The sequence below is a fragment of the Hemiscyllium ocellatum genome, chromosome 4 (genome assembly GCF_020745735.1).
Source record: "Hemiscyllium ocellatum isolate sHemOce1 chromosome 4, sHemOce1.pat.X.cur, whole genome shotgun sequence".
Taxonomy (NCBI): Eukaryota; Metazoa; Chordata; class Chondrichthyes; order Orectolobiformes; family Hemiscylliidae; genus Hemiscyllium; species Hemiscyllium ocellatum.
In genome coordinates, this window is record NC_083404.1 from 20,425,428 (window position 1) to 20,497,516 (window position 72,089).

General features: G+C 40.2%; 1 protein-coding gene across 1 annotated transcript; it reads right to left on the reverse strand.

The window, feature by feature from the left end:
- Window positions 1–6,638: 6,638 nt before the first annotated feature.
- Window positions 6,639–56,423, reverse strand: kcnv1 (potassium voltage-gated channel modifier subfamily V member 1). Its single transcript, XM_060824174.1, has 4 exons — window positions 56,216–56,423; window positions 27,970–28,112; window positions 18,079–19,047; window positions 6,639–7,172 (listed from the first exon to the last, which is right to left on the reverse strand). The coding sequence occupies exons 3-4, from the start codon at window positions 19,022–19,024 to the stop codon at window positions 6,664–6,666; spliced, it is 1,455 nt and encodes a 484-aa protein (XP_060680157.1). The 5' UTR covers window positions 19,025–19,047; window positions 27,970–28,112; window positions 56,216–56,423; the 3' UTR covers window positions 6,639–6,663.
- Between the last annotated feature and the right edge of the window lie 15,666 nt (window positions 56,424–72,089).

A 72,089-nucleotide genomic window follows, 5' to 3' on the forward strand; every position in this document is an offset into this window, starting at 1 on the left:
TAGAACACTTTTACACACAGCTCACCTTATTGGCTGCTTAGTGCTTGTTTTATCCTTGTATCATTAACCATAGAATCATAGAGTCATAGAGATGTACAGCATGAAAACAGATCCTTCAGTCCAATTCGTCCATGCTGACCAATAAAGGAAAGCATAACAAATGCCTTCTTCACTATCCTATCTACCTGCAACTTTATTTTCAAGGAGCTATGAAGCTGCACTCCAAAGTCTCTTTGTTCAGCAACACTCCCTGGGACCTTACCAATTTGTAGGCTAGCAAATAAATTTTAACTGCAGAATTCACTTAGGAAAACCGAAGTCATTGTGTGAAAGCCGGTCGATCTATGCACGTAAGCATTGAGTGATATAGCAGTCCCACCAGTTCTTTTGATAGAAAACAAGACCCTGGCCACATGCAATGAAGAGTGCTCAAAGATTGCCTTTTGAGATTAACAACATCTTGACTAGCAAAAAGTCAAGAGTCCTTCTGGAACAAGCAGAGTATAAATAAATATCAACATCAAGCTTCTTGTCCACTGCTGGAAGAAGAAAGTAGTTTTAAGATGTCAAGAAAATTAATTAATTCTCTAATGACAAATAAACATTATGTTCCAATAAAATTTAGCAGAAATTTCTAGTGGACAACAAAATGGCCATGTTCATTGCATTTTCCAAAATACTGGGAATGGCACAAGAAAGATTTATTAGAAATGCATATTGACTGAAGCAATTCGTTCCCCAACCTAAATAGAAAAATAAATTGTATTACTTCCTCATTTATCTATCCCTTCAGACTATCACATGCTTATTCAATACTTATGAAAGACTGTTGATGTATCCATAGCTGATTACCAAAGTTAAAGTCTCTGTACCTGTTTTCATACTTCATAGAAAGATAGTCAGGACTATCCTTGAGTTTTGATAGAATCTAATGAAACATTTTTGTCAACTATGGCCCAGCTTGGTGCGGGTTCATTTTGTTCAGTACATTTAGTTCATTTTCCAGTTCCAGACAAAGTAACACAAAGCTGTCTATACCTTTTTTTCAATATTGTTCTGTTGTGCATTTCCAGGCTTTTGTTTTCAGATTTGTTTCTTTCTAAATTTACAGCTTCTAAAATAGGAGGGTTTGCTGTTTACCAATTAATCAATGTTACATTTCCTTCTCTCCAAATATCTCCAGCAACAGGTGCTTCCTGTTCCCAAAAGTACAGAGCAGTAGTTGTGAGCTTTATGCAGAATACATTTGCTGTTTAAATCACGAGGAACAGAATCTGGGTCAATGCAGAGAAATGTTACACAAGTGTGCTTTAACTAACATGAAAATATCTATAAATTATCTTGAACAAAGGACAATGCACTACCTTAACTTTTCATTAAAAAGGCATCCAAAACTGTGTGGCATTAGATACTCAATGGATGATTAAATTCCATCTAGCGAACTAGGTAGCTGGATATCGAGGAGTTAGAATGAGCAGAGCAGAGACTGAATGTTCAATCAAATTTATGTGCTTGGATAATTCTGCAAAACTGACTTTCCAATCAAAATTCAAAATTATCATTTGTCCAAGGAGGCCAGAGTCATTTGCAGCATGGAAGGAGGCCATCCATTCTATTGAATCCAAACTGACTCTCCACAGAGCAATCATTCAAGTCCAACTCCCTGTACTATGCATCCAAAGTCCTAATCAATTGTTCCTGCTTCCAACATATTAGTGGGCAGTGAGGTCATTGCCACTTGCTCTGTAAAAGGGCTCTTCCTCCCATTCTCCCTGCCCCTCTTGCCTCCTACCGTCAAATAAGCAAAACACCTCTATCACATTTCCCCTCAATCTCCGAAGGTCTGGGGGAAAAGAAACAGAATTAATGTTTTGAGTTTTGAGTCCAATGTCTTTGAAACGCTTACGTTCTGAATTTGAAAAACGTTAACTCCGTTTCTCTCTTGATGCCGGACCTGCTGAATTTCACCAACATTTTCTGTTTGCTTCCAAATCTACAGCAAATGCAGTATTTTTGCATTTACACCCTCAATCTGTTTTGCTCTGAGGAGAACAACTCCAGACTTTGGAAGCTAATCTTGTAATCTTTCCCACCCTAGAAACCATTCTGATGAATTTTCACTGTATCCTCTTGAGAAGTTCCCTTATACTTCATAAACTATTCTGTGCAGAATTGGACAGAATATCCTACTGGGACCCAACCATGGCTTTATATAGATTCAGCATAACATCCAGGCTTTGTACTTACTGTCTCTTTGAAGCATGGGATCACCTAAGCTTTGCTAACACCTCTTTCAGTATGCCCTCCTGCCTTCAAAGATTGAAGACACATTCACTCTTAGCTCCCTCTGTTCTGGCCTATGTGTCATGTTGCCTCTTCTCATCCTTTCCACCATTTTCTCACAATTGCATTAAATGCCACTTTTGTGTCCATTCTGCTCATCCATCTCTTTTCTGTTACTGGTAATGCATTTCATCTCACTGTTTGCCACTCTACTAGATATGGTTGCATTGGCAAATTTTAAATTTTTAACCTTTATTTCAATGCTCAAGTAATTTATATATAGTAAAAGAAAAATGTACTTAGCATTGATCCTTGGGAAAGATCACTGTCTACCACCCTCCTGTCTGGAAAATGGCAATGAATCACAACTTTCTTTCAGTCCTTAAGTCTTCTTTTAAAAATCTGATTTTTGAAAAGAGAGAATGTTTTCCAGAAACTTATTTTAAATGAAGTTCTGGAATCAAAATTCCCTCGGTTTCATGCTGCACCCCACCCACTGGAACCCGGCCTAAAGCTATCTCTGTAACACATAAGAAGGAATTTTGACTTTGGATGAAATATAAAGTAAGCAATGAGATCATGTACGCTTTAACAAAGGGAAAAGAAGTGTAGAACTGGTGGCTAATCAGATACTGCCCAGTTTACACAACCATCTAAAGTTAAAATATTTTTCAAAATATAATTGTAACAAGCTTTCCAGAAATCAATCCGTAACTTTCATTACTTTTGCTTCCTTTAATCTCACACAAATTAAGTAGGGCTGCACAGTCCGATTCCAGCCTCAGGTGACTGTCTGCGTGGAGTTTGCATGTTCTCCCTGTATCTGCGTGGGTTTCCTCTGGGTGCTCCAGTTTCCTCCCACAGTCCAAAGATGTGCAGGTTAGGTGAATTGGTTATGCTAAAATTGCCCATAGTATTAGGTACATTAGTCAGGGGTAAATACAGGGAGGGCCAGTGTGGACTTGTTGGGCCTGTTTCCACACTGTAGGGAATCTAATCTACAATCTCTTTTATAGATGATGATGCAAACCAATGTCCCATTCTTTTTACTACAGTTTAACTCCAGAGCAATGTAACCTCTAGCTTCCTACATGCAGCAGCACAGGGAATTTACCAGTCTATACAAATATTTTGAATATCTGTCATACACCAGATCAAAACCACTGTAGGCTAAGAAGACCAATGATCTGCATTTTCGAACTTGTAGCAGATCACTGAGGAAACAAGCACATGTGGCAAGCAGGTCCAATCTACAAAACAAAAACCTTCTTGCAGTCACCATAACTAGCCTTTAACTGACTTCAGAATAAAAGAAGCTTGCTACCACTTGGGCTTGTTTGAGTCTTAATCTTTTAAAGGGCAGGCTAGAATTTGTATGGACAGTATTGGATGGTGCTGTCCAGTGCAACACATTTTTAAACAAATTTGGAGGCGGGATCAGTGGTGCTGGAAGGGCACAGCAGTTCAGGCAGCACCCAGAGTGCAGCGAAATCAAAAGCCCTTCATCAGGAATAAAGGCAGTGAGCCTGAAGTGTGGAGAGATTTGGAGGCAGTCAGACTACTTGTAACTTTAGTGGCCTATCAAAGTGCACTTTGATTCTGGTTTGTCCATTGAAGTGACTGCCAGCAGTGAAAATAGGAAAGATTAGTAACTAAAGATTTCAGCCATGCTCCAGGAGACACAGGAACTGGAGAGACGAGCCAGTCTATACAAGGTAACACTGGGAAGCTGCTAGGTGATGGCTTTAATGATGTCCTTTTCAGTCTGCTTGAATGAGATGTATTTTACTGATTGCCCTCAAAACATTTTTATGTGATGCCCAACTTGAGTTAACCTAAAGGGTTTTTTTACCTTAACAGAAAATAAACCTTTTGTCTTCTTAACTACAGTTACAATAACAGGAAATATGACATATTAATTACTTTATTCAGATCAAGAAAAATCAAATTCTGGGAGTTACAGATGTATTCCAAAACCAATGTAACAATATTATTCAATTTTACAATATTCAAAGTTTGTTTCAAAGACAAACTCTAAGTGGACAAAAAGTTCAATACTTTTCAGTTTGATTTTAGATAATTTCTTTTTGATTTTCAGTATTTTTCTAGAATTATAGGCCAATTAGCCTAACCTCAGTTGTTGGTAAAATTCTAGAATCCATCATTAAGAATGAGGTTTTTAAATTCTTGGAAGAGCAGAGTCTGATTAGAACAAGTAGTAAAAAGTGAGGTCTGCAGATGCTGGAGATCAGAGCTGAAAATGTGTTGCTGGTTAAAGCACAGCAGGTCAGGCAGCATCCAAGGAACAGGAAATTCGACGTTTCGGGCCAGAGCCCTTCATCAGGAATTCCTGATGAAGGGCTCTGGCCCGAAACGTCGAATTTCCTGTTCTTTGGATGCTGCCTGACCTGCTGTGCTTTAACCAGCAACACATTTTCAGCTCTGATTAGAACAAGTCAACATGGATAGTAAGGGGAGGTCGTGCCTGACAAACCTGTTGGAATTCTTTGAAGAGGTGACAAGTCGGTTAGACCAGGGAAACCCAGTGGATGTGGTCTATCTAGACTTCCAAAAGGCCTTTGATAAGGGGCCACACGGAAGGCTGCTGAGCAAGGTGAGGGCCCATGGTGTTCGAGGTGAGCTACTGGGATGGATTGAGGATTGGCTGTCTGACAGAAGGCAGAGAGTTGGGATAAAAGGTTATTTCTCTGAATGGCAAGCGGTGTCCCGCAGGGTTCAGTGTTGGGGCCGCAGCTGTTCATGTTATATATTAATGATCTGGATGAAGGGACTGGGGGCTTTCTAGCGAAGTTTGCCGATGATACAAAGTTAGGTGGACAGGCAGGTAGTACTGAGGAATTGGGGAGGCTGCAGAAGGATCTAGACAGTTCGGGAGAATGGTCCACGAAATGGCTGATGGAATTCAATGTGAGGAGATGCGAGGTCTTGCACTTTGGAAAAAAGGATACAAGAATGGACTACTTTCTAAATGGTGAGAAAATTCATAGAGCCAAAGTACAAAGGGATCTGGGAGTGCTAGTGGAGGATTCTCGAAAGGTAAACATGCAGATTGAGTTCTGATTAAGAAAGCGAATGCAATGTTGTCATTTATCTCAAGAGGGTTGGAATATAAAAGCACCATTGTGCTACTGAGACTTTATAAAGCTCTGGTTAGGCCCCATTTGGAGTACTATGTCCAGTTTTGGGCCCCACACCTCAGGAAGGACATACTGGGATTGGAGCGTGTCCAGTGGAGATTCACACGGATGATCCTTGGAATGGTAGGTCTAACATACGAGGAACGGCTGAGGATCCTGGGATTGTGCTCATTGGAGTTTAGAAGATTAAGGGGAGATCTAATAGAAACTTATAAGCTAATACATGGCTTGGAAAGGGTGGATGCTAGGAAATTGTTTCCGTTAGGCGAGGAGACTAGGACCCGTGGACACAGCCTTAGAATTAGAGGGGGTAAATTCAGAACAGCAACGCGGAAATATTTCTTCAGCCAGAGAGTGGTGGACCTGTGGAATTCATTGCCGCAGAGTGCAGTGGAGGCCGGGATGCTAAATGTCTTCAGGCAGAGATTGATAAATTCTTGATGTCACAAGGAATTAAGGGCTGCGGGGAGAATGCAGGTAAACGGAGTTGAAATGCCCATCAGCCATGATTGAATGGCGGAGTGGACTCGATGGGCCGAATAGCCTTACTCCCACTCCTCTGTCTTATGGTCTTTCAGCAGTCGGAACAAAAAGAGAGAGACAGCACATTAACATTTGATATTTGTCCCATTTATAAAATCTAGTACAAAACTGTTTTCTGTTAATAACTAATTCCTAAAAATATAATATGAAGACATCGATGTGAAATACTAATAATGATTTAGTTACAAATTCCAATAAATAGTGTATATATAATAAATAGTTGAGAAATGTAATCTTGGATCTATTTAGTTCAGCATTTCCATGGTCCATGTTTCTCCTCAGTTAAGTCACTCCATTCTCCATAGTGGAACAATTTAAGTTTGAAAATATTTACAGGGTACTTTATGGGACACTGTAATTTCCGCATGTGTTGGTTTATAGATATGTTCATTTATAAAAGTAGCCTTACAAACCTGTCATTAAAATCCCTGACTTTATGACTGTGAGGAGGCTGAATCCATCAGAAAGGTAACATCACAACTGACAGTATTAAAATTTCAAATATTTTTTGTTTTCTTTTCCAACTAAGACAGAGATTGAAGTTAGGATCAAAAGTATGTAATGCTTATGTTTGAGATAAAAGTGTCCTGAGCAACTATATTTTGAGGCTGCCTCTTTTACTAAGATTTATAAATAACTGGCTGGAAATAGACTGCACACCACATTAACTAACACTAGGTCACCACATTTCACCTCCAGCACTACTTCTAGTGCTTGCCCTTTCTCTACTCTTAATCCGTAGCATTTCCATAATGCTACGTGCATAAACATCTCGCAAATTAACATTGGCAATGGAATCAAAGGCCGAATTCTTGGTGAGTCTCTTCAAAGCATCACGGTGTCGAAGGGCAGCATCTTTCATCTTGAGGGTAAAGTAACAAGAGGAAAACCTGTCATTTATAATCGCTATGGGTAGTGATAAGACCAATATGCCAGTCAAGATACATAAAAAAGCAATTATCTTCCCGACAGTAGTTTCAGGACGGATATCTCCATAACCCACAGTGGTCATAGATGTTGTTGCCCACCACCATGCAGAGGGTACACTAGAAAATGTAGTCTCTGGGACACTATGCTCCACAGCGTACTCCACTGTTGAGAAGATGGAAATGCCCACAGACAGGAAAAGGAGGAGTAAGCCAACTTCTTCATAACACTGAGTCACAGTCATTCCAAGAGATTTCAGACCTGTAAAAATGACAAACAATATTGAATGATAAATTATTCATTTTATACCTGTTAATTAATCCACACTCTGTTTGAAAAAGTTGTACACGCCATGCAGAGTGTGACTGTACGTTCCTGCTATTGATAATGTCTTAACAGGGAATGAGAAGTGATATGTAAGTAAATTAGTGAGCTGGAAATGCTCCTTGCTACATGACATGGAAACACTATAGATGTGTTTGTGTGGCTTCGGATTGGTTTTGGGGTCAGGGAGTCCAGAACTAGAGGGCATAGGTTTAGGTGAGAGGGGAAAAATATAAAAGAAACCTAAAAGGGCAACTTTTTCACACAGAGGGTGGTACGTGTATGGAATGAGTTCCCGGGGAAGTGGTGGAGGCTGGTACAATTGCAACATTTAAGAGGCACTTGGATGGGAATATGAATAGGAAAGGTTTGGAGGGATATGGACTGGGTGCTGGCAGGTGGGACTAGATTGGGTTGGGATATCTGGTCGGCATGGATGGGTTGGACCCATGCTGTACATCTCTATGACTCTATGACTATAAACAAACTGATTATGTCAGATGACAAGCAACATGGTGTTGAAAATTATTTTCTTGGATTGTTGCAGAAAGCTTTTCAGTACTTGGCAACAAAAACAAAATAATATCCAGAAACAAGAATAGTACTTTCACTCGTGTGGATAATGGGTCAACTTCAACTGGAAGACTTTCAGAAATGATATGTGTGCACCTAAGCTGAAAATGTGTTGCTGGAAAAGCGCAGCAGGTCAGGCAGCATCCAAGGAACAGGAAATTCGACGTTTCGGGCATAAGCCCTTCATCAGGAATCACCTAACTCAACATTCTGAAATAATGAATTTTCCATTGGCCTTACATGTTGTAGGTTTTTCTGTTTCCTCCAAGATGTTTTGTCAACTTGTTCTTGGCAGATGTTAGTTATTTTTCTCTACTATTCCAGATTTTCTCTCTCAATTAATAATGGCAATCTCAATGAGGCAGAAAAAGATGTGTTTATAGAATGGGCAGACCTCTTCTGCCCACTATCAGACTAGGATAAATCTAGGGAAGCCAAATTCAATATTCAGTTCATGAGTCCAATACTGTAGAATTGGGGTGCAAGATATTTACATGTTCTTTATGAGACAGAATAGTTATTTTTCCCTAAGAAAATCAATAAAAAACTCAGAAGAAATAAAACATGTCATTCAGCACATTTTTGTTCTCAAAATTTTAGAAAAATCTCATAGTTAAAGCCATTAAAGTCATCAATCACTTTGTCATAGCTATACACCAATTGCAAATTATGCAACCTTTTCCAACTGGTAGGAATCTAAACAGATGATAAAAAGAAATCTGCCCTTGAACTTCTTCAGGAATTGTTTAATACTCAGATATTAATATGAATACATGTGTATTTATTTATCCTGGTGGCTTTCTTTTGCTACACACTGCACTTAGCTGAGCAACAGCAGGACACGTCCTAATATGAGACAACACTCAGCATAATCTGTTGGACAATTAATGTTTAAGTTCAAACTGCAGTTGAGTATGATTTGAGTCGCTGGCTTTTAAAAGGTGCAAAAAGGAATCCATAAAGTAAACAGCTGAACACATTTTAATCTTGGATTTGATTTGGGATTATCTGGTACCTGATATGAATCCAATTGATATGTCCCTTTTGTAGGGATAATCTCAAAGCTTCTAGCTTTAGTAAGATCAGGCTTGCATCGTGATCTGATTATTAAGTTGCAGAACAGCTTATGTTGCAATACACATTTGATATCCATGTAAAAAGATTCTAAGTGGTCTCAGACAGTTATATTTGGCCCAAATATATTAACTGTCACATTTATGTCTATTTTATAAACGTAACTTTAAACTTATTCTGTTCCACTAAACAAATAAAAAAATAGTGAATTAGACTGCAGCAAGGATCAAGTGAACCCACAATCAATGACAGTAATCTTCCTGTAGATGGCATCCTAACCGGTTAGCCCCCAAACATGTCATCCAATTAAAGATCAATGAGCAGGCCTCCAATGTTACCAACAGCAAAGACAGAACAGGCAGCTGTTGACTCTGGACAGCAGAACCAGGAGAGGGGTGGTTCTTGTCATGCTAAGGTAGGTTGGGCACTGTTAGGGCACCTCAAAATACAATTATAATATTGACTGTCAGTGTTGAAGCCAGGCTGTTGGTAATCAACTCAGAGTGCAAAATGAGTACATAAGGAACCTGGATTATCTAAAGGACACAAGTGGGCAGTATTTTGTTTGGTTAATTCAAAGAGGGGAAAGATATAAAAGAGACCTCAGAGGCAACTTTTTCCTCCAGAGGGTGGTACGTGCATGGAATGAGTTGCCAGAGGAAGTGGTGGAGGCTGGTACAATTGCAACATTTAAAAGGCATCTGGATGGGTATATGAATAGGAAGGGTTTGGAGGAATATGAGCTGGGTGCTGGCAGGTGGGACTAGATTGGATTGGGATATATAGTCGGCATGGACGAGTTGGACCAAAGGGTCGGTTTCCGTGCTGTACATCTCTATGACTCTATAATTCCGGATAATCGAATGTCAGATAACAATTTTAGCCGAGCATTGGGATATTGCGATCTTGCCGGATAGTCTGATATTTGGATAAGTGATAACTCCGATATTCCTCTGTAAATATAAAAGTGATAATGTAAATGGAACTCCAATTCACCATTTAATGAACTGTCCAATGCCTGCTTTCTGCCAGTTACTGATCATTATTCCATTCACAACAGATCAAGCAGTTTCTGTATACAGACAGCTACCATTTCAGGCCCAGTGACTCTTCTTCAGAAGGCAAAAGATTGGTATATATGCTAAAAATAGCAGGGGGAGAAAAGGAGTGAATGATAGGTGGGGATGGAGCCCAGAGAGAGAGAAAAATAGTTGCGCAGACAAGGGAGTGGGTAAAGGTCACCCTGAGAGAATGAATATAATGGGGATCGTTAGTGGCGAACAATAGATTGTAAGTGTGATAACAAGCTTGGTGTCAGGGGTGGGGGGAAGAATGTTCAGGAGAAGATGCTCAGGTCTGAAATTATTGAAGTTTTGTTAGAATACTGAATGGACTCACAAACCCTTAACATTCCCCTGTACCTGTGTTTTGTTTTTTCTGCTTACCTATTATTTACTTATCTATGCTACTTGACTCTGGGATCTGCCTGTATTACTTGCAAGACAAAGTTTTTCGCTGTGTCTCATGTGACAATAGATTCAATTCAATCTCAATCTGAGGGAGCAGAGTGAGTGTGTACTGCACAGAGCTGCTGCCACAACCCCAGGGTGATACCTTAGTAATTCTGGTAATCTGGGAGGGCAGTTTGCTGAACAAACTGTCCCTTTAAGCCTTGGTATTCACCTAGTTGCATGATTCTGCTCACATACAAAGATCCAAGTCAAGCTAAAGGTGTGCTACGGAGAGAATGCTGGGCGAGTTGTACAGTATGCTTGAGCAGAAACAACTATAGTTGGATGATGATTAGGGGGAGGTCAGCTAGGACTAGGAGTGTAGGATTTCTATTGGCATGATTACACTCTTAAAAAAATATGCTGCAAAACATATGCTGTACAATGGAGGTGGTCATCACATTGACAGATAGCTTTACAATAGCACAGATCATCTTGGAGCATGAAACAATTTTAGAGATCTGCATATTAAAGGCTTTTTCTGTGGATATTCCGATTGCTGGCATATTACAGTCAGCCCTTTAAGATTGAATGGCCCTGGAGGTGAATCAGCACCATGTTATAGGAGGTTGCTTTTTGACAAGATACAGCTAATGTCCTGGTCACCCGCTGCATTTGGATCCATCTCCAGTGGTCTACACTCAATTTACCAGTGGACAGGACAGGTGAGTGAGGCTGACAACGTACAATCCTCCATCAATATGGTTAACTTCATGCTCAAGTCCTATTCACTTTTTTCCTCACTGTCCATCCATTATCTAGCTGTCTGATCAGGATGCAAACAACTGGCCTAGACCTTTGCTGTCATGAACCACCTCAGTGAATAATATCTCTTCATGTCTGTTAAAAGTCATCAAACTGTTTTTAAACATTCCTGCACAGTAACAGCCAAGTAACTCTCAGTGTATTTGTCCCCACCAGAATCAACCCTGAAGAAATCAAGGAAAAATTCTATAGCGGCATGTGTTCCTTGACTATTGCTCATCCAGACAAGCTATTCATTCAATATAACTAAGTCAAGAGTTGATATAGACCAGACAAGGAAAGGGGTCATCAGGAAAAATGTAGTTGATAATTGTCACGGCAATGGTGACTCCTCCCTACTCCACTTCTGAAAGTATGTGTTAAGCATGAGCCCTTAACCACTAACAGAGTTTTCCAACTCCCTAATTATGACAAGATGCAGCCCCGTTCTGTGAACTGGCATCTAATTGTCCATGTCATTGCAAGGAAGACAGAGTGTGCATTTAACGCATGGTATGTGGGATAATGTGCTCGACAGATCGTTGTTATCAACTCAAACGTTAAAATGTCAATGTCTATTCCTCAGATATCCTGAGGCCATGAAGGCATTTCATTGTCTCGAGGGTCAAACAGGCGGTCATGAAAAACCTCTTGGAGTCAGCTGTACACAATGAGAAATGACACCTGCTGCATTGAGGTTGACTGAGAAACCTTCAAGGATATTGCATACCCCATTGGAGTAACATTGCTTCACAGGGTTTACCTCAATGGCCAGTTGTTTCTATCTCAGCAAGAGGTCTGCTAGATCATCTGCAAGAGAGATGCAAAACAGTTGGCTGAATCAGAAACCAGATGAAGTTCATTCACATGGAAAACACCAGAACTGCGAGGGAATCTGTCATGCTCTAAAACGTGACTAAGACCATTGCCTTATTTCACTACCAATCCTCAGTGCCAACAGGTCAACATTACTTCCAAGTGAAGCCAGAAATCATGAAAGAAGTTTAACGACATCCTCAATTGGCTTCCATCCAAAGGAGGTAAATAACAGGCTGACACATGTTGCTGTTAACTATTCTCTTGATGACCCTCACACAAAATGTTGAAAATGACAAATTCAGTGAAACTGCTGTCCAGTGGAAATGATTCAGGAACTGATGCTATCCGAGTTAATATCTGCAGCTCTGCTGCCAGAAAGTCGGTGCGTTTCAGAAAAGACCAATGAACCATATGATCCTTTATCTGAAACCTCCAGGGCCAGCTGACTTTCAGAATTTGGAATAAGTGACAGTTTAACAGTAAATTAAAAAATATCTTACTGATCACCAGATGCACCTGTGAGTACTATGAGCCCTGAGACAGAATTGATGCCTGCCTGGCTGAGCTATGTCCCCATGTCACATCTGAGTGATGTGGGTCGAGTGGGTGGGGAATTGGTTAATTGTTTGCACAGCAAACAACCTTGTTATGGAGAAAAAAACTTCACAAAAGAACTTTGGATTTCGGATAAAGGATTGTGTACCTGTATTTGCAATTTGTCAACTGCAGGAGAAATACCAAGAGCAGAACGTGGACCTCTGCACTATGCTTGTTGACCTGACCAAGGCATTTCACATCGGTGCTATGAAGTTTTTTGGAAACTATGGGAGATTCATCACAATGGTTTGATTATTCCATGATGACATATATACATTTAGCCTGGACGGTAATGAGCTTTCTGACTTTTTCCCAGTCACTACTGGAGTTAAACAGGGCTGTGAGCATTACAACATCCCTTGCAGTTCTGGTGTTTTCCACATGAATGAACTTCATCTGGTTTCTGATTCTGCCAAATGTTTTGCATCTCTCTTGCAGATGATCCAGATGATTCTCTACAGTACAACATTTGCCTTTCCTGGTAGTGATCCTGTTTTTACAAATGGATATTGCATGGATGGGTAACTGCTCAATCTGTGCTCATTCTGGGTAAGGACTAAAATTTCCAAGGCCATACTTCATGATGTCCGCTTTGCTGATGACTGTGCTCTGGTTGCTGGCACAAACGTGGACATGAAGCATAGCATGGGTTTGGGCTCCTGTATGCCACATTAGCTTTGCAATCAGCTCAAAGAACATTGGTGCAACCTACCAACCTGCTCCAGGTAACCCCTATCTTGATCATGAAATTTCAAACTGACCAGTGCATGTTAAAAGTGGGCTCATCAACTTATCTTGGCAGCCGATCTCCCCATTGTTTTGAAACGACAGTGAGACACAGGCTAGAGTGCCCAAAGCAAGAGGAACCTTCAGCATACTTTAGAAATCAGTCTGGGATGAAGAGCAGTATATCTGCTATCAAACTGAAAGTCTACACAATAAGGGTTCTGCCTGCACTGCTCTACATGCGAGACTTGGACTGTGTCCAGAATCAAGCCAGCAAACACAATCTGTATCACTTCAGCAACCTTCAGAAGCACTTATAGATCAGACGGCAAGGAAACAAAATATCAGGCACTGAGTTGCTTGCCTGAGATAACACAACAACATATTGAGACAGCCACAATGAGGTTGGGCCAGCCATATAACCAGAATGTCTAACATTCATTCATCAAAGCAAACTTTCAAGAAGTGTTTCAGTCTGGAGTATGCTTTCATGACGATCAAAGGAAGTGTTACAAGGACAGCATAAAAGCCTCACTTAGGACTTCTGATCCCACCTTCAAGTCTGGAGGAGAACCTCATCCAGGATTCCTAAAACGATGTTGTCTGTCTTGATGTCAAAAGGAGACGGAGAGGTAGAATGCAAGGAGAGGAAATCTCAAACTAGCTTCTCATCCAAAACTCAATCACCTGCAGAATCTTGTCCTAGTTTCAGCAGAAGTTCCTGTACACAAGTCGGCCTCAGCAGTTACCCCACTTGACCATACTAAACATCCAGATGAACTTAGATATCTTGCCCTTAAAAGCCAAACAAGATTAGTGATAAAACCCATGTCGCAGATGATACTGTTAGAATCACTGCATACACAGCTCCTCCAGCTGGTTTGATCCAAATCCACATAAAATGGAGCTGAAAGTCTCAAGGTCAAACAGCTACTCATGATGTTTGGCTCAAAATAAGTCCATCTTGGAACTGTGCAGATATTAATCAAGAGTCACCATAATCCCACGAGTCTCAGATAGATTTGCAATAGCTGGTTACTTCCAAGACTTTAGTCACTGTAGTAGCCCTTAGAAGAAATGGGTAATTAAATTGTAGATTTTCCATATCATACACAAGCACCAAGGGCAAACAGTGACAACAAGAACACGTGATAAAGTGCTTATCGCCAAGGTTGAATCTTTAACTCAACTATATTTTCTACTGCGAAGAAAGGCAAGAGATTAATGCCAAAGGTCACAAAAATAGTTGTGCATCGGAAGAGTTACCAGTTTGTAAGAACTTCACAAATACAAATAGCTATGGTGCAGGTGTCTAAGGTGTTAACTTCACATCAAATATTGATCTAAAATGCATTCACAAATCTCTTTTCATTGTCAAATGCGGGTTACCATTTCAGTGCAGATAAAGGATTGTTCGATCTAAACTGATTGTTAAAGATATAGTCACCAGCAACTTTCTCCTTTAGTACATTCGTATGCCACTTTCATACAAAACCAAGAGTTAGACTTCAGTTTGGGTCAGTGGATTGATTGGTAGCTGTGTCTGAGACCTTTCAATGTGAAGACAGTTGAATAGTTAGGAGGTTTCCAATCACTGAATTGTATTGGGAGAATCAGGAAGCAATCTACAGTGTGGTGTCAGAGGTTCAGGTCTTACAGGCCACAGTGAAAGAGCTGCAAATTAGAAAAATAAGATTTGCAAAGGAAGCAGATACAGCTGGGTTTGTGTGAAATGATGTTTAGCTCCACAATGGAAAAGGCGAGACAATAATTTGAAGACTACCAATGGAATCAACTGGAAGTTATCTAGAAATGAAGTATGATGCAATTGCTTGCAAGTACAATAATAAAAACATAAAAAAGTAAAATAATTCCAGTATAAAATAATCTATGAGTAAATATTGTACCAAAGAAAAAAGACATCTTAATATACCGTTTGCAAAGGTTTTAATGTATGCAGTTACAGAATCTACAGAAAGTGCGTAGAGCAGGCAGATCATGTCATCAATACAGACTGAGGACTGCACTGCCAATTCAGGGCTCTGTAAATTTATCAGATGTCCTTTCTTGATAGGTAAAAGGCAAGAAGGAAGAATATTGTTTCGGTAAGCCTTCTTTGTGAGTAGGACACTGTGTAGAGATAAGGCGGAACAGGGGAAGATGCTAGTGGAGGAGGAGAGGTTCCAGCAGGATATTCCCTCACCAGTGTTTGAGATGGCTGGGCTTCAGTAAGGAGACTCTTAAAAAAAATTGCCAACTGCTGCAACCAAAATTCGAGCCTGAGAGCAAGACAAAATCATATCGCTAGTCGCGGTGAAGGTGATCATGGCATAAACTTACATGTGAAAAGCTCCCTCCAAGCTAGTGTTGGAGATATTAGCAACATCTCACAATTTGAAATGCACCGAAAAGGTAAATTCATCGAATTCCTTCTTACAAACGAGAAGAATCAAGCAGGCAAAATTCACAGGTTTTTCTGTGATGCAATCGAGGTTACTAAGCCACAATAGCATCTGTAATAAAACACCATAAACTTTCCAGAAGGAATGCAAGCATTATCTATATGAATGGTATTGTGGGATATTTGCAGTGCCCACCTTCTTCTCCACCCTTACCCCCTGTACCCTTCTCCACTACCACAAAATAATCCTTTTATCTCACCCAAAGGTCCCTGGTTTTGACCTCCTCTGAAGACAGTGAGTGGACTCGGTTAAGCAATGTATGGACAATGTAGCCAATGACTCCTTAAGTGGAAGAGGAGGGTTGACCTTAACTGCACTTGAGGCAGTAAGTCAAAGACTATTAAAACAAATCTTAGTACTTTCGCATGTTGATGCGATATATTATGCAGGGGACTTCAATCCTCATTCAATATCTCAGGAAACCAAAGTTAAAAATCACACAACTCCAGGTTATAGTCCAAGAGGTTTAATTGGAAGCACACTAGCTTTCGGAGCGACGCTCCTTCACCAGGTGATAGTGGAGGGCTCGATCATAACACAGAATTTATAGCAAAAATTTGCAGTGTGATGTAACTGAAATTATACATTGAAAAATTGATTGTCTGTTAAGCCTTTCATCTGTTAGAATACAGTGATAGTTTCACTTCATTCATGTGTAAATCACAAAACCTTTTTTTTAAAGTTGCATTCTCGGGTTAGCTGTTAACAATGGTGATAGCTAGACAATATGTTGAAGGTTTTAGCCCTCTGTGTTCTCTGTCTATGACCTGATGTTTAGATTAGAATCAAGCACAATTGTGGTTTACACTTATTCTGTAACTCAGAAATTTGAATGAATCACATTTACATTTGATTAGGAGAAAATTCATTAATGCAATTTATCCATGAATGATCTGTAGCAAACTGACGGGTATATTATTGTTCCAGTTGAAGTTAACAATAAGCAGAATACAGTGCTGAAAAATGGATGATAATCAGGGTGAACATTAATCAAAACCTTAACAATACAAATTAAATCATTTACAGTTTTCCATTAGTGTGCACCTTCTTGTATCAGGAAAGAAAATAATTTGGAACTGATTGGCACTTATGGCGTATATGATTGCTTTATTAGACTGCAGGAATGTCAGTCCATTTTGTAGTGGACAAAAACAAGTCATATTTTCAATTATATGACTGAAATCTTTACTTAGCAACACTGAGGCTTTTCCCAACATCAATTGTAATTTTACAATATAAAAACATAATAACTTGCATTCATATGGCACCTTTAACAGATGATTCCTCAGAGCATAATCTGATTATAACTTAAACGAGGTGATATTAGGATGGGTGTCTAACAACAAATGTGATAATCAGTGTGATGTGATAGAAGAGTCTTGTAAGTGTACAGATTTACAGAGAGGTAAAAGGTGAGAATTCCATGTTTATGAATGGAAAGCTGAGGATGCACTTGTTTAGTCATTAGTGAAGGGGCTGAAAAATGTGTTGCTGGAGAAGCGCAGCAGGTCAGGCAGCATCCAAGAATCAATGTTTCGGGCATAAGCCCTTCCTCAGGAATCATTTGAGACTGACAACTGCACTGCCAATTCAGGGCTCTGTAAATTTATCAGATGTCCTTTCTTGACAGGTAAATGGCAGGAAGGAAGAATATTGTTTCGGTAAGCCTTCCTTGTGAAATCCTACACGAGTAGGATACCGTGTAGAGATAAGGCGGAACAGGGGAAGATGCTAGTGGAGGAGGAGAGGTTCCAGCAGGATGTTCCCTCACCAGTTAGTGAAGGGATCCATGCTAAAAGAGCTTATAAAGATAGAGAGGGGCAAGGATGTGAAGACATTTTAACATAATGGGAATTTTAAATTTCTGTCAATGAAGGTCAGTGAGCAGTGAGCAAGTCAGGATATGGCTAGCAGAATTTTCTAGAAGCTTAGAGTTCATGGAGAAAGAAAATTGAAGTCAGTCAGAAATAGCAGTCAGATATGTTTGCCAAACTATGTGCAAAAGATAAAATGGAGAAGTATCTATTACAAAAAGCTAAATGAATATGATTGTAGTACAGAACTTGAATACTGATTAAAAAAAGGATTTTGTAGAGCTTTTCATATTGCATTCAACAGGACGTTTCACAAGTAGTTTATGGTATATCATGATTGTACTATGAAACTACTGAAACACCAGTGTTTGTACGTAGAGCAAAAAAATCACGTTTTCAAATCATTTGCTTAACTACAATCTGTCACAAATAGATTTTCAAAAATCATTTGTATTTAAACCAGTACTTAATTTTATCTTTAATATTTTTTTCTTCTGTGGGAAAATTTCCGTGTGCATCTTACCTGTTGAGTGTCTTCCAAGCTTTAGCATACGTAGTGATCTCATCAACCTCAGGATCTGGACAACCTTTCCCACATTTTCCAATTCTGTGAAACTTCCATAAAGTTGCTCCACCAGCATGGTGACGTAAAATGGGACCACAGCGATAAGATCGATGATATTTACCAGACTCTTAAGAAACTTCCATTTGTTTTTGACACAGAAAAATCTCAGTAAATACTCAGCAGAAAACCAGGTGATACAAATATACTCAATCACATTCAATAAAAGAGGTTCCAATATTGTATATTCAAGGGAAAAGAGTGCCATATTTACAATGGATATGAGAACAAATCCTACAGAAAGGATGCCAAATACTTTCGCCATCTTTGAAGAGTCAGGTTTCTCCATCATAAGCCATAGTTTTTGTCTTAGGTTTTCACAGGCTACTCCAGAGAAATCTTCCTCTTCATTCTCAATCATTTCCGCATCTTGCTTTATGTCTAAAGCTTCATTAATTTCTTTCCGTCTGTAATATTTGTCTCTGCAGCAAATGTCAATGTTAAATTCATCTATTCCCCAGTATTCAATTTCCTGTAAAAAAGACATTGCACAAAGTTCTTCATTCACATGTAATCTACCAGTTTTATAATAATTCATGATGTACTTGAATGTTTGAGAACTCCGGTCGAAGAAATATTCGTTGTCCACAAAGTTGGCATCATCACATAACTCCAGCACCGAATCCTGTTCGGACATAGCCAGTTTCCCCAGACGTGTTTCAGGGTGGGACAACAGAGTTTCAGGGGACAAAATGAACCTGCTACCCCCTACATTTATGATGATGGTGTTCAAAGAATTTTTATTCAGACATTCTTCGCTGTAGAAAACACTGGATTCCAGAGAGAAAACAGAACAATTATCTTCATTCTGTTCAACTAACCAAGGAGAACAATTGGGAGACTTCATGGTACATGGTCAATGACGATGGCCTGGTAAATAAATTTAGAAATTGCTTGTGAGGACACATTTAAAACATTAACAAAGTTGCTATATCAATTTCCTTTGCAAAACACATTGAACATTTAATGTAATGCATTTTAGGCCTTAATTGGTAAAATGAAAACCTCCCTAACAGATTTCAACTTTCTTTTCAAAAGATTACAAACATCATAAAACTCAGCAGTCAGCATAAAGTTCTAGAGACAAATGAAAAATGGATTTTGAATGAAAATTTTCTTCCCCCACAGAAATCAAGGAATACTTAGATTAGATTAGATTCCCTACAGTGCAGAAACAGGCGCTTCGGCCCAACCAGTCCACATCGTCCCTCCGAAGAGTAACCCACCCAGAACCACTCACCTACTCCCTACTAATGCACTTATCACTATGGCCAATATAGCATGGCCAATTCACCTGACCCGCAAATCTTTGGACTGTGGTAGGAAACCAGAGCACCTGGAGGAAACCCACACAGACACGGGGGGAATGTGCAAACTCCACACAGACTGAGGCTGGAATCGAACCTGGGTCCCTGGCGCTGTGACTCAGCAATGCTCACCACTGAGCCACTGTGCCGCCTTACCAGGAGCAATCTGACAGATCCATTTTGCCACAGAATGGAACATTCATGTTCTGGTTTTAACCCAGTGCCTTTCCTTTAAATGTCAGTTTAGAAATGACAACACTACGACGGCCAGGAAACAAACCCGGGTCAACTCTTTAGAAGGCAGCTACGCTCGCCCTAATTTATGCGTCACCTTTTGCGTAGATGAGCAGAAAGACATGTGACTGAAGCACAGAAGAGTGTGCATCACTAACTGTTCCTGTAAAATCAAAAGACAATACAGGTAGGATGTACCCATTTCTTTGTTTTGACTGAAGGGGACTTATACTTTCATTGAAATAGTTAGAACTGATACAAACATAATAATGGACTCATTCAGAATGTCATTGAGTTTCAATGATTTAGTCCTGATTCTCTGAGAGCAAAAACGTGTCACTGTAATTTAAAAATCTGCTTGACATCTGTTAACTTGGCACATGCCACTTCAACTTTTGGAATCCCCACAATGTGGAAACAGGCTATTCAGCCTATACTGACCCTCCCACCCAGACCCATTCCACCATCCTACATTTTCCATGGCTAATCCACCTAGCATACACGAGAAAACCCATACAGACGTAGAGAGAATGTGCAAACTCCACATAGATAGTCACCCAAGGATGGAACTGAACCTGGATTCTTGCTGCTGTGAGGTAACAGGACTAACCACTGCACCACCCAAGAACGGCTACTGTTGAAATGTCAGTGATTCTTAAGTAAACGTGTACATTTTGGAAAAAGCTTTGTTTGATATTCAAGTGTATTAACATGCTGTTAATGACAATAATTGTTATTTTTCAAAAAGCATTGTGACCAGGTGAGGAGGGGTGAATCAGCTTCCCTCTTTTCAACCTTCGCAAGTTGGCTGCAACAAAGATGTAATGTTCTTTTATCTATACAGCTATAACCAGAGATCTAGCTGGCTAGACATGCCTTGGATAAAGGGAGACTGTGAATATTCCAGTTAATCTTTGAGTGCTCAAAAAACAGATGTTTTTTTCCAATATGCATTCTCGGGTGCTTTATTGTCTGAGAGGCTGAGAGAAACATGGAAGGAGAACAAGTCTTCTCCAGTTCTTACAAATCTCTCTCCTTGGCATTTCCAAAGCTGTTACTTTGAATATAGCCCACTTATATATTCCTGAGTCTTCATCTCCCATCCTGATAAATTGCAGATAATCTTATCACCTACAGTAATGAACTTCTCATGAAAAAGTGTATAGAGCAGGAAATACCAGTCTGGTTGACTAGTTTCAGTCTACATTGATAGAAATGTTGTTAATTCAGTTCAGACTGGCTCTTGTGAAGTTTGGCTCAACTTATGGCTGGGGAAATCACTGCAGTTAATTTTTTCTTCCTCCTTTTTGCACCATTTCAGTTCATGAAAATCCCAGGTATTAAAATCAGATGATGGAGGTAAAGACCTGATAGATCTTATTTTGTCACTATCTTTATATCTAGAGATATAAAGATACGTTTGATACATTAGGAATAGATTAATCCAACAAACAGCAATAATATTAAAGCGAGAAGCAGCAAACACTGAAAACAGGAACAGACAGAAGTACACAACAACAAGTGGTTTGTAAAGCTTCAGTTTAATCTAGTATCCTACTTGGGTACAGGGGTGGAAACAGATAATTAACAATGATCAATTATTTTTTAAAATATGCAAAAGGTGAAATCTCATGGAGACAATCTCGGTGAAGCAATTAGAAAAATCAAAAGCAGCAAAAATAGGTAATTAGGACAGTGAAACCAAAAGATGAAATGTGCTAATTATGGATACTACAATGTCTTAAGAATGCAGGTATGAAACCTGCCAGGTGAATCAATTTACATAGCACTGCTGAAGAAAAATATGTTTTGCTGAAACGTTTCATCTTGCACTCGTTATAACATTCACAAGAATACAAATAGGAAGGCAAATACTTTACACTGTATAAGGAGAGATTGCTGATTGCTAGAAATGTTGCCATGGAGAATGCACCAGTTAGACGATAAGTGGCAGATAACTTCAAAGATTGTTTTTTAGTTTTCAACTAGGCATGTTGACTGTGATGGAGGAATGAATCGAGAATGGATGATGCTTATTTTGTGAGGTTGAAAGAAATACAATGTTCAGTTTGCAAAGAATGGCATCCTTCGTATTAATATATGGAGCCACCAGTCTATACAACTATGACACACGTTAAGTCCAACTGTCATGTTAGACAGAAGAGGTTACACAGAAATGCACCTTCAGATTCACAGTTTCAGACACAGATCACACGACCAGATCAAGGGTAACTGCTACTGAGAAAGGGACCTCAGAAGTATCAGCAAGGTTCAATGCCTTCAAACTGGATTGAATTGTGAAAATGTTGTTGTATCAGAATATCATGCTGTGTTGGAGGAGGGGAAAAAAAATCACATGCAATTCATGCTTAAAAAGTACAATCATTTTGCAAAGATGTGTCGGTCATCAAAGACGACTTCATTGGTTCAACACTTGGAAGAATTTCTTTCCAGTTTCAGGGCATGTATATCCCTGTGATGTATATAATCCGCACGTTATTTTAAAGTTTGGATTTTGAACTGGTTTTGGACTATTTACAAAGGGAGTGTAATGAATAACCTATTACGATTAAGGTTTTTAAAATAAAAAGCTACATGAGAGGATTCCTGAAGTGCCAATGAGAATTTGTTTGCAAAGGGAGAATTTTGAGTAGGCAGGGTAAACATGGAAGAGTGTTAGTTGCTTTCAGTTAGAAATATCATGGACTTTCTTTTTAGATTAGCTTAGTAAATTCACCCATAATGTGGAAAGCTTTTGTTCAGTTCACAGGAGTCCTACTTAAAGCTAAACCTATAGATGTAAAAGAGATAGAATTTTGTGGACTATTATTGGGATGTTGGGCTAATAGATGGAAATATTGTATTTTAACCATATTTTGAAATTTTTCAAATTGTGTGTTGTCTGGAAATGGTTTGGCTTAGTTTTTGCATAATAAACTCGTTTTATTGTTGCAAATCAGCATTTTGTGCTTGTGTTTCAGTGAAAGGCCACCTTAATTAAAAAAGAAGTCAAAATATGATCTATTAAGCATGATTTCAGTATCAGATCGGACTTGAGCAACAACAAACATTAATTAGGATCATAACATCATCATGAAAAGTACCAGGTCATCTAAAGCAATATTTAGTCAAAATCATCAACAACTCAGTATTGCTTATTAATTGTAAGTATGCAAATATCTATCACTAAAATTTTTTGCAGATTTCTCTCACTCCTGTGAAAGACACTCCAAGCTTCTGGAGGACTCAATTATTCTGCTTTTGAGACCGATCACAGTTTCTGTGCACAGCTAAGATGCTACTGTAGACAGGTTCACTTTTTATACCTCTTGAGGCAAAAGTCTCTTGGGACTAAATATTTGTGATAAAAGGTTGAATTCAAACTTGTAGGCACTGCCACAGCAGACATTATTGTGACTGATGTTGCAGCCTAGACACCTCAGTATCCTAACACGTTTACTGGATTGGGGTTATCATGGAGGGGATATGTTAGGCTCCTCATATTGTCACATCACTCTTCCAATTTCAAACAATTTGTGACAGTTGATGTTTACAATCTATGTTGACATGTCACAGATGCTGAAATGAAGCAGGTGATATAATTGAGAAAACTGACGCCTCACTATAGATATTAAAGCTGGATATTGCACAACAAAAAAAAAGTTGAAAGATGTGTTGCTGGAAAAGCGCAGCAGGTCAGGCAGCATCCAAGCAGCAGGAGTATCGACGTTTCGGGCATAAGCCCTTCTTCAGGAATGAAGGAGTGGCAAACTTAGTCTATGCATCAACTTAAAGGGATCAAAGCTACAATTCCAGATACACCTGCACTTCCTACAATCTAAGAGCCGTCAGTATCATTTCACATAAACAAATAAAAATACATACAAATTAGGAGCTGGAGTAGGCCATTCAGCTCAATCAAACTTGCTCCACCATACAATAAAATCATGACTGGTTGGATTGTAACCTCAAATTCTTGATGGGCCTATCCTTGATAACCTTTCAAACCAGGAATCTATCTACCTCTGCCTTAAAAAGTATTCAAGGACTCTGATTCCACCATCTTTTCAGGGACAAAGTTTCAAAGATTCCCAACCCTATGAGAGAAAGAAATGTATGCCTTGTTCATTTTAAAACAGGTGACTCTGATTTTTAAACAATCACCCCCTGTTCTGGGTTCTCCCATAACAGAAAACCTCCTCTTCACATCTGTCTTTTCATGCTCCAGCAAGATAAGTCTACTTGTCCAACCATTTCTCATTAGACAATTCCCTCATTAGTTTGTAAACCTTTCCTGAATGGTCTTGAATGCATGTATATTCTTAAATAACATGACCAATATTGTACAGTACTCCACATGTGGTATCACCAATACTGTGGGTAACTCAAATGTAACCTCCCTACTTTTGTATTCAATTACCCTTTCAATGAATCATAATTCATTGAAACTTAAGATTACTTACAGTGTGGAAACAGGCCCTTCGGCCCAACAAGTCCACACCGACCTACCAAAGCACACCCACCCAGACCCATCCCCCTACATTTACCCCTTCACCTAGCACTATGGGCAATTTAGCATGGCCAATTCACCTGAACTGCACAATTCACCTGCTCTGGGAGGAAACCAGAGCACCGGGAGGAAAGCCACGCAGACACAGGGAGAACGTGCAAACTCCACACAGTCAGTCGCCTGAGGTTGGAATTGAACCCGGGTTTCTGGCGCTGTGAGGCAGCAGTGCTAACCACTGTGCCACCATGCCGCCCACGGTAATCTATTATCTTTCCTAATAACATTTCTACTTGCATACTAAGACGATTTGAATTTCATGCACAAAGAGTCCCAGAGCCCTCTGATCTCAGAGCTTTGCAATCTCTCACCATTTAGATGATATGCTTTTCTATTCAGCCTGATAAAAATGTACAAATTAACATTTTCCCATAGTATACTACTTTTAACACATAATCTCTCTAAGCCTCTTTATATCATCTTCAAGACTTACTTTCCGACTTATCTTTGTGTTTGCATTAGATTTGGCAACCATATTTTCATCAAAGTCATTTATATAAAATGTAAACAGTCAAGGTCCCAGTATCCATTGCTGTGGCCGACCACTCGTTGTATCTTACCAACCTGAAAAAGACCTGTTTTTGTATACAGTCTGTTCTCGTGCAATCTTGCGTTATAAGAAAATCATGCAATAGTTGTGCCTTTTAAACTAATGGGGCCAGAATTGCGCTATAACCAATACAGGTCAGGAAAATTTGCACTCTATAAATAACAGTCTAAATTCTTCAATTGTGTTAAAGCCAATTTGCATTGAAGAAGCACACATTATAGCAGCATACAGTCAGTTCTGCTTTGGGTTAGACAGCCAATCTTTTATTCATGCCAATATACTACCCCAACACCATAAACTCTTATTTTCCCACAATAAACCTTGATGTGGTACTTTATCAAAAGCATTCTGGAAATCTAACTACAGTATATCCACTGGTTCTCCTTATCCACAGCATATGATTCTGCTTCAAAGAATATCACTGATTGGGCAGACATGATTTCTCTTTCACAAAACCATCTTGATTCTACCTGATCGCTTTGAACTTATCCCAGTGCCTCCCGATAACTTTTTAAAATAACTTTTCCTGATGACAGATATCACACTAAAATGATTCCTCAGTGCCCTTATTTGCCTCTTTCCCTTTCTGAACAAAGGGGTTACATTTGCTAATGGAAACCACCCTAAATCAGTAGACTTATGGAAAATTAAAATCAATAGATTAACTGTCTCATAAGCCACCTCTTTTGTGATCCCAGGATGAAGTTCACTTGGATCTCGCTGCTTTTCAGCATTAGTTTCCAATAATTTAACCAGTATCACTTCTCTGGTGGTTGTGGTTTTCCTGAAGTCCTCCCACATTTCCATTTCCTGATTTATCATTGCTTCTAGAGTGTTGCTTGTAACTTCTGATATTAAATGCCTACTCAATTCATCTGTCATGACCCAACGATCCTCAAAATTTGATATGGGACATCTTTTCAGAGATTTCTAGAATAAAAAAACGTTGATATCGCTCAGCTATTGTTACTCATGCAGGGTCATTTCAGCACCACAGAATTTCCACTGGACTAAGTTTGGCACTTTGCGTGATCTGCAAGATCATTTCCTCAGTCTTTTCATACACTGAGGGGCTGCTCAACTAACCTCATGACAATGACACTGGAAAAAACATAGTGGTGTACAATCAACCACAATAAACAATGCTCTGTCTCTGGACTCAAGGCAAATTTAAAAGGATAACTGCACATTTGCAACTCCTGGTCTTTACTTTCTCGTGGCAACTTTTTAAGTTATACTATTGGCAAGAATACTCACTTCAAGATGGTTCAGATGGAGCCTGTCCTTTTGCTCAGATCCCATTTTCAATGAGACTGATGCCAAGCTGCAAGAACTAGAACTCATTTCTCCCACACCAGGCTTTTGGGCCACCTAATCCTTCCTAATTTGATTTGTGCTGTGCAAATATGAAGATGGCTTAGGTAATAGTGCAGAGATTATGTCCTTTGTGGATTTGTTTCTTAATTTGGTGCCTAGCTCCTCATAATGACCATGCAGAATCTCTACCATGTCCTGCCTTTATCATTGATCCATGCTTGGACCATAATGACTAGATCTTGCCATTATACTGCAAATACCCCTCCAGCTCTTTGCAGATGTCCTGAACCTTGGCACCAGGCAGGAAGCATAAGTGCCTGGATTCACGCCTTGTGGAGCAGAGAATAGTGTCAATTCTCCTCACTATATTGCCACCTATTACCACTACATTTCTTCTTACTTCCCCATCTTGAATGGTTTCTTCTACCATGGTACCATGGTCAGATAGCTCATCCACGCAGTAGCCCTCATGCTTATCCAGGGAAGCTGAAAGATTGTTGAAGATAGAAAAAAGCTGAGGATCCTGTGCTCCTGTCCTCTGGGTTCCCTTATCTGTCTTATTCAGAGACACACACTTCTGTTCCTGATCCATAACACCAGATGATGTAAGAGTGGAATTAAGCCATTCGGCCCACCAAATTTGTTCCACCATTTGACCATGGCCGATATGCTTCTCAGCCCCATTCTCCTGCTTTCTCCCTGTAGCAATTAGTTCTAGTCTCTGGTTGAAGAAATTCCTCCTCATCACAGTTCTAAAAGGGTCTTCCCTTCACTGAGGAGGTGCCCCCGGGTTCAAGTTTCTCTGACTAGTAGAAACATCTTCATGCCCGGCTGAAAATGGGTAGGAAAAGGAAAAGCAATAGGACACCTCTTTTGCTTCCTACCACTAACTCCCTTAGCCACTTAACATATCTGAATGGGTCAATTGATATATTGGCAATAGAATGCAAAAGTTATGACGTACCCCTAGGGCAGGGGTGACTTCAAAACCAGGGTTCTGACTCACAGCTAGGTAGAGTACCACTGACATAGGGCTCTTTTCCAATGACACTGCATGGGGCTCAAAGCCACAGCTCTTAGATCATAAGTCTTGTATTCTATCAACTAAGCTGCCAGACATGAGTTGGAGCCCAATGCTGGGTTGAAAGCAATTGATCCAGTAGATTAATAATATTATGCTTTATGATTGAGCTAGCCAGTACCAACAGGCAGGAATACTAACTATTATACTAACAAGGAGCTTCTACACTCTCAATTGTCAATTGCAGTCCTAAATTGCAATAAATTGTCTAGTTCATGCCATCTCCTAAAACAAATGGCCTATCGGACTCATTTACCATGACTCCAGTTGGGGTTCTTGTGATGCAGTGATAGCACCGGCGCCATAAGGTCTGGGTTCAAGTCTCACCTTTTCCAGAGATGTGATACAATACTTCTGAACACAGTGATTAAAAAAGGCTTTAGCTGCTTCACTGGAACCCCTGGTCAAAGCCTGTTTAAATCTGGCAACCAAAGAATTTAAACTGAACATTTCAGTTCAATGCCGACTACACTAGAAACAAAATTACATCATACAAAATAAATATTTAGAGTTTTTCACCTAACAACCTCAAGCCTCTAACCCAGTATTATTGAAAGAATCAAACAAGATTGAATAGTCTAAAACCATTTTACTATACAATAATCAAGCAAAGCAAACATTACAGAATACATTTTAAAGCTTAGAAAATATTTTAGGTGATTACTTACAACTTGCATTAGAAAGCACAAAATACAACCACAGATACTTCAGGCTAAAGTTCTCGAATTAACCTTACCTCTTCCACTATGATTCCCCTAGAAATTCTTTGGCTACTCATTAGGTTCTTGAAGGTTATCCACGTTCCTGGGATTAACTCCAAAACCTTTTACACAGCGGCTTGTAGGACTTTTCAGCTCTTCTGAATCCCACTTGCAATCCCTGTCCAGTGAATTTAATCAGAAAATTAGAAACAACTTTGATTTCTAACAACTCCATTCTCCTGATCCACAGCTTCTGGCAAATTCTTTTCCCTGTTGAAATGCAGTCATCTTTATAATGTAGATGGACATCTCAGCTAATTTGTAGACAGAAGCTAATTTGTGCACAAAGTCTTACAAACATTAATGAGGTAAATAGCCAATGAAATGGTTTTTGTGATGATGGTTGAAAGATAAATATTGGCCAAGACTTTTCACCAACAGTTCTGCTGAGAATGAATATCAACTGTATCTCTCCTTAGAACAGAGATGAGAGTTAATTCAGTGGAGACATTTGCATTCGATTCTAGTTTTCTTGCTACAGAAAACATGTTGTTAAACTTGAATGAGTTCAGAAAAAAATTACAAGGAGGATGCCAGGTTGAGGAGTTTGAGCTATAGGCTGGGGCTGTTTTCCATGGAGCATCAGAGGCTTAGGGGTGACGTTAGAGAAGGTTGATAAAGTGACGAGGACATGGATAGGATTAAGGTGTTTTTTTCTCCCAGAGTAGGGGAAATCAAAATCTTGAGGACATAGATTCAAAGTGAAAGGGGAAAGATTTAAGGAGCCACTTTTTCACGTGGATTTCACATGGAATGAAGTGCCAGAGAAATTACAACATTTAAAAAGGCATCTGGATGGGAACATGAATCGGAAGGGTTTAGAGGGATATGTGCCAAACGCTGGCAAATGGGACTAGATTACTTGAGAATATCGCGTTGGCATGGATGAGTTGGACCAAAGGGTCTGATTCCGTGCTGAACATCTCTGACTCTATAAAATCATAAACTGAATAAAGTGAGACTGTTTCTAATGGCAAAAAGGGTCAATAAACAGAAGGTGGTGCTATGTTTGCGCATGGGTGGCTCAGGAGAGGCAGCATGCAGTATTCATTAATATTCTTGGTGCTTTTAGAAAGAGGTGGTCACTGCAGGGGTGCTTATTGTCTTTTCTTCTCCAACTCTTATTTTCTCCCTCGTCTTTGCTGTCACTGCATTACCTTTAACACGTTCTGCAGGCTAACTGATTAATTGGAAACACTGATGACTTGATGTTGGTGGAGGCAAAAACAAGTGTGTATATTAGCATTTCTGGATATAAGATACATTCAACAGAAGACAGATTAGAAAAGTAGATGAGGTGAGCACTCTAAAAAGATGTGGCCAGTTGTTGCGATTCGGCATGTACTGTCTGAAAGAGTTGGATGAAATAGGTTCAAATAAAACATTCAAAATCAAAAATTTAATAAATATTGAAAGGAATAAAAACTAATTGTATCACACTTTCAAAGAGACAGCACAGGTACAATGGGCTGAAATATCTCATTTCCACAGTAAAATTTATTAAATTCTTACATCCTTTGTTCATGCAAATAATTGAAAACTCTTTCTCATAAGGATGAGCAGATATGGAATTGAAACACTTAAATTACACAGTTTGTTGCATAAGGTAAATGGTTTTGAAGGGGTTAATGCTTGTATTACATTGCCCCATTTATTTGGCATAGCCGAGCTATGGCAGGAGGATGAACAGCCAGTCATAGATTCATAGAATCCCTACAGTGTGAAAGTAGGTCATTTGGCCCATCGAATACATACTGCCCCTCCAAAGACCTTTCCACCCAGACCTATGGAAAATAAAAAACATGAAAGCATGGGAAGGGTTAAAGCATGGAGACCACTGGCAATCTGTGGTCTGTAGAAGGCAGGATGGGATAAGAATAGTGGAATGCTCTTACATCAATTAGCAGAGTAAGGTTAAAGCTGAAAGGTCACTATGGCGAGATGAGATAACAGTTAGTAGAGGTAGTTTTCTGTTAAGTGTTATGACAGGATTGGGGCCATAAATATTTGGGACATGCCATTAAAATATCTAATTAATACTTAGAGAGTCAGCTTAAGACAGGAGACGATTGCAATAGATGGAATAGTGAAATATCTATCGTGACAGGTTAGTCTGGATTGGAAGAGCACCGCAGCAGAGGTAATAATAAATATCTAATCATGACATTAGGAAAATATTAAGTAGGGTCTGGAATGAAAGACCATTGTTGCAATGAGTTAGCAATAAATTAGATTACTTACAGTGTGGAAACAGGCCCTTCGGCCCAACAAGTCCACACTGACCCGCCGAAGCGCAACCCACCCATACCCCTACATTTACCCCTTACCTAACATTACGGGCAATTTAGCATGGCCAATTCACCTGACCCACACATCTTTGGACTGTGGGAGGAAACTGGAGCACCCGGAGGAAACCCACGCAGACACGGGGAGAATGTGCAAACTCCACACAGTCAGTCGCTTGGGTCGGGAATTGAACCCGGGTCTCTGGTGCTGTGAGGCAGCAGTGCTAACCACTGTGCCACCTTGCAGCCCAAAATATCTAACCATGACATTATAATAACATTAAGTAGAATGTACAACTAAAGAGATAATGGGAAATAACATCACTGGTTTATTGTGTAGCTGGAGTGAGGTATTTTGATTAATATAGTTGGACATGCTGATAAGCTAACAGAAACCCTGAGGTTCGTGGGCATTCGAGAATCTGCTTTCTCTGTGTCACGGTTTTTTGTTTGCAAATAAAAGACCTACTTCCTAAAGAACTCTCTGTGTCTCCTGGTGATTCTCTACATCTTCTCCACGACAGACCCATCTCCCCATCCCTGTTACTCTGTATTTCCCACGGATAATCCACCTAGCCTACACATCCCTGGACATTATGGGCAATTTAGCATAGCCAGTCCACCTGACCTGCACATCTTTGGACTGTGAAAAGAAACCAGAGCACCCATGCCGACACAGAGAGAACGTACAAACACCACACAGATAGTTGCCTGAGGCTAGAATCAAACCTGGACGGTAGGAGTGGTAACCGTGGAGACACTGTGCCAGGTCGATCCAAATAACCTTCATTTGTTCAAATAAGGGCAGGCATAATCATTCAAATAAAGTACAGCATAATCACTGACAGAATGGTAAAATAAAAGAACTGGAGGTCGGAAACAAAAACAAAAATTGCTGTTGAAACTCTAGGTCTGGCAGCATCCATGGGAAGAAAGCTGAGCGCCGATGTTTTGTATGCAAAAATGATCCCAGGCTTCCAGTTGCCTGCCACTTCAACACACCTTGTTTCTGGCCAACATTTCTGTTACAGCATTCCAGTGAGCCTCAGAACAAGCTTGAAGAACATCTCATTTTCTGTCTGGGGATCCTAGGACTCAACATAAAGTTCAATAAGTTTAGAGGTTTCTTACCCACCAAACATCGAGTCCTTTTAAAAATTCAATTGTAGGCATTGCAGGCTGGCCAGCATTTATTACGCACCCCTTAGTTGCCCTGGAGAAGGTCCACATGCAAGTGTTTGTGGCAAGTCCAGTTGTGTTTCAGGGCAATGGTGACTCCCAGGATGTTGATAGTAGGTGAATTACTGATGGTAGCATCATTGAATGATAGAGCAGGGGGTTAGATAGTCTCCTATTGGAGACTGTCAGTTATTGCCTGACATTTGTGTGGCATGCAAGTTACTTAAACAGTGTCAGTCCAAGCCTGGATATCGTCCAGGTCTTGGTGCTTTCGGCAATGGACGACTTCAATTTCAGAGGAGTTGCAAATGGTGCTGAACATTGAGCAATTATCAGCAAACATTCCCACTTTCTGACCTTATGATGGACGGGTTATGAAGCAGCATTGATGAAGCTGATGAAGATGGTTGAGTGAGGACGTTACCCTGAAGAATTCAATTAAAATGGAATCACTTCAAATGTTTCTTAATTTCACTCAGATGCCATCTTGGTTTCTTCATCTCATCATTTCCTAACAGTCCTGAAGAGTCACTGGACTTGAGATATTAACACTTTCTTCACATAAACGCTGCCAGACCTTCTGTGTTTCTCCAGCAATTCTTGTTTCTGTTTTACAATCACTGTTAGTCTGTCCTCTCTCTTACAGCGCAAGGTGGCTCATAAAATCACATGCCTCGATAACCCTATCTCTGTACTTCCTTGAAATGATGGTGCACCACATAATGAGTTCAAAAGTAGCAAGACCCATGACATCTGGCACTACACGGTCTATCATCCAGGATGATGGCAATGCCTTATGCTCTTCCCAGTTCTTTCCTTACTCTCATCCTAAGAAGTGTCACAAAGTGGAAGCTGTAGGTAGGACCATCACAGAACTCCCATTTTTCTCGTGCTCCTTCCTTCCAGATGTACAAGAATGGAACATGGATAACCTCACCGCAGCCAAGGGCAAGGAGAAGAGCAGCTTCATGTCATTTATTTCCCACCCCTAAATGCAGAGAGGGGAGATAAGAGTCAACCACATTGCTGTGGGTCTGGAGTCACATGTAGGCCAGACCAGGTAAGGATGGCACTTTCCTTCTCTAAAAGAAGATAAGTGAACCAGATGGGTTTTTCTGTCAATTATTTCATGGTCATCACTGAACTCTTATTTACAGACATTTATGGAATTCAAATTCCACCATCTGTTGTGGCAGGATTTGAACCCAGGTCCCCAGAAAATTACCTGGGTCACTGGATTAACAGTCCAGCGTTAATACTACCACATCATTGCCTCCTTACAAAATGGGTGACTCTCTGGTGTGCGCCTCGTCTGGTTTTTGCTTCATTGCTCTGATACAAAGGAATTATGGCTGTACAAGTAACAATCGTAGTAGGACATTTTCAAACCAGAGTGGGTGAGAAATGGGCAGTACCTCCATGAAACTTGCCCAACTATAGGCCAATACCTGCACTGCCATTGACAGCTTGTCTATCCAGAACATAAATTTGAACTGAAGTGGTCACTGAAAGGTAAGCTCTAAAAAGAGAGAGATGCACGTAGACTGTATGGCATTCAGACTTCAAGAAAAAAAAAGTCAACTGCAAGAGGTCCTCAAAGCTTTGAGCAACACAATGATAATGCAATGGAGGTTAGTGTTCTGAATGCAATGGTTCATAAATAGTTAATTTTCATGTTACATTGGCTTCAGTAGAATAGGTGGAGCCAATTCAAAGCTGAGCTTTCAGAACCATCTACTAGCTCCATAATGTCCTCATGATTGTGCCTTTGTATTTATTGCGATCATATAACAAACCTATTTTTGTTATCTAAGAACAGTGCATCTTCTGTAGATCCTCTTACTGGTTCTTTGCCAGTTGTACCAAAGACAAAAGAAGCAATGGTGGCAGCGATCTAGCTCAAACAATCCTTATCAAGGACCACATCTGGAAGAGGTAGCAAATACAACTGGGGACAAGAAATGATCATCCAGGACAATTCTACATGGTTGCAATGGTACAGATCCAAACCCCACCATGGAAAAGAAGAAATCCAGACCTGGAAGAATAAAAATCTAGTGAGTGTCTCTCTTTAAGAGCATTATCACTTTAAGAAGGTACAGTTAATCAGTAGTTGAAGCACAATTATAACATAACCAGAGAAACAAAAGAGACCAGCATGACATCCAAAGACAGAATGTCAAAGACAGAAGCTAGTGTGCTCTTAGTCTGGTTTTCGCTTCATTGCTCGAACACAAAGGAATTACGGCTGTAGAAGTAACAATTGTAGGATATTTTCAATGAGCAGAGTGTAACCTTGAAATGAAAGAAAAGCCAACTAAGTTTAGAAATGGGCAGAGGTCTTCAAAGAATCCTTATAGAGTGGAAACAGGCCCTTCTTCCCATTGATTCCCAATGAAGAGCATCCCACCCTGAGCCACCCCCTTACCCTTTCCCTGTAACCCCACATTCCCATGATTAATCCATATGATTTACACATCCCTGGACACAATGGGGAATTTAGTATGGACAAACCACTTAATCGGCAAATCTTTGGACTGTGGGAGGAAACCAGAGCATCCGGAAGAAACCCAGCTAACACAGGGACAAATTGCAAACTTCACACAGTTGCCCAAAGATAGCATTAAACCCAGGTCCCTGGAGCGGTGAGGCAGCAATGCTAACCATTGAGTCTTAGTGGAGGAGGCTCTGTAAGAAGTAATTGAAGGCTTTAGGATGTAAAATGAAGAAATCTAAAAGGGAAAAGAGAAAGAATAACTTTATGAAAAATGGTGTGCAAAAGGGGAAGTCAAAGGAATGTAAAATGTGTTTCTTCTCACATCAAGAATTGCCATCGACATTAGCCTCCGATAGGTATACCAGAAAGGAACAATGAAAGGACCAGAAAACTAATTTAGACCTTGGCTATAGAAACAAGAAGGCTTTAGAATTCATTGATAATGAAGAGGAATGGTCAGGAAATGTTAGAGACTTAAAAAGACCAGGATACAATAAGAAGTGATTTCCTTTGGCTATATGCAAAACACATATTTCAAAGCTTATGTAAATGAAACTCTTTGCTAGATTAATGTGTGTAGGTTGGGAAAATGAGCATTTCACCAGCAGAGAATTTTCACCAACCTCATTTTTTGGTTGCAGAACGTGGAATAACCCCAGAGGAAGCCACGAGCTATCATTTTGATTAGTAATAAAAGAAGAGTACAACTTGGAAAATATAGGAAAATCCAGTTAGCAGTGCAGAGACACCATATTACAAAGAAACATTTTTTAAAAAGCTTAAAAGCAGTAAATTACTACAGAATAATAATATGATCTAAAACTTTATTGAAGACTGTTGTAGAGTCACAGTAATATTGATTGAGCAAAGACTGACAAATAAAGGGAATGCTTCAGAGTCTTACAAACTCTACAGCAATTCCATTTCAAACATCATTCATGAATAGAAGAATAAATGCTTCAGAAAAAGAAGAAAATTTGAAGCAGTCGCAACAATACACATTTAACAGAAATGGGATTAAATCAGCAAAATGAGAAGAGTTCAGACTCACCGGCAGATTGAAGGCCAGAGATTGCCAAAACAAAACACAAGGTGCAACTTCATAGAAGTGACAGCTCTTAAAATACAACAATACCCCAAAATCAAATATGACACATAGATATGGCACACAGTTCCAGAGTCATATGAAAGGAAGAGGTTGCTCATTAAAAGACCTTAATATGATTCAGAAATCTCCTTTCGAGCAGAATAATCAAGGTATTTATAGGGGAAGTTGCTAATCCAGTGATCATCTGGGATTCACAGTACTTGCGTAAGTTAAACTGGGGGTAGCATGGTGGCTCCCTCACAGTACTAGAGACCTGGGTTCGATTTCTGCCTCAGGCATCTGTCTGTGGGGAGTCTGGACATTCTCCCCGTGTCTGTGTGAGTTTCCACCGGGTGCTCTGGCTACATCCCACAGCCCAAAGATGTGCACATCAGATGAATTAGCCACATTAAATTGCCAATAGTGTTAGGTGCATTAGTCAGGGGGAATTGGTTCTGGGTGGGTTACTTTTTGGGGGGTCAGTGTTGATTGGTTGGGTCAAAGGGTCTGTTTCAATACTTTAGGTAATCTAATCTTAAATGAATATTCTACTGAATTTAAGCTTGATACGAGTGTGCTGATATCATGGCTGAAGAAGCAGAGGTTACAGAGATGTGACTACATGTTATATTATTGGTGAATAAGCACCGATCGATCAACAACTACCATTGATTAGAAATGGAACTGGATTCGCCAGAGATACTGTGGTGACAGGAACAGGTCAGAGGTTAGGAAGTCTACAGTGAGAACTCACCTCTTGACTCCACCATCTATAGGGCACACATCAAGAGTGCAATGCAACATTCCCCATTTTGCCTGGAGGAGTGTAGCTCCAACTCTCCAGAAACTTGAAACTATGTATTACAAAGCAGGCCACAAAATCAGCACCATCAGTTAGCTCAGTAGGTTTGCCAAACAGAATGGTGCCAACAGCATGGGTTCAATTCCTGTACTGGCTTAGATTACGATGAAGGACTCTTCCACCCCCAATTTTTCCTCTTGCCTGAGGCATGGCAACTCTCAGGTTAAACCACCACAAGCTGTGAGCAGACAAACCTGTACACTAGAGATTCATTTAAGAGTGAGTTTTGTTTGATGTCAATTTACAATTATTGTTGTGCAACAAATCTCTGCAGAGTTTCTTTGGATTGTTGGATATACCTGGATTGACATTTTAAGTCGATGACTTCAATCTGGAGGCTGCAAGAATTGGATCTGACATTAATAGGGACTATGATTCAGATGGGAGGCTATGTACCTAACTGTGACTACGAGGCTGTCCATGTAACACAGGCATAGGGTTCTTCACTGTTCCTTCTTGCAGTTTAGTTTCAGAACAGTCCTATTTTGCACATAGGCTGAAAATGGAAGAACAAAATACTCAAATAGTTGCAGAACCTCAGTTACATGTACTTATTATAAATCTGCCAATTTAAGACAAGCACTCTGATAATCAAGATGTATTAAATTTAAAGCCATGCTGAACAGAATCTCAGTGAGCAAACGGCATGAGAGAATCTCACACCAAATTCAGAAGGTGACCATCAATTTAGCAGTGCTCCATATGGCATGTGGGAAGTTGAAAATCTATCCCATCATTTTTGTTCATTCAATAACTTCAGCTTATAAGTAATTTCCTGTTATATTTTCTTTCTGCTTAATAAAATAAGATGTACATTTTCACACTGTGGCACAAGGTCAATTAAGGAAATTCTTCTTAGATGATGAAAGCACTTGAGGCATTAGTCAGTAGGAAAGAATAAATGTGCGTATCAAGATACTTTGTTGTAACAGGTCTCCAATCAGGTCTTCTCTGTGGCGTCCAAAATTAAAATTGCAATCCAAGCAGATAATACTTAATTGTAGTAATAAAAAAACGATTAAGTACAAACATTGTTATCTATGTGTTGAAATTACTTGAATGCTATATTTAATTATTTAATGCATTTATCTAAAAAGGTCTTTGTTAGCAATTTCAAAGTAATTAGGTTAACTGCAGTGCCAAAATGGTTCACAAACTTCTGCAAAATTTGTCAAAGTCAAAAGTTAGAACTTAATGATTTCCAGTCCAAGATATCTGCACTACTCAATAGGCATAATATTACTCAAAGATCAGCATTAAATCTCTAGGTATGCCAGTCTCATACAAAATCAGAACTAGAAGGTAATTACATGGGGATTCACAGAGTATGGGTAGAATATTCCCAGTCTCAAAACAATTTGGGCATTGATGAAAGTGTTTGGAAAATAGGATGAAATCAGCACTAAAGAGATGGTTGATGTTGAGAGCAGAAGTCCAATTCTTCAATAAGTGTTGAACAGTGAGGCAAGAGTCCCTCACTAGTGAATAGCAAAATGCATTATTGTTTCACCGCACCTCATTGATACCCAGTCTCCAATTCTCAATGACCAAATAGAAACCAGATGATCATATTTCTGATATGACAACTAAATTGGTATTTGGTGACTCTGGTTCACTGCTTGTTCTTTCTGGTTTCCATTTTGGATGGCAGCATTTACATTTCAGGGAACAAACCCAAGGTGAAGTGACCACTAGCTCCTCCAACAATCGGCAGTGGCATCAGACACACTAACAGCAACCTTACATCTTCGATCTATTTCCAGCATGTTTTCAACTCCATGTTGCAGTTTGGAGCACATTTCTTCTTTTTTTAAATATTCATGCATGGGATGAGGGCAGCACGGGCTAGGCCAGCATTTATTGTCCATCCAAAGGGCAGTTAAGAGTCAACCACATTCCTGTGGGTCTGGAGTCACATGACCAGGTAAAGAGAGTAGTTTCCTTCCCTCAAAGGCATTAGTGAACTAGATGGGCTTTTCCGACAATGGATTCATGGTCATCATTAAATTCTTAATTTCAGATTGTTATTGAATTCAATAAAATTTAACCTTAATTGAGATTCAAGATTTTTATTGCGTTCAAATCCTGCTATGCCCAAATGTCCCCAGAACATTACTGGGGTCTCTGGATTAATAGTCTAGTGATAATACCACCAGACCATCATCTCCAGTGCTACTTTAAGGTAATCAAGGGTTATGGGATAAAGACAAGTAAGTGGAGTTGAGGATTATCAAATCAGCCACAATCTCATTGAACAGGGGAGCAGGCTTGATAGGCCAAATGGCCTACTTCTGTTCTTATGTCTCAAATGTTTTAAAAGACTAAATAAGAGCGGTTTGCAGGTAGATCAGCTGATCCATCAGAACCAGCAGATGTCACTCAAATCTGAGAAACAGACTGAAAAGTAGCATGAAGCAGATAAAGTATTTAACCTATTCCAGTTTCAAAATTCACCTGAGAATAAACCACCTAGATATCAGATTATAATATACATTTCAACTTGCTACAAACCCTTTGCTTTGCTGAGTTAATTGTAAAGGTGCCCATCATTAACTGCATTTAGTGTGCGCGTAATCGTGCACGAGAGACTGAATGTGTGCCGTTGTATTAATTCAGGGTAAATGTGAGAGAATAATTAATGTTTTTATTTTTAAATAGCTTCCTGCCTGATTACTTGTTTGGATTGGATTGCACATTACAGGGGTAAGAAAAGTCATTTTTTTTCTGATTATGGGCAGTAAGAGAGTACACCTGTCACATCTCCATCGCCCCTCCCCAAGTCCCTCCTCCCTACCTTTTATCTTAGTCTGCTGGACACACTTTCCTCATTCCTGATGAAGGGCTTTTGCCCGAAACGTCAATTCTCCTGTTCCTTAGATGCTGCCTGACCTGCTGCGCTTTAACCAGCAACACATTTTCAGCGAGAGTACAGAAATTCCATCCATGACAGAAGGCTTGGAGTTAATGGAGAATTAGTATTTTGCAAAATATGAATCTCCCTAGTTCCATTGACATCACATTTGAGCTCTTTATCATTACTTCTGAATTAGAATGTGGTGAACTGCCTTTTGTCTGGGCAAAGAATAAAGCATCTCGAGATACCTCTCAAAGTTGAACTGATAAAGTAGCACCGTTCTTTCATTTCTTACAATTCGTAAAAATCACAGAACGATTGACCCCTCTCTATCTGTTATAACTTCAGCCTAGGTACGGATACATCTAAACAAACTAAAAACTACGCATTCCCCTTAATTATGTTAAGTTGCCAGCCATTCATGTCATCCTTGTTCCGATACGCAGTGATTTCACCCAAGACAACCCTTTGATCAAACACTTAATGATGTGCGACATAGGTTCCAAAATAAACACATTGATAACAAGCTGAATATTGTGACCCTCTAGTGGCACAGCAGTAGTGTCTCCACCCCTGAACCAGGAGGTACAGGTTTAAATCCCACTTGCTCCAGTTGTGTGCAATAATATCTCTGAACAGGTTGATTAGCAAAATAGGCATCTGGTGTACTGTGTGAAACAAGCTGCATTCTCAAATTGGTATCTTTGGCACATCAGACTACGAAGTATAATATGTGAAGCTTGTAGAATTAATAGTAATCAATTTGTTTTTTAGATTACTTACAGTGTGGAAATAGGCCCTTCGGCCCAACAAGTCCACACCGACCCTCCAAAGCGCGATCCACCCAGACCCATTCCCCTTCATCTAACACTACGGGTAATTTAGCATGGTCAAATCACCTAACCTGCACATTTTTTGGATTGTGGGAGGAAACCGGAGCACCCGGAGGAAACACAGGGAGACACGGGGAGAATGTGCAAACTCCACACAGAGAGTCGCCTGAGGCGGGAATTGAACCTGGGTCTCTGGTGCTGTGCGGCAGCAGTGCTAACCACCATGCCACCCACGGTGGTCTTTAAGAAAGAATTCAATAAGCATATCTATCATAGAAAAAAAATACTGTTCGTGACCAAAGTACAAATTATGTATATATAAAGAGAACCCCATTGGATCTCACCTACCACCCCACCAACCTCCATATACAGTGTATCATCCGCCACTCCAAACGGACCCCACCACTAGGGATATATTTCCCTCCCTCCCCTATCAGCATTCCGCAAAGACCACTCCCTTCGTGACTCCCTCGTCAGGTCCACACCCCCCACCAACCCAACCTCCACTCCCGGCACCTTCCCCTGCAACTGCAGGAAATGCAAAACTTGCGCCCACACTTCCTCCCTTACCTCTCTCCAAGGCCCCAAGGGATTCTTCCATATCCGCCACAAATTCACCCGCACCTCCACACACATCATCTATTGCACCTCTGGGACGCCCGGACCAACCAACCCAACCACCCCGTGGCTCAACACTTTAACTCTCCCTCCCACTCCACCAAGGACATGCAGGTCCTTGGACTCCTCCATCGCCAGAACATAACAACACGACGGTTGGAGGAAGAGCGCCTCATCTTCCGCCTGGGAACCCTCCAACCACAAGGGATGAACTCAGATTTCTCCAGTTTCCTCATTTCCCCTCCCCCCACCTTGTCTCAGTCGATTCCCTCAACTCAGCACCGCCTTCCTAACCTGCAATTTACTTCCTGATCTCTCCGCCTCCACCCCACTCCGGCCTATCACCCTCACCTTGACCTCCTTCCACCTATCACATCTCCATCGCCCCCCCCCCCAAGTCCCTCCTCCCTACCTTTTATCTTAGCCTGCTGGACACACTTTCCTCATTCCTGATGAAGGGCTTGTGCCCGAAACGTCGAATTTCCTGTTCCTTGGATGCTGCCTGACCTGCTGCGCTTTAACCAGCAACACATGTTCGGCTATATATAAAGTTGCCCAAGGGTCAGGCATGGATCCATGTCTGATGATGGTCCACCCTGTTATGCACAGCATAAGTTATTCCCTTGATTTGCAGTTAAGAAAATGTAGATTTTCTGCTATCAGCACAATTTATTTATTTTTTGCCAATTTGTTAGTGTACAGTTAGCTGCCACGAGGTTTGACTGCTCCTCATTTTGCACAGATCATTCGCTTGATAATGTTCATATATGCCTCTGTAGCATTGCCATCTCAAACGGTGCAAGCTGAATAGTCAATACAGAAACTATGGTCACTGTATCCAAATAAAAGGGATTAACACTTTAAAAAAAATGAAGTATGAAATAAAGGAAAATATTCAACTTCATTAAGTTACATTATGAATTTTAAGTCAGTAACACGAATAGCAAAGGAGAATGACTGTAAGACCTAAAACACATGAACAGATTACAGGATAATACAAGTATGACAAAGCAATATACTGACCAGGAAATTTCACAATTTGATCTAAGCTGTGCAAAATTAACCATATCCTAGGCAGACCAGGAATCATATATTATAATTGATTTCATGCTCCCTGGTTTTGGGACAATAATAAAGTTGTCAAGATTTCCATTTCTGACCTCTTGTCCAACTGCTGCAAAGTGTAGTGATGAAAATGATTACGGGTGGCATTTTTTCTATTGATAATTTTAGCAGAGAAGAATCTAGTATGAGAATTAAGATTTCCCATTGAGTTTTTTTTTAAAAAGTATTATTGGCAGAAAGATTTTCATCCTTGAAGTATTGTCAGTAGTAATTACATATCTAACATTACACATTTTAAAATATCCCTTTTGAAGAGCACTGTAATCATTCATTTGCTGCACCGTAATTAGAACAGATGTGCTATTATACACTAATATCATCCCCTTCCTGCAAGGCTAATCTTAAGCAAGCCCCTGCAAAGTCTCCCCTTTAACAGATGTCTAATTACTTCTTCAACTGCCAGCAGCTAAAGTCAATAGTTAATTTTCATGCCATATATTTCTGTTATCTTCTAAATTCTTAAGTTTCTTTCAGCATAAAATTATTTAATCCAGAGAACTAGAACTTGCTTCTGCACTATCAAACTTATCAGATTCATAATTTTGTTCAGCACCATTAGCCAGTCTTCTGTTCTTCCATTTAATGTTGAATAATTTTTGCTTAAAGTTTAGAAAGCTGTTAGGGCCTGCAGTTATAATTAAGTTATTAGTGTATGAGATGATTTCCTTGATTTGGTCCCACATATCCTTAGGAAAAAAGAACACAAGTCTTTCTTACTACGAGCAATAAGTGAGCACATACATTGTGATGGGAGGCTTGCAGTTAATTGAAAATTAGTATGTATCAAACTGTGAATCTCTCCAGTTCTACTCTTCTTTTGCTCTTCTTTCCATCATCTCTGAACCAGAATGTGTGCCTTACATAGATAGGAAAACAATGAATCTCTTTAGCTGTTCTTCAACATTAACATCAATAACTTAGATGGAATACTTCATATATGTAATGTTAAAGCTACTTGCACTAATGCAAGTAATACCAAAAGACAGACTGATATGTCCAAGTACAAATGAAGTGGTCAAATTGTTCTCTTTCTCATGTGTTATAAATATTGAACTGGGTATGAAGATCTATCACGTCTTTAAAGGAACATAGTTATAAACAGTTTTGAATTTTCTAACTTGCATTTTATTGTATTGGTGAGAAACTTCAAGATGAGGGCAGCATGGTGGCTCAGTGGTTAGCACTGCTGCCTCACAGTACCAGGGTCCCAGGTTTGATTCCAGCCTTGGGTGACTGTCTGTGTGGAGTTTGCACACTACCCCTGTGTCTGTGTGGGTTTCCTCCCACAGTCCAAAGATGTACATGTTAGGTGAATTGGCCATGCTAAATTGCCCATTGTGCTGGGTGCATTAGTCAGAGGGAAATGGGTCTGGGTGGGTTACTCTTTGGAGGGACGGTGTGAATTGGTTGGGCTGAAGGGCCTGTTTCTGCACTGTAGGGAATCTAACCATTAACCATTAATTTTGGATGGATTTACAGGAATACCTTGAAACTAATTCTGAAATATTTGTTGTTCTATATATTTCCCCTACATATTCAGACACTTTGAAAAAAATTTTGGATTCAATTCTAGATATACATTCTCATGATTATCTCCGTTTAATGTAAGTAAAGACAATTGTAAAATGCTCATTTGAATTACAGTATCTCCTACTCATACTAATTCCAATATGAATGCATAGCGTGAGTTACAAATGTTTCAACTTAATATATTTTGATATTATAATGTCAACTATATCAACAACAAATATTGTGGATCAAGTCCAAAGGCTAAGTTATATCATCCATGTTATATTATCTGTGCATATAAAGATTATGTAACTAGTTGAACAGGTGGACACAAAGGCAAGGTGGTTTTAACTCTGGGCTAGTAACCTAGGAAAGTGCAGCCATGATCCATGATGCTCTGAAGGCAAAATGTCTTCAAATGTCACTGTTGATAAATTAAACTAGCCTGTAGAGATTGCAAATCCTTCGCAGTCCAAGAGGATCTGTAAAACAATGACCTTATTTGGTTGCTGTAAATTAAACTTCTTGTGAGCTGGGAGCAGAGTGCATTTTTCACATGTTCAGCATGGAGCGAACTGGCAGTCTACGCTCTCAGAAAGCAATATGCATGGAGGAATGTGAGGGGCAGCATTTTAATTAAATGTATACTCGGGTAAAATTGTTGGTAGTGGGACTAGTATTTGGCTACTTTGCTAGAGATTTGGTCTCCTAAATGGTTGAAAATGTGTAGCTGGAAAAGCGCAGCAGGTCAGGCAGCATCCAAACAGCAGGGGAATCGACGTTTCAGGCATAAGCCCTTCTTCAGGAATGTGCCCGAAACGTCGATTCCCCTGCTCTTTGGATGTTGCCTGACCTGCTGCGCTTTTCCAGCAACACATTTTCAGCTCTGATCTCCAGCATCTGCAGTCCTCAATGGTTTCCAACGACAGGGCCAGCCTCTGAGGAGCTTCAGCAGAATTACTGGGAGAGCTGGGCACTGTGGAGGAAAGCAGGAATCCTGTACAAGTCAGATTAAAAAGATTTCAAAAAATCATAAATTCACAAGCAGAGGGTCAGAAGTGAAATCTCTCCCAGGATGATGCGTGAACTTGCATCAGGAAACTGATCTAACCCAATTTCCTGCGGGTATGGGCCATGAATCCCAGCCAAATTCTTAGGATCAGGTAAAATTCAGATCAATTTCTAAGGAGCATGGTCGCAAAATAGGAATTCAGGCTTTCAGGAGTTAAATTAGGAAACATCTTTTCACGCAAAGGATGGTAGCAATAGACAATAAATCAATTGTCACAGTGAAAACAGAAATGTATTTTAACTAATGGTATTAAGTGATATGGAGTAATGATGAGTACGCAGAGTTCAACTGCAGATCAACCATGATCCTACTGAATGTTGAAACAGACTTTGATCGGATAAATGACCCAATTCTTTTCCTATGTTCCAAAGTTCCAATGTAACAGCACAAAATAATCATTAAATCTGTAACTAAATAAATTACATTCTCAAAACTGTTAGTCAAACACTTTACATGCAGCATATTCATGAGTAATACACAGAAATATAATTTAAACTGGGCAATAATTAATCTCTTTGGAAAAAGGTTCTTCATCCAAAAAAGTGTAAGAACGACAGAATGAGATAAATCAGTAATAAAAATAGTATCAGTAATGAGGATTAAATGACCAGATTATTGCAAAATCCCTCTTGTTGGCTAATATCTAATTCAGCGGAGGTTTACTAAATTAATACCTGGAATGAGAAAATTGTTTTACGACAAGTGGTTAAACAGCCAGTGTCTGCATCTGCTAGAGTTTAGAAAACTATGAGGTGGTGTGGTTGTAATGTGTGAAGATCCTGAGGTGTTTTGATGAGGTGGATATTAAAAAGATATCTTTTCTTGTAAAACTAAGTGTCATTATTGAAAAATAAAGAGGTTGTCCATTTGTGATAGATATGAGGATTGATCCAGTGTCTTTGGAAGTCTTTTCCACAAAAAAAAATGAGCAGACTTGGAATATCCTTAAGGCAGACATATCTTGACAAGCAAGAGAAGAAAAAAAGTTTTTGGAATATTCAGGGGTAATGTGCAGGAATCTCAAATCAGCATGACTTTATGAAATGTGGAAACAAGCAACAGTCTCCTGCCTCCAGATTGAATATTTGTATATCAGATAGAGAAATCTGGCATCCTTGTTGAGTTGGTGCATTTGATTCCAAACTCAATGTGGACGGCACAGTGGCACAGTGGTTAGCACTGCTGTCTCACAGCACCTGAGACCCGGGTTCAACTCAGGCGACTGACTGTGTGGAGTTTGCATGTTCTCCCCGTGTCTGCGTGGGTTTCCTCCGGGTGCTCCGGTTTCCTCCCACAGTCCAAAGATGTGTGGGTCAGGTGAATTGGCTATGCTATGCTAAATTGCCCGTAGTGTTAGGTAAGGGGTAAATGTAGGGGGATGGGTGGGTTGCGGGTCAGTGTGGACTTGTTGGGCCGAAGGGCCTGTTTCCACACTGTAAGTAATCTAATCTCACATTAATACAAAGTTAAAAATCTCACAATACTAGGTTATAATACAACAGGTTTATCTGAAAGCTAGTGCTTCCAAAGCGTTGCTCCTTCATCAGCTGGTTGCAACCAACTGATTACAGAGCTGCGCTCCGAAAGCTAATGCTTCCAAATAAACGTGTTGCACTATAACCTGGTGTTGTGAGATTTTTAACTTTGTACACCCCAGTCCAACACCAGCACCTCCAAATCGCATTAATACATGTTTTCTTTTCAACAGCCCTCTGAAACAAGATGGTCAGTTGTATTTAAATTGATGAACAGCAAGTGAATTAATTCATTTAGCAATGATTAATGTATAATGTACAATAAATGCTGGCATTACCAACAACATTCACATCCCAAGAATAAATAGCAATTAAAAAGAAGAACTAGGGTATGTTCACCTTAAAGTTCCAACCTGTATTCCTGTTATGATATTGTGTTCCCGACAGCGAACATTTTATAAGTACTGCTCTGTAAGAATTCAAATAAAATCTAGAATGAAAAGAAAATCCAGTACATAGACTAGACAAATGATTTTCAATGAATTAACTGGGAAGTAACTTCCAGTTACACATAACAGCCTAAACTGCTTTAAGATTAACACATTATTGACAATTCCTCTCATCTGACATTAGAAAACTCTTTTAACAACTAGAGATTTAGGCTTTGTAATTCTCACCCAAAATCTTTCACTTTGCTTTTTCTCTTCTTTTTTCATAATTACACTTATTTTATAGTTCTTTTACATTTAATCTCGAAGGCCATTGCTCCTGTGAAAACTTCCACATTCTGCTCAGTAGCATTAATACATGGTCTGAAATGTTTCTCTATCAGATGAAATGTTATACAAGGTGCAGTCATTTGGCAGCAGCAAGGTTGCCTATTTATCTTAGCTTAACATGTCACCAAAATCTGACCACTAACCTGTCAAGACCCACAGACATTGTAGCCCAAGGTCCCCACATTAAATGAAGGTACACACATATTCGTACCAATACACTTTTGCTCATTCCAATAGCAATGGAGAACTGGCATCAGAAACAAGGCTGGCAAACTGGGAGTTCAGAGTCAAAAATATGCACATGTGAAATAGATACAAGATCACTGGACATCGGATTTGTGACAGACGTGCTTGTCGGTAGTGGTTTGAGAGAGATACCTTCTACTCACCCCAAATGGGGAAGGTGCCTAAAAAGAGGTGCTGAAACAAGAGGCTGTTCTTTCTGGGAAGAATATCTTGCTGGGTCATTAACTTCATTGCTAAAGAAAGTTATAAAATTTTGCAACTGGGAATGTTAGAGTACTAATGGAAAATTTCATGGTGATCATTCAGAAAGAAGAACTGCAATCAAAGGCATGTAAATGAGTCAGGACATTGAGTCAACATCATTGCCCTCAGTGAGATCCAATTTCTTGGGAAGGGGAAGTTAAAGGAATGAGCAGGGGGATACACATACTACTGGAAAGATACGACTGACATCATGCTCATAAGGGTAGGATCTTAGAGGAACTGCCTGAACATGCCCGTTGTGTAAATGACAGGCTCATGACATTACGTCTCCAGCTCAGTTGTAATCAATACACCACACAGTCATCAAATGCTTCTGCCTAATCCTTGACCAGAAGGGGATGTCAAGGAAAAAATGTTTTTATTTCATGAACTCTTCACTTGCATCCCAACAGAAAGACAAGAAATCATGCACCTCAGGGACTTCAATGCCAGAGTTAGCCTTGACTCCAATCTCTGGAGATGAATGACTGGGAAAAATGACAGGGAAGAGTCAATACAAATAGTGTCTTGTTAACAAAGTATGCTTTGCATGGTCACATTGTAACAAACATTGTCTTCTAATAGAAGGAGAAATATAAAAATTACAGGGAGGAATCCAGGATCAAAGCACCAGTTCCTTCTTGATTATTTCAATAATTTGAGTTTGATTCAAAGATCTAAATGATAGCTCTCTCTCTCTCTCTATCCATATGGGGGTTGATGACTAGTGGATGATATTGACTTGTTCAACTGGTATTGAACATCACGAGTGTGGTGCTGGAAAAGCACAATACATCAGGCAGCATCCGAGCAGGAAAATCGACGTTTCGGGCAGAAGCCTGAAATGTCAATTTCCTGCTTCTTGGGTGCTGCCCGATCTGCTGTGCTTTTCCAGCACCACACTTTCGGCTCTAATCTCTAGCATCCGCAGTTCTCACTTTCGCCTGGTACTGAACGTCCGTCAAGCATAAGAAATCACAAAAATGTCCAAAAGGCAAAATATCAGTGCCTCAGCCCTAAATCAGTCAAGAGAGCAAATCAAGATTGATGTTTAAAACAAACCTGGAACATAAAAGACAAATGGTTGGAAGAAATTGAATGGCAGAAGGACGGTCATGGCATGTGAAGCTCTTTTGAAGCTACTAAGCTATTGTCAAATGAACAAAATCCCCATCACTTTCAGGATTTTTTTTCTTCTTAATGCCATCAGTCAAAGCTAGAAAGAATATGTTCAACAACTCCTGGACCTTGGTTCCTCAGTGAGAGTTCACAATTCCGTGCAAACTCCCAAGTTCTCTGTGGTAGAATCCTTTGTCAAACACTATTGATGAGAGAGCTACAGCAAGATATCCAACTGGTGGAAGATAACAAAGCCTGTCTTTGTTATTTCAAAATTGCTGGATCTTTGCACATATTAAAGATTACATGCACTTATCCTACAGGTTTCAGAGGAAAAATAATGACCCACCTCACCACCTGCTGAATTCAGGACTGCAACGATCTTCCAGATGGGAGATAATACATGCCGGGGAAACTATTGACATATTGCTCTTTTGACCACAACAGGGAAAACAGTAACACACATCACCTACTTCTTTTGGTGAGAACATCCACCAGAGACAAAGTGTGGCTTTAGACCTTTCCAGAGGAACAATTCACATAAGTTTTTGTTTCCATGTAAATCAAAGAAAATTTTCAAGTCCAATTCTAGGCGACTTCCATCAACCTGCCCAATTCTCTGAATTGTTCTCCAGAGATTTGACTGTCTAAAGAAACTTCATTACAATCCTCCAACTACTTGATGTTGACACGATTAATTATCTTGAATGCGAAATCTGAATATGTGGACTGGTGTCAAGCAAAGTTATGTGATAGCCCTATTATTTATGAACTTCGAGGAGAAAGTGAGATCTGCAGATGCTGGAGATCAGAGCTGAAAATGTGTTGCTGGAAAAGCGCAGCAGGTCAGGCAGCATCCAAGGAACAGGAGATTCGACGTTTTGACCATAAGCCCTTCTTCAGGAATGAGGAAAGTGTGTCCAGCAGGCTAAGATAAAAGGTAGGGAGGAGGGACTTGGGGGAGGGGCAATGGAGATGCGATAAGTGGAAGGAGGTCAAGGTGAGGGTGATAGGCCGGAGTGGGGTGGGGGCGGAGAGGTCAGGAAGAAGATTGCAGGTTAGGAAGGCGGTGCTGAGTTCAAGGGATTTGACTGAGACAAGGTGGGGGGAGGGGAAATGAGGAAACTGAAGAAATCTGAGTTCATCCCTTGTGGTTGGAGGGTTCCCAGGTGGAAGATGAGGCGCTCTTTCTCCAACCGTCGTGTTGTTATGGTCTGGCGATGGAGGAGTCCAAGGATCTGCATTTCCTTGGTGGAGTGGGAAGGGGAGTTAAAGTGTTGAGTCACAGGGTGGTTGGGTTGGTTGGTCTGGGTGTCCCAGAGGTGTTCTCTGAAACGTTCTGCAAGTAGGCGGCCTGTCTCCCCAATATAGAGAAGGCCATATCGGGTGCAGCGGATGCAATAGATGATGTGTGTGGAGGTGCAGGTGAATTTGTGGCGGATATGGAAGGATCCCTTGGGGCCTTGGAGGGAAGTAGGCGGGGAGGTGTGGGCGCAAGTTTTACATTTCTTGCGGTTGCAGGGGAAGGTGCCGGGAATGGAGGTTGGGTTGGTGGGGGGTGTGGACCTGACGAGGGAGTCACGGAGGGAGTGGTCTTTTCGGAACGCTGATAGGGGAGGGGAGGGAAATATATCCTTGGTGGTGGGGTCCGTTTGGAGGTGGCAGAAATGGCGGCGGATGAAACGCTGTATATGGCGGTTGGTGGAGTGGTAGGTGAGGACCCGTGGGGTTCTGTCTTGGTGGCGGTTGGAGGGGCGGGGCTCAAGGGCGGAGGAGCGGGAAGTGGAGGAGATGCGGTGGAGGGCATCGTCGATCACGTCGGGGGGGGGGGCGGGGAACTGCGGCCCTTGAAGAAGGAGACCGTCTAGGACGTACAGTATTGGGACTGGTCCTCCTGGGAGCAGATACGGTGGAGACGAAGGAATTGGGAATATGGGATGGCGTTTTTACAGGTGGCAGGGTGGGAGGAGGTGTAGTCCAGGTAGCTGTGGGAGTCAGTCGGTTTATAGTAAATGTCCGTGGTGATTTGGTCGCCCGAGATAGAAATGGAAAGGTCTAGGAAGGGGAGGGAGGAGTCTGAGATGGTCCAGGTGAATTTGAGGTCGGGGTGGAAGGTGTTTGTAAAGTGGATGAACTGTTCAACCTCCTCGTGGGAGCACGAGGCAGCGCCGATACAGTCATCGATGTAGCGGAGGAAAAGGTGGGGGGTGGTGCCAGTGTAGTTGTGGAAGATGGACTGTTCCACATATCCTACAAAGAGGCAGGCATAGCTGGGGCCCATGCGGGTGCCCATGGCTACTCCTTTGGTTTGGAGGAAGTGGGAGGATTGGAAAGAGAAGTTGTTCAGAGTGAGGACCAGTTCAGTCAGTCGAAGGAGGGTGTCAGTGGAAGGGTACTGGTTGGTACGGCAGGAAAAGAAGAAGCGGAGGGCTTTGAGTCCTTCGTGATGGTGAATGGAGGTGTACAGGGACTGGATGTCCATGGTGAAGATAAGGCATTGGGGACCGGGGAAGCGAAAATCATGGAGGAGGTGGAGGGCGTGGGTGGTGTCCCAAACGTAGGTGGGGAATTCTTGGACTAAAGGGGACAGGACCATGTCAAGGTATGCAGAGATGAGTTCGGTGGGACAGGAGCAGGCTGAGACAATGGGTCGGCCAGGGCAGTCAGGTTTGTGGATTTTGGGCAGGAGGTAGAAACGGGTGGTGCAGGGTTGTGGGACTATGAGGTTGGAGGGATGGATGGGAGATCCCCTGAGGTGATGAGGTTATGGATGGTCTGGGACATGATGGTTTGGTGGTGGTAGGTGGGGTCATGGTCAAGGGGCTAGTAGGAGGAGGTGTCCACGAGCTGGCGTTTAGCCTCAGCGGTGTAAAGGTCGGTGCGCCAAACTACCACCGCGCATCCCTTGTCTGCCGGTTTGATGGTGAGGTTGGGGTTGGAGCGGAGGGAGTGGAGGGCTGCACATTCTGAGGGTGAGAGGTTGGAGTGGGTGAGAGGGGTGGAGAGGTTGAGGCAGTTAATGTCGTGGCGGCAGTTGGCTATGAAGAGATCAAGGGCAGGTAAGAGGCCAGCACGGGGCCTCCAGGTGGATGCACGTTCCGAGGGTGAGAGGTTGGAGTGGGCCGAGTTTGAGAGGTTGGATTACCTCCTCCCTTACCTCTCTCCAAGGCCTCAAGGGATCCTTCCACATCCGCCACAAATTCACCTGCACCTCCACACACATCATCTATTGCATCCGCTGCACCCGATGTGGCCTCCTCTATATTGGGGAGACAGGCCGCCTACTTGCAGAACGTTTCAGAGAACACCTCTGGGACACCCAGACCAACCAACCCAACCATCCTGTGGCTCAACACTTTAACTCCCCCTCCCACTCCACCAAGGATACGCAGGTCCTTTGACTCCTCCATCGCCAGACCATAACAACACGACGGTTGGAGGAAGAGCGGCTCATCTTCCGCCTAGGAACCCTCCAACCACAAGGGATGAACTCAGATTTCTCCAGTTCCCTCATTTCCCCTCCCCCCACCTTGTCTCAGTCAAATCCCTTGAACTCAGCACCGCCTTCCTAACCTGCAATCTTCTTCCTGACCTCTCCGCCCCACCCCACTCCGGCCTATCACCCTCACCTTAACCTCCTTCCACCTATCGCATCTCCATCGCCCCTCCCCCAAGTCCCTCCTCCCTACCTTTTATCTTAGCCTGCTGGACACACTTTCCTCATTCCTGAAGAAGGGCTTATGCCCGAAACGTCGAATCTCCTATTATTTATAAAGTTTACCTGAAAGTGGAATTCACCTCAAAGATGAACTATGCTCAGGTATGAGTATCAAATGCCACCTAAGTGGAAGACTCTTTAATGCTAGTCCATCTAAAAGAAAGCAACCAATATTTAGTGCAGCACGGTGGCTCACAGTGCCAGGGACCTGGGTTCAAATCCAGCTTTGACCTGTGGAGTTTGTACATTCTCCCTGTATCTCTGTGGGTTTCCTCAGGTGCTTCAGTTTCCTCCTACAGATTGCAGGTTAGGTGAATTGACCATGTTCATTTACCCATAGTGTTCAGGGATATGTAGGTTAGTGCATTAGTCAGGTCTACATCTAGGGTAGGGGGAATGGATCTGGGTGGGTAACTCTTTGGAGAGTGGTGTGGACTTGTTGGACCGAAGGGCCTGTTTCCACACTGTAGGAATTCTATAACACGCTTATGCAGATGGCTTTAGTATCACTGCCCATTCTGGACTAGATATATTTGCAAGCCACTTACAGTAAATATGGATTATCAACTTTTGACTTCCATCATCTAATTTTAATGTCTGGGGCCTTTCATAAGCTTTTTTGTAGAAAGGAAATGCACTCACCCAAGATGACCAGTGCTCACCATGCGAAGTGGTTGAGCCAATTCGTAAAATCATCAATAAACAAGACGCAGGCTGAACTGAAACAAGTCATTCAAATTTATGTCTTCTGTTTAATTTATACATTTCTAAACATTTCACATATCTGGCTGAAAGTCACCAGCAGATTATCAAAAGTTGCAAATGAAAATAACGAAGCCAGAGTATGGAATACACAAAATAACTGAATTTCACACAAAATCTCTTTTAGCAGAGAGAGGACAATAGATTCATAGCTGTTAGTGGGAAAGACTTGCTCTCTCCCTCTCTGTTTAGGAGTTACTCTTAAAAGAACAGCATCCGGTTACACAGCAAATTGAGGTAACATACATTCACCAAGAACCCAAAAATATCTATAAATCTTTGCCACTGCTGAGGACAAGAAACAACAAGTCTGGTATCACGTTAAAATCTTACACTTCAAGTACTCAAAGAATTGGACTGCTTATTCTTTTTCATTTCCCTTTTTGTACTTGATAATCTCCCATTTTAAAAAAAAACTCTGTTGTATGTTTGACTGACATTGTATCTTATGATTTTTCTCACAGTCAGAAAGTAATAAAATTCATCTTTCCTTACTCGAGATGATCTTGTAGTTAGCTTCTAAAAATGTAACTAATGCTAGGATTTAATAGAAATCCAATGTGGCTGTGTGCTAAAAAGATTTAAAATCTTTGTTGCAGCCACTGAAGGAGGTTAAAAAGATGGGTGAGACTGTTAGTACAGCAAACTTTGTTTTAACTGGCACCTATGGGAGCAGGAGTACACCAATTGTCCAGGAGGTCTGCACTGATTAATTAATGTTAAAACATGCACAAGGTAATAGCAATGCAATGCAAAGGGTATGCATCAACAAAAATTATATAACTGAAATACCAGATGTTAACCATATTATCACGATCTTTGTGATGTCAATGTATTCAGTTGAGGGGGAGAGTGAGAAAATTGTCTGTTGGTAAGTTATTTCAGTTATTATTGAAGTGATTAATGCTGTAAGTATAACTCTTATGTTTATACCCCACGCATTACATTTCTATTACTTAATGTGTGTTTTTATTGATTGATGTGGACCCATTGATCAACCAGTACACTCCTGGTTCCATTGGTGCTGGTTAGTGAAAGGCTTGCTGAAGTTTTAGGGGGTTAATTGACATTACAAAATAAGCCCTGCCCATCAGAATATAACATACTTCTCCTGGGAGGAGCTAACAAGTTCTGCGTGTGTCCTAAGAGTTCTGTGATGTTCTTGTGGTTCCAGCAGATAAAATATGCTCAAATGATGGCAGCAGTGGGGTCATCCATTTTCTGATATTCCAGAAGGGGATCCTAAGCGCAAGATTTCCATTTTCTTTTCTTTTCTGCTACATAATTAAGATGTTTTATCTCAAAGTATGATGCAGATTGATGAACAATTTGTTGCCATTTTGGAAGATTCATAGCAACCTCCTCCAAGTCATGTTTGCCAATCCCTCTACACTTCAAGAGAGTTTTAGAGGAAGAGTTTTTTGTAATGGTTTTTTTGTAAAACCTTCTCTTGAACACTGGCCATTCATCTCTTTGCAGTTCATTGTAACACTATCGATTTTCCCTATTCTGCACGAGACTTGCCTTAGGTTTGAACGTTGCCAAAACAAAACTCATCAACCCAGAACTGGGTCAGTCAGATAATCCACCTCCCATATACATTGAAGGAGACACTCTGGATTGTGTTGAGCACTTTCCATGTCTTGGTAGCCACATCTCACAAGTGGTTACCAATTGATGAGAATCTCAACACCGGATCCGCTGTGTCAGCCCAGTCTTCTATAATCTATAGCACTGAGTATTTGGCAAGGCTCTGCAAGTCAATTAAAGTCCAGAGGTACCGAGCCATTGTCGTGACAATACTCCTGTAAGGTAGTGAGACCTGGGCTGTGTACCAAAGACGCATAAGATTGCAAGAGAAATTTTACCCGCAATAACTCCACTGCTTTCTTCTGATTCAATGGGAGAACCATCAAATTAAAGTCACTACATTTTTTTTTGAAGCTAGCTCTGCAAATACTCAGACAAAATACCTAAAACACAAATGACAATGGAGTGGACATTACACCCAGAAGGCTGAAAAAAACAAACAAAAACATTTTCCCCATTAGATCCTGTCTTCTCAACTCCAAATTGACTTGGAAACAATGTTTTAGCCAATGGACAGGATCACCACTTGTGAAAGAATTCAGCCTAAATCTCTAAATGGAGTAGAGGAGCAGAGAAATCTTGCGATATGGAAAAAAGATACACAAAAAACACTAAAACGTAACAAGTTAATAAGTAAAACACTCTAAATTCTAAAAGGACAGATTAAAAGCAAAAGGAATTATGTTAATGTGTTACAGACCATAAACTGACTGCACAGAGTACTGAGAGAAGTTATGGTTTCTATGATAAAAACAAACAGATAGGTGCAAAATTTAAGAAAATTATAAAGTAAAATATAGCATTTTTTAAAAAAATCCTTTTAAAATCAATCTGTTCAGAGATGATATTACACATGTCTGGAGTGTGTAGGACTTGAACCTGGCCTTCCTGGGGTCAGGTAGGAACAATACCACTACACCACAAGAGGGGTTCCAAAAAGTCTTGCAATTATATAATGGCTTGCATGACCACCAGATATTTCAACGTGTCTTACAGCTAGTGAAGTTGTTTTGAAATGTAATGAAACTGATGCAACTTTTGTAACGTAGGAAGCTAGAAATGAGATATCGTCCTGACCATAACTCTTTCTTTCGAAACAAGAACACTGATAGAGATATTTAAGCTGCTGAAAAGGTTTAAGAAGGTAGACTTAGAGAAGACTGTGGTGGGAGTCCAAATCTAAGGTCTGTAAATCTAACATGGGATTTATTAGTAGCAACAGGAAATGTCTTTACCCAGAGAATGACTAGAATGTGGATCTTGTGATAACAAGGAATAACTGATGTAACTATTATTGGTACAATTAAAGAAACAGGTAGACAAAACACACGAGGGAGAAAGGAATGGAAGGCTGAGAAGATTCAATGGACAAGGTTGTAAGATTGTGTGGAACCAAAACGCTGGCATGTATGAAGCTGAATGGAAATGGTCTGTCACAATTCTTAATTTTAAAGGACAATATCCCCGTTAACAGGATTTTAAAGCACGTTTATTTTGAGTGGCAAAACTTGTTCCAGAATCCTGTCAGTTCACTCACTGGGACAACATTAGCAGCAAGCTGTAAAATCTACTTAACATGGATTTTCTTTGCTGGAATTTTCTTCACATCACTTATTCGAGTACATTTTGGAGCAAGTTAGAGATGGCATTTTGACACAGTTCGGTGTCATCATTTTATCACATGCGTTTACAAATTGGTCCTGGTTGTAGTCACAGGTATCAAAACAATACATTTTAGAAAGAACACAAAAGCAGATACAGGACCAAATACAAAAGGCAGGTCTGGCATTTTTTTTTGAAAAGTTCAGCCATGGAGAGCTGATTATGTAATTGAGGTTGAAACAGAAACATTCCTATTATATTATTAAAAATACGGCAGAATGGACTTAACATAAAACTTGGGAAAATAAATCCAAGCAAATTTTAGATGCACTAAAAACATATATTCAGGCTAATGAACAGTTACCCCGCCGTTTTAAAGGGGGTGGGGAAGTGAACAGATGAAGTTCTTCAAGATAAAGTGAAGGGAAGGGAAAGGGTAAAATGTAATGAAGCTGAAAATGTGTTGCTGGAACACATTTTCAGCTCTGATCTCCAGCATCTGCAGTCCTCACTTTCTCCCCTAAAATGTAATAAAGCCAGCTACAAAAAGAAACTGGATTTCCAAAACAAGAAAACAAAAGTAAAGTTTTTTTTCCATCTTAAAAATGTAATGTCAATTAACCCCCTAAAAGCGATGCCAAACGGGATTGGCAGCCGTAATTGAGAGTAGGTCAGGGGTAAGGAGAACGCCGGAGAGAGAGAGAGAGGGAAGCAATATCCATCGTTAAAACTTGTACATGGTTGCAGAAACTGGAGGAAGACCTACCTGAGTGAGAAGTCAAGTCCTCCTCACTGACGAAGGTGTCAGGTAGAAGCTGGCATTGCCCACGGACAGGCTGCAGGAGACCCTGGGGTGGTTTGGGGGGGCCGGCCCGATGGTAGGACTCTGTCCCGAGTTGTTGAGTGCTCCGTGTCCGCAGACGCTCAGACAAGAGCATGCAGCAGCAGCTCCCAGCTCCTCCACTGGCGCTTTCTCCCTGATGTTTCCTCCCAAATCCACGTGGTCCCGAGTAAAGCGAGTGACATCTGTAACACCCCCTTCCCCCAGCGTTAAAATGAAGCTTTATTTTAGTTTAAAATGAAGAACTTTAGTCCTGCCAGAATGACACCCCTCCCCAAAGCTGCTTTTCAACACTTTGCCCAGTCAGTTCATTTGGATCTCTCCACATTCCCCAGCAACTCTCCGACGAGAGAACTTTGGAGCAGTCTCTCACAACCCAGGGAGGCTGCTGCCCCCCCCCCCCCCCCCCCCAGCTCTGTTAAGTATCCCTCTCAGAACAGAAATGCAGCGATCTCCCAGGAACTGAGCAAAGTTGCCAGCCACTGACCGCGCTCAGTAGCAGAGAGAGGCAGTGGGGGTGGGAGAGAGAGAGAGACTGACATTCACGATCCAGCCGCGGCGCTTGGGCTGCACTCCAGGCGAACTCTCACACATTTATTTTAACTGCTCCGCATCGCAACTTTCAAACCAAGGTGAGTGTTTGTCACATGGGTGAGGGGAGAGAGACACATGACGGCTGTGACAGCTCTCTTCCTTAAAGCAGCGAGGAGGCAGCTCCGCTGATAGAATACAAGGGGGAAATGAGCAGGGACCTCTTTCAAACTGGAACAAAACGGTTCAAGCTTCTCCTCGTCCCCATGTCCGAATCATTTTCTGCTCCCCCTTGCCTTACCTTCCTGCAGTTTGCCGTTTCACGTTTACCTTGACTACTTTTAAAACTCTATTCGGGTGTCTTTCCTTCACGAATCTGTGAACAATGCATTCTCTATTTTTTTTAAGAAAAGTACTAAATAGGCTTTGAAACATTTCTATAAACACAGGATTGTTAACGATGCTATACAAATGCAAATCGTTTTCCTCTGTTCCAACCTTTTCTTTCAAAAAAGAAACTTTATTCCAACTATAAAATCATTTCCTTCCCCCTTCTAATTGCACCATCTCGTTTGAAAGTGGGAGAAAGTTGCATTTTAGTCTCAAAGGGTTAAATTCTGAGGCAAGTTTAAACAGAATCATATTTCATGGAATTTTGAAGGTTAAGGGTGAATCGATCAATGTTTTCATTATAATAATGTCAACAGATGAGACAGAGATGGGGAAAAAATTATTTTGGCTTCCAATGACAAATGCTGGAGATCACAGCGGGTCAGGCAGCATCCATGGAGTGAGACCAAACCAATGTTTTGAGTCTAGATAACTCTTCATTGCTGACGTGAAGTGGGGAGGGGGATGTGGAGTGTTGTGGGAGAGATTAAGTGATTGGAATGTGAATAATGGTGTGTCTAACTGCAGGTATGTGAATTTAAGAGCTACCATTCAACAGACAACAAAGTTGTGAAGAAGCAGTTGAGATGCTTTTAATGACTGTTGGAGGCTATTTCTGCATCATGCTCAACCCCTGTTCTCCAGTATGACAGTGGTGGGCTGTACACTGTGATACCTAGTACAGCAGAAAGAAGCTGAATTGGAGATGAAGGAACATATTGAGCATGCTGCATTCTCCTCTTAGTTCTGGTTGCAGGCCTCCAGACAGTCACACTGCTTCCTCCAATCATATTGGGAAACAAGAGACTGACTCTGATCTTTCATTAGATAAACTTGACAAGACTTTTCATGAGCCTTAAGGAAGGCTGCCTTCTTTAAAGTGTGAAGTGGCCTTGCCAGACTCTGACCCTGCCTTGGCCAAACTGGCCAATACTGGGAATAAGATCAGGAACTTTCATTTTTCCAGATTACTTGCCTTCCTGATCTCCAAAATGTGAGTCTATTTCAGATCTATAACATAAGAACAGGAAAACATTTTAAAAATCCCAATTTTTAAATGGGTACAATTGAGTTTGGGTAAGATGGAGACAAGGAAGTCTGTGATCGAGGGAGGGCAGGATTGACAAAGTGATAGAAGGATGACAATCACACAAAGAAAAGATGCTTGTGACACAAATAACCAAGGAGAAGAAAGTTTGAAAGAAATGTAAGGGAAACAGCAGAAGTCTTGCCAGCACCTTCTGTTCAAAAATCTGGGATTGGTGAATATGACCCAAAATCTTTTAATTCAGTGGTTATTCCAGAAGGTTTTAAAATGCCAAAGATAATGTGTTCTTCCTTGAGCTCTGCTGAACTTCTCTAGAGCAGCCTATGAAGTTGATGATCAAGAGATCAGAGTGGAAGTGGGTTGGAAAATTAAGATAGCATGGAAAGCCATTGCCATGATTGTGGACAGACTTTAAAAATTGGATTTGGCCATTGTGGGGTTATTTACAGAAGCATTTATTTATAACAGAATAGTGGAAGGTTAGAGCAACTCCTCCAAAAAGATCTTGAGGCTCAATTAATTGAAATGTTAAAACTGAGATTGATCACTTTTTGTAAATTAAGAGTATTAAGGATTATACTTTCAAGTCTTGTACTTGGAGCTAAGATACTCATTAGTTATAATTTAGTTTGATGGTGGAACAGCCTCACCAGACTGACTGTTTGACCACTGTTCCTGTGTTATCTCTAAACTGCCATTGTAACACTGGTGAAATAAAGTATTTGTCTAGTAATATTGCAAGCAGTCGTTTCCATCATTACTTAAGTAGTTTAGTTACAGCTGCAGTTCAAACAGCTCACTGTTGCCATCTACAGTGTAAGCATTTATACATGCTTCACTTTATTCTTTGTAATATTACATTTAATCTAATAATACCACTGAAATTTCACAGTGATTTCTGTGGGTAATTTCATAAAAAGGTTGCTGGAATCATCGCTTAAACACCATTTTTGTCTATCTGAACCTTGAATGTACTCAATGAGTCAACCTCTACATCCCTCCTCAGTAAAGAACTCTTCAGATTTATTACCCTCTGAGAGAAGAAATTTCTCTTCATCTCAATCTTAAATGGGCAACCCCTTACACTGAGATTATGCCCTCTTGTTTTAGACTTTCCCACAAGGGGAAACAAGCTCTCAGCCCTTACCACAGCAAACCCTCTAAGAATCTTTTATATTTCAATAAGGTTACCTTTCATTCTTCTCCACTCAAAAAAGCATAAGCCCAATCTATTCAACCTTTCCTTATGTGAAAACTCCTACACAGGATCAAGTTAATGAACCTTGTCTCGACTGCCACCAATCCTAGTATATTTTTCCACAGATCAGGGGACCCAAACAGTTCACAGTATTCCAGCTGGAGTCTGAAGTGTCATGTATAGTTTCAGCAAAACTTCTTTTTTATATTCCATTCTCTTTGAAATATAGGCCAACATTCAAGTTTCCTTCTCATCACTTGTTCAACTTGCATGCTAATTGTTTATGCTTCATGCCTGAAAACCATCAATCCCTCTGTGATGTAGCTTTCTGCAGTCTTTCCTCATTTTCGTAATATTCAGTTTCTTCCTGGCAAACTCACATTTTCCCACATTACACCTGCCATATTTTTGCCTACTCGTGTTACCTAACTATATCCTTTTGTAGACATGTTATCCTGCCTGCTTGCCTTCTGATCAATTTTTGTGTCTCCACTAACTTGGTGATAGTACATTCACTCTCCTTATCGAAGTCAGTGAGATATTGTATTTAAATCATGGTGGCCTCAACACTGGGCCCTGTGGCATTCCACTAGTTACAAGTTTTCTTCCTGAAAATGCTCCCATCATTCCAATTTTTGGTCTTCTATTGTTTAGCCATTCTGTATCCATGCCAATGTACTATCCTCAACATCAAAGGCTCTTACTAGGTAGTCAAAAATCACACAACACCAGGTTATAGTCCAACAGGTTTAATTGGAAGCACACTAGCTTTCAGAGCAACGCTCCTTCATCAGGTGATTAAGTAGACATCTATGCAGCACCTTATCGAACAGCTTTTGCTTATCCTTATTTATTACATTTACTAACATCCCTTTACCTATCCTGCTTGTTAATTCATCGAAGTTTTCTAATAAATTTGACAAGCCTTTGCCTTCATGAGGTCATGCTGACTCTGATTGTAATGTATTTCTAAATGCTCAACTATTCCATGTTTTCTAACAGACTCTATCACTTTCCCAGTAATAGATACTACATTAACTGGCATATAGTTGCTGTTTTTTTTGTCTTCTTCCCTTTCTAAAAAAAGCATTACATTCGTAGATTACATCTGGGACTTTGTAAATGTTGAATACAGCTGTATGAAAGTCCTCCTACAAAATCAAATTTCTTTAAATTCCATCACAGCATTTTAGTTTCTAATTCACAAGTTACAATGTTCCTTATTAATGGGTTAGCAGGCAGAGTATAAATCAGGAAGTTAGAAGTGTTTGTAATAAAGTTAAATAAGAATAATGGAGCATTTTAATTTTCAGGTAGACTGGGCAAAACACATTTTCAGTATTAGTGTGCAGAAAGAAATGTAACCATGTTACTTTTCTAGATCTGTACATCGTGGAAATAACTAGGGAATAGTCTACTTCACATCCTGTTTTGTACAATGTGAAAAGGATAATTAATAATCTTGTTGTAAATGAGCCTCTTTGGAGTACTACTTCATATTATTATAAATTTTTGTGTTCAAGTTGAGACTGATTTAGTGGAAGTGAATTGGCAAAGGCAGATTAGGAATGTAGATTAAAAATGTGAATGTGGACAAGCAGTGACAATTTAAATGAAAAACTTGCAACAAATAAGCATTCTCTTGAAGAATAAAAAGCTCAAGGATCATGTGGTCCTACTGTGGCTAAGAGAAGTTAAAGATTATATAAGATAAAAAGAAGGGGCTTATAATATGGCCTGAAAGCATAATTAGCCTGGAGACTTGAAAAACTTCCAAATTGAGGAAAGGCTGGTAAAACAAAATGACAATTAACAAGAAAAGAAAATATGAGAGTAGATAAGCAGGAGACATAAAACCGATTGCAAAACCTTCTGCCTGTATACAAATAGACATTGATTGGTGAAAGTAAACATGCATTTCTTGGAAGCTTAACCAAGAGAAATTATATTATACAGTAAAGAAATGACAAAAGCAGTTGAAAAAAAGAAATCAGTATATTTGAAGACACAAAAATAATACAATAATACAATAATAATATTGTTATAAAATGAATTGAATGAATGTAATTAATATGACTTGAAATAAGAATTTTGTGTACCTCCTCACTTCCATCAAAGGATTTTAAAAGGGATAACTTTAAGATAGTGGATTAATTAGTCTTTATCTTCCAGAATTCCTTAGACACTGCAACAGCATCCTGCTTTGGAAGGTCGCAATGATGGCCGAACTATTCAAAAAAAGAAGCAGAGAAAGCAAAGGGAGCTATAGGCCAATTGAGCTGACATCTCTAGTATGAACAATACAATAATCTATTATTAGATAACAGAAGATTTAAACTCATAATTGATTGAGCAAAGATACAGACTTGTGAAATTGAAGTAATGTTTCACAAAGTGCTCAAGTTTTTTTAAAACAGATAAGAAGAGAAGGAAGCAGTCAGTGCAGGTTGTTTGGATTTTTGGGATGTAATGGAGAAGCACAGAATGAAATGAAATGAGAACAGAATCGGAATTTGGTGTAAATGGGAGAGCAAAACACGGTGCTGCTGCTGTTTAGATTAGATTACTTACAGTGTGGAAACAGGCCTCGGCTCAACAAGTCCACACTGACCCGCCAAAGCTCAACCCACCCATACCCCTACATTTACCCCTTATCTAACACTACGGGCAATTTAGCGTGGCCAATTCACCTGACCCGCACATCTTTGGACTGTTGGAGGAAACCCACGCAGACACGGGGAGAATGTGCAAACTCCACACAGCCAGTCGCTTGTGGCGGAAATTGAACCCAGGTCTCTGGTGCTGTGAGGCAGCAGTGCTAACCACTGTGCCGCCCACCCACAGTGTTCTTTTTTTTCCCAGCACCTGGGAAAACTTATCCATCTGAGCCTTGAACGAACTTAATGAGTCAACCTCTACAGCCCTCCTCAGTTAAGAACTCTTCAGATTTGTTACTCTGTAAGTGAAGAATATAGAAGAAAATATAAAAGATTCTTAGAGAGTTTGATGTGGTAAGGGCTGAGAGTTCTTCTCTCTCCAATCTCAGAGACAGTTATTTTAACTAACTAAATTAGGAACTAAATGGCTGAATAGATCAATTAGGTTAGAGAGAGTAAATGGTGTGTTGTGAAATGTTTTGCAGTCCTGAAACAATATCTGCAATAGGCTTCTGTTACTTAAGCAGAGTTACTGAGTTGGAGTCTGAATTTCAGTCAATACAATGCAATGCACAATGCAAAAGTTACTAGTCATGGTGCTTCAGGAGGCTTTCATATCTCTCTGGTTAAGTGGAATATTAGAATTGTTTAATGGTCAAGTACAAGAGAATGTGCTGCTAGTCAGGTAGGTGCTCTAGCATATAGTGATGGAGGTGCCTTAGCTCTTGTCTTTGATGGACAGGGACAAGATACTCAGACCTGTGTGGGTGAGAACAATGACAATGGTCATGTTAAGCAAATTGACTGTGGCATCCTGATGTAAAATGCCATTTAAATGAGGATAATGAAAAGGAATTTGGTAGCATTAGGGATCAATATAGTAGGGCATCGGTACAGTCCTCTGCATTTATGACCAGGATCTCTGAAGGTTACGTTGCCACTTACTTATCTCACTAGAAGTGCCCTTGTGTTGAACAAGAAATAGTTTATTGCATATTACCATTAAATATAAGGTACATTGTCACAGAGACTAGGAGGTGGACTTTGACATTACTCCTGCAAGATCTTAAGCTGTTCTGCCACAAGTCCATTTCATAGATCACAGTGGGCCATAGCTGGTCATCTGTATTCCGGTAACCCTTTTGGACCCATGTACAATATCATTTTTCACATTGTATTTTCCATTATCAAAAATTATGCATTCATGTATACATTTCTCCCCAACTCTCTGACTTGACAAATTCAGATGGTCTAGAGTTTTTGTTAATGTCAAAGAAGGTGTTCGGTTCATATTTGGAGGACTCATAGTTCTCTGGGTTGAAGATTATTGATTTGATTCTTCTCCTAATTGTACAAAGTCTGACAATTCCATTGAACCAGCAAAGTTTAAAGTTCTTGGAGTTCCTATTTTTGGCAAAACAAAAACACAGGTAATAGTTCCTTTGAATATCTGGGGAACCTTTAATCTCATGGATTTGTTTTTTTTTGGAGAAACATACAGTGTTTCTTCTTCCCAGTACCTTGAATGTTTGGAGATTGGTCATTTCTTCTCAATGTGATTCCCACAGATCTCAGGTCAGCCGTTCTTTATTCTCTACCTGCCCGTAAGTCTATGCTGAAATATGTAGGCTCTTTACATCAATTTGATGATTGGTTCTGACATTCCTGTTTGTTCTCAATGATTATATCATTGCTGAAACCAATATGTTTGCTTCCTCAGATCTGCTATTTCAGGATTACTTCTTTGGATTATCACTGTCCTGTTACTGATGATTATTCCTACAAAAATAAGGAAAAAGTTATTATTTGAACTTGTCTTTTCCAAATCACCTTAGTATCTGTAATAGCACATTTTTTCAACATGTGATGTTACATCCAAGATAGCATCAGTTGTAGAGTTGTCAGTTAGTTCAATGGTGGTTTATTGCTCATTGGCTACTTTGTGTTTCCTTATTGACCTTGTTGACTCTTGCAGTCCAAACTGCCTTCAGTGTTGTTAGCATTGGAAAACATTTCTGCCAATACAGTATGGTCATATGTTTCCATCTTGCTGATTAAATGAAACAAATTCCTTATGCCAACATAACCAATCTCAATGGATTCTGTCTTTTGTTTGGGTTCCTCCATGAGTCTGAAGAGCCCTATGACATCCTTTACCACTTTTGACCAGTTGTTTCAGAACCAGCTGTTCCTTGTCCAACTGTTCTTTGACATATTGTTCCATGATAGGCTGTACCTGAACCTGTTGTTTCTCGACTAACTCGTTTAGCTCCTTCAACCATTTAATAAAGATTGATGTCAAAATACACCTTCACACTCAAGAATGACAACTTTTGATTTTGAAGTATGTATAGATTTTCTACTATTTGATGTTCCTTATATTAGACAGTTGCTCCTAGCACACTTTAAATCATACCTCCTGGATCCTCCCATAGACTGAATGGAGCTTCACGCAATCTTCAGTATTCACACTTTCTGAATGATTTCCGAATCAATATTTTCCTCCAGGCATTTTATTCCATTATTAATATTTATATATTAATGTATGTTATTACATTAACCACTACCCACACTGTATGCATACAGTTGTAAGTACATTTTTACTTCCAGCATTTCAGTCTGTGACTATGCCATTTATTTAAAGTGTTAAAGTTTAAAGAGGCCAATGTCTATTCATTCTCTATGGCTCAACCTCTAATCTGAATCACTCTTACAGTTCTTTGCAATTTGTAACTGCCTTCATATAACCAGCTCTATATCGCTTCGGTCTCTGTCTTGATGGAGGGTTTTGGCCCGAACTGTTGATTTTCCTGTTCCCTGGATGCTGTCTGATCTGCTGTACCTTTCCAGCCTCACAACTGGAAAAGCTGACTCTGGCTTCCAGCATTTGCAGTCCTTACTGTTCCAAGCTTCTCGTTCTCACTCCCTTCTGCACCTCAGTTCCCCTCCCAGGTCTGAAATTCTTTTAGCATGGCCTAAAGATGCTCCTTGATAAAACTTGCTGTGAGTTTGTCTGCTGCAGGTTGTTTAATTGTTCAGCTGCTCAGCTATTGACTCCCTGCCTGAGTTACCTTTGAAGTTGAGATTGTAAATTTATTTTGCGTTTGTTGACAATTGGTTCCACATAGTTACCAGCGTTCTGATGGCAAGAGGCTCTTCTCTTAAACAAGATGTAATCTCTCGCAAGTTGCAACTAGGTACAAGTTAGATTGGTTACAGTTGGTCCAGGTATTCTGATGGCCAGGTAGTTATTGCAGCACCCGCAACTGGGGATTAGGCCCATGTGGAATTCCCAATTTAACGAATTCTGAAGGACTTTCCCAGGAAATTGAAAGTTCTGATGGGTGATTGCCCTGCATTTGGAACTCTCCCAAAGCACCCACAGTGAGAGAAGACCAAATGTTCCAACTTGCTTAAGCACATAGGTTACTTGGAAACATCAGAGGATTAAAAACCAATTCTTAACTCCTGGCTAACTATTAAACTGAATCCCCGACTCACCAATAACATCCCGCAGCTGCACCTGTCTGTAATGTAGCTTCTAAAAAGTCTCTTTGTGTGCTTCTCTAGACTGGTATTTGGTTTCCTCAAGTTGTTAGACTTCTGTAATTGTTGCATTATTGCGATTTAATCTCATTATATACCATCATCCACAAGTTTTCTCTACTAGGTCTATATTATACTTGTAGTTTATTTTTACATACTTAAATGGTCTTTGTAGTCATGAAAGCTTTATTATATCATTATTGATATTATCACTATTATTACCATGATCACCATCTCCGCCGAAATCTGTATCACAAAGGTCAATGCAGTCTGACACCCTGACTAGTCAAGCTAATGTGGTTCACTTGAGTTCAACATTTGGGTGATGATGATGTTGTCCCATGTCGGGAATATTTGTACCACTCTGTACACCATCTGACATAGTACTGGTACAGCAATCCAACATTCTGTGATTATCATGCTTGGACTCATGTCTTGGCTCAAATTAGTTGAACGCTGAATGTTCCTTCTAAATATGCCTTCAGGTATTCTGACAATATAAGATTTCAGTTGATCTGTTTTTCTGATGACTATGGCTTTTGACTTCTGCCATAACTATACTTTTTACTTTGGCTTTAAAGTAGACAGAGATTTTGGCCTTGCCTAAAATTGTATCTTTCTGCTAATTTTTGCGGAGGATGCATCTCAAACATCACTGATGGTACATCTTCAGTGTCTGGAACTGGTGTCTATATGTAGTCCAAGTTTCAAAGCTGTATAGAAGGTTGGGAAAGATGACTGCCTTATACACATGGATCTTGGTTTTAGTACTGAAGTCACGATCCTCAAACACTCTTACCCTTAGATGTCCAAAGGTGGCATAGGATGATAAGATGCTATTTTTGAATATCCGAATCTATGTCAGCTTTAAATGAGTGGTAGCTCCATAGGAAGGGAAATATATCACAGTTGAGGAATTCTCCATTGATCTTATTAGAAAGATAGACCAGATCTTGCCCTGGGGCAGGTTAATAAAGATCTTGGGTCTTCTTGAGGTTGAGGCTGAGACCATTTAGAGTCATAGAGTCATAGAGATGTACAGCACGGAAACAGACCCTTCGGTCCAACTCGTCCACGCCGACCAGATATTCCAACCAAATCTAGTCCCACCTGCCAGCACCCGGCCCATATCCCTCCAAACCCTTCCTGTTCATATACCGATCCAGATGCCTTTTAAATGTTGCAATCGTACTAGCCTCCACTACCTCCTCTGGCAGCTCATTCCATAGAAATACCACCCTCTGTGTGGAAAAGTAGCCCCTTTGATCCCTTTTATATCTTTCCTCTCTCACCCTAAACCTATGCCCTCTAGTTCTGGACTCCCCAGGGAAAGGACTTTGTTTATTTATCCTATCCACGCCTCTCATGATTTTATAAACCTCTATAATGTCACCTCTCAGCTAACCAGTCTCCTATGGGGAACCTTGTCAAACGCCTTACTGAAGTCCACATAGATCACGTCTACTACTCTGCCCTCATCAATCCTCTTTGTTACTTCTTCAAAAAACTCAATCAAGTTTGTGAGACATGATTTCCCATGCAAAAAGCCAAGTTGACTATCCCTAATCAGTCCTTGCCTTTCCAAATAACTTTACATCCTGTCCCTCAGGATTCCCTTCAACAACTTGCCCACGACTGACATCAGGCTCACTGGTCTATAGTTCCCTGGCTTGTCCTTACCACCCATCTTAAACAGTGGTACTACGTTAGCCAACCTCCAGTCTTCCAGCACCTCACCTGTGACTACTGATGATACAAATATCTCAGTGAAAGTAGATGGAGAGGAATTTGTTAAGTGTGTACAAGACAATTTTCTGATTCACTATGTGGATGTATCTACTAGAGAAGGTGCAAAACTTGACCTACTCTTGGGAAATAATGCAGGGCAGGTGACTGAGGTGGAGACTTCTAGATTTTCTTCCGAGTCATCCACATATTAAAGTTTAGAGAGGGATGTCCATGTTGCTTTCTTACACGTGAGGCCATAAGATACGGAAGGCATTCAGCCCATTGAGTCTCCTCCACCATTTGATCATGTCTGATATGTTTCTCAACCCCATTCTCCTGCCTCCTCCCTGGAACCCAGAAATAATAAAATAAAATGAATTACTACAAATATGCAATACATGTTATTCCAGAATAAGGAAATCCTAAATAATTAAGGAGGAGAGTGAAGGTAATCTCCAATTATAGCTATTGCAAATCTCTAATTATACCAGTGTCTCTAATTTTATCAGTGGATCTCTCATGCTATTAGTCCAGCACATCCAAATGCAATTTTTATTTTGTAATACAGCATGAGATAGCACTGACCCAGATTGTGCTATCAAAGTAGTGGTGAGTTTATTGGCAGATTCTCACAAATATTATTGTGTAAGTCATACAGCAGATTATGTGAGGATGAGATACTCTATAAAATGCACTGTTGATGGAGGAGGTGAGCCACCTCATCATCAGTAAATTCGGCAGCTTAACCTGTACCTTCCAATGTCTTTAGTGAATTATTGCCCAGCTTTGGGAAATCAGAATGCAGGCTTAAAGTTTCATAAAATTTCCATTTTATATATTCCCTGGATAAATAAGTTTTTATTGTACTTAAATTGCACAGCTTCCTGTTCAGCTAGAGTTCCCTACATGTCTTCAACCGTGCATTGTTTAAATGCAGAAGTAAATTTTCATGTCTATATAATTCTGACATTGTCTCGTTCATAAAGAAGGATATTTAAAATAAATGCAGACTCTTACAAGATGGCTTCCTGAAGTCACATGATGACTCTTGTTGATTAACCGTAGCCAGAAGCAGATGTGCTATTATATTAGTCAATCATAACATGTCATTAAACAATTAAAGGAATTCTTGATTACCCATTGATGTCTCAAAGGTTTTGAAGGTTTCTGTAGTGTTGAACAGCAGATTTTTTAAATATATGCAGAGACCATGGGAGTGACATTTTGCTTCTCAAAAGGGGTTTACAGGAAAGCAATCCTGCTGATGGATTGCAGTAGTAAACAACACGACCAAGGATTACAATCTTCAGTGCTATTAAAGTGAAACAAACGAATTTGCCCATCTTCTCAGCACCTGTTTTGCTCAGTCGAACTGTACAAACAAATCCCGATTATTTGACTCCTGAGGATGTTGCAGCTGCTGAATTCTGACCTCAGGTTTTCAACCCCTTTACTTTGGAAAAATAAATCTTCAGGAAAGCCTAATCTGCCATTCAAGACACTGACTTCATTTTAATCTTCAGAGGTAGCTTCTATACTGACTTTAAATTGTTCTTTCTTTCTGGATTTTGATAATAAATGCATTTTTTATTACTTATTTACTCTCAGCAGTAGTTCTGAAACAAACTAAACTTTTGCTAGCTTAAACCATAAAGTTATGCAGCTGGTAATTACTTTTTTCCTTTGAAACACTCAAATTTAAATGGGGAGTAAATGGGCTATACAGATTTGTATTTTATGGATTATTCTGAGATGTTATTCACCAACTTCCCCTGTTCTCATTTCCACTTAAAATCCCTCGCAATTGTTAGGCACTGTCTGAGATAGAGGCTTTTTTCCCAAATTTCTGATAAACTTGTATTAACCACTCATCCTTAAATAAATTTCAATAAAATATCAGGCAGAACTAATAAAAGACTAAACCCATTGCCTATATATTATTTCAAGCAGCAACATAAAACTTGCAAAGTCTCTTTGAAGTATCATTCCTTTATGGTAATAATATTTTAGGAAGACTATTTTAGGTAACAACTACACTGAACAGAAATATCTGGTTCTTGTTCTGGTGAAACATTTATGAGTCTTAACGGCAATCAATAAACCAACCATCAAGTGAAGTTGGTGAGTGCTGGCAAATTAGTGGATCGTGAATAATAATAATTTCTTACAGCCAGTCAAACTTTCTGGACACCTGGAAGAAATCAGTTGAGCCGTGACTCTTCATTGTAGTTGTAGTACTTTGATCCAAAGTTCTAATTTATCAGGAAGAGTGGGTGAATAAAGTAAACCTGTAACAATGTTACAAGTGGACATTTCAATGTTTCCACATTGAGCTTGACGTGAATATTACATACAAATTACAGCGCAGTAACAGATTGTTCTGTCCAACAAGATTATCCTTGTATTTATGTTCCAGAAGAACCTTCTTCTATCCTGTTTTATCCCTGGTCCAATATTGTTTACTGACTTAGCTGTTCTGAAAAATTTGCAAAATCACAATAAAGATACTGTATCAATGCAAACACAGACAACTGATTTTAAATAATGATAAACTTGTCACCTTATAATTTGCTTTCTTCAAGTGTGAGAACATAATTTTCCATAGCATCCCTCTAATTATAGTTAGCAATGCTCCACTTTAATAGATGGGACTATATTATTGACAAACTACAAGTTTCTTGTGAGTATAAATGCAAAGTGTGAAAATTTTAAAAGATGCAGAATAAAAATGCTGAAGCAATATAGGCTATGACATGCACAGATAGTTACCCGAGGGTAGAATCAAACCCAAGTCCCTGGTGCTGTGAGGCAGCAGTGCTAACTACTGAGCCACTATACCATCCCAAATTAAACAGGAACCAACAAAGGGAGGTTTGAGGGCTCGGGATATGAGTTCCTGAACTATGCTATGTGATAAACCGTGGAAGGAATTAAACAGATTGAAATTACATTTTCCTATTTAGTCAAGGTGCAGAGAATAAAACATTATGTGATTACTTCATGTATTTTCACAGACTGAAGGCTAGTTTTGACAATGTCATTTCCTCTTTCATGAATCTCAAATGAATGAGTGAGTTTCACTGCAGTTGTAAACATTGCTGAAGTAGTTGAGAAACATAGAGTCATAGAATCATAGAGATAGACAGCACGGAAACAGATCCTTCTGTCCAACTCATTCACACTGACCAGATATCCCATCCCAATCTAGTCCCACTTGCCAGCACCTGGCCCATATCCCTCCCTTCCTATTCATATACCCATCCAGATGCCTTTTAAATGTTGCAATTGTACTAGTTTCCAACACTTCCTCTGGCAGCTCATTACATATAAGCACCACACTCTGCATGAAAAAGTTGCCCCTTAGGTCCCTTTTTCCCTCTCTTTCCCCTCTCACACTAAACCTATGCCCTCTAGTTCTGGACTCCCCAGGGAAAAGACTTTATCTATTTATCCTATCCATGCCCCTCATGATTTTATAAACCTCTATAATGTCACCCCTCAGCTAACCAGTCTCCCATAGGGAACCTTGTCAAACGCCTTACTGAAGTCCACATAGATCACATCTACCATTCTGCCCTCATCAATCCTCTTTGTTACTTCTTCAAAAAACTCAGTCAAGTTTGTGAGACATGATTTTCCATGCACAAAGTCATGTTGACTATTCCTAATCAGTCCTTGCCTTTCCAAATACATGTACATCCTATCCCTCAGGATTCCGTCCAACAACTTGCCCACCACCGACGTCAGGCTCACTGGGCTGTACTTCCCTGGCTTGTCCTTGCAAACTTTCTTAAATTGTGGTACCACATTTGTCAACCTCCAGTCTTCTGGCACCTCATCTGTGATTATCGACGATATAAATATCTCAGCAAGAGGCCCAGTAATCACACCTCTAGCTTCCCATAGAGTTCTAGGTTACACTTGATCAAGTTCTGGAGATTTATCTACTTTTATGTGTTTCAAGGCATCCAGCTCTTCCTCCTCTGAATATGGATATTTTTGCAGGTGTCACCATCTATTTCCCTACATTCTACATCTTCCATATCCTTTTCCATAGTAAACACTAATGTAAAATACTCGTTTGGTATCTCCCTCATCTCCTGCGGCTCCACACAAAGGCTGCCTTGCTAATCTTTGAGGGGCCCTATTCTCTCCCTCGTTACCCTTTTGTCCTTAATATAGTTGTACAAACCCTTTGGATTCTCCTGAATTCTATTTGCCAAAGCTATCTCATGTCCCCGTTTTGCCCTCCTGATTTCCCTTTTGCTTTCTTTATACTCTTCTAAGGATTCGCACGATCCATCTTGTCTATACCTGACATATGCTTCCTTCTTTTTCTTAACCAAACCCTCAATTTTTTTAGTCATCCAGCATTACCTACACCTACCAGCCTTTCCTTTCATCCTAACAGGGAAATTTTATCTCTGGACTCTGGTTATCTCATTTCTGAAGGCTTCCCAATTTCTAACCGTCCCTTTTCCCGCGAACTTCTGCCCCCAGTCAGCTTTTGAAAGTTCTTGCCTAATACTGTCAAAATTAGCTTTCCTCCAATTTAGAACTTCAGCTTTTAGATCTGGTCTATCCTTTTCCATCACTATTTTAAAACTAACAGAATTATGGTCAATGGCCCCAAAGTGCTCCCCCACTGACACCTCAGTCACCTGCCCTGCCTTATTTCCCAAGAGTTGGTCAGTTTTTGCA

Bases quoted from the DNA above. Each gene is read 5' to 3' on its own strand.
- kcnv1 (XM_060824174.1), bottom strand. From the start codon at position 19,024: ATGAAGTCTCCCAATTGTTCTCCTTGGTTAGTTGAACAGAATGAAGAT. The intron at 7,173-18,078 runs GTAAGATGCACA...TCATTTTTACAG, and splicing joins GCTTGGAAGACACTCAACAG to GTCTGAAATCTCTTGGAATG.